At 35.9% G+C, this 72,089-nt stretch overlaps 2 protein-coding genes and 1 long non-coding RNA gene across 3 annotated transcripts in view; all 3 read left to right on the forward strand.

Moving 5' to 3' along the window:
• The first annotated feature begins 3,895 nt into the window (after positions 1-3,895).
• On the forward strand, positions 3,896-8,526 carry LOC140169790 (uncharacterized). The gene is made up of 4 exons (XR_011861403.1): positions 3,896-4,023; positions 4,597-4,715; positions 5,116-5,226; positions 5,955-8,526. It is a non-coding gene; the product is annotated as an uncharacterized lncRNA (long non-coding RNA).
• Positions 8,527-11,980: 3,454 nt separating this feature from the next.
• Positions 11,981-21,537, forward strand: LOC140169791 (uncharacterized). The gene is made up of 3 exons (XM_072193096.1): positions 11,981-12,138; positions 14,496-14,556; positions 19,205-21,537. Exons 1-3 carry the CDS (start codon positions 12,070-12,072, stop codon positions 19,435-19,437), a joined length of 363 nt encoding a protein of 120 aa, XP_072049197.1. The 5' UTR covers positions 11,981-12,069; the 3' UTR covers positions 19,438-21,537.
• A 44,548-nt stretch (positions 21,538-66,085) lies between these two features.
• LOC140169792 (uncharacterized) overlaps positions 66,086-72,089 on the forward strand; it is a 14,788-nt gene continuing 8,784 nt past the window's right edge. Inside the window, exons 1-2 of the mRNA XM_072193097.1 lie at positions 66,086-66,234; positions 70,818-70,848. Of these exons, the coding sequence (XP_072049198.1) occupies positions 66,169-66,234; positions 70,818-70,848 (97 nt within the window). The 5' untranslated portion in view covers positions 66,086-66,168. The remainder of the gene's footprint in view (positions 66,235-70,817; positions 70,849-72,089) is intronic.

Here is a 72,089-nt window from a genome sequence, read left to right on the forward strand (position 1 = left end):
TGCACAAGATTTGCAATTTAAAGAGAACTGGCCATTGCTCATTCTAATGACGCTAGTATGTGGATAATAATTATAAGTGTGCTCTTTCATTAAATGACATAAAATTTGAAAAATATTGTGAGGAAAAAACAATTGAGCTTTTGACTTTTAAAATCTACATTTTGGTCATAAAGTCTGTTTGAATCGGTCGTTTTCAACAGATTTTTCACATTCGCGTTGCTATAAAAGTGTTAGCTTTCGTTTGATATAAAAAAATTCTGATTCGATGAAGGGAACACTTGAGGTTTTGGCAAAAACAACTTCAGATGTTTGTTTTCCACTAGATCTCACACAGCTCTTAAAATACTATGCACTCAACCGTGTAGTATAACACAGACTGTATGGTGACTAGACTTGCTCATTTCCGTTGTGCTGGAAAAAATTGTGCACTCGGGTGTATCGAGGTGGAAACTGTGCGTAGGTGCATTAAGGGACCTGGAATGAGCGTTTTGAGCGTTTCGACAGTATTTTTTGTGGGATATGAGAGCACATCAGACATATCGAATTGCATTCTGAATACGAAGAATGTCTTTCTGATATCAAATAATTTTCATTTTTTGAAATTCACGATATAATACAAATTTTATGGCAAATTATTAAAATTTGATATTTTTCACATTTTTGATAACAGTCCTCGAAGTAAATTTTATAAATCTAATGATATATTCTCTAAGTGTATGTAGCTGGGAGGAAAAGTTGACGATCAATTGAAAATTTTGACCTTTTATATTGAAGATATGGATTTTTTCCCCCAAAAGACCTAATTTTTTTTGGTGTTTTGGGAAAAAAATCCATATCTTCAATACGAAAGGTCAAAATGTTCAATTGATCGTCGGCTTTTCATCCCACCTACATACACTTTAAGTATAAATCATCAGATTTATAAAGTTTACTTCGAGTACTGTTAAATATCAAAATATCAATTTTTCAATCATTTGCCATAAAATGTGTATTACATTGCGAATTTCAAAAAATCAAAATTATTTGATATCATCAGGACATTCTTCGTATTCAGAATGCAATTCGGTATGTCTGATGTGCTCTAATTAGAGGTTAATAACTGCGCATCGGTTATTTGAAGGGCATTGAAAAAATCTAAACATTTTGCCTTTGGAACCGAGGAATATCCCGAGGGCGCAGCCCCGAGGGATATTCCGAGGTCCAAAGCAAAATGTTTAGATTTTTCACAATGCCCGACATATAACCGATGCAAAGTTATTAACCTCATTCATAACCGTCACTTTGATCTTTTAACTTTACAAAATAAGACAAAATTTTCCTCAAAAGTTTGTAAAAATAAACAATTCTTACATCTTCCCTTTCCCAAAATCGATCAGGCTAAAACAAAACGACCAATAACAAAAGTGCGTATCAGAATCTGTGCAAATATGGTAGCGCGCAATCCAAATACGGCAGCCAGCGCGCGCGCAGTTCGTTGGACGCACAATACGGCGCACGCAGAAGTCAATTGTGTGCGACATTGGAACAATTACGCATTTTGCGGTCAATTGTGAGATATTAATGACCTCGATTTGCGTTCGCGTTTTCACAAATAATAAAATATGATTGGATCGCACGCATCGCGTTTATTAATGAGGTTATGAATGTTCCACAATAAACCCCTTCCCTTAAGGGATCTGGAATGAGCGTTTTGAGCGTTTCGACAATATTTTTTGTGGCACATGAGAGCACATCAGACATATCGAATTATTGCATTCTGAATACGAAGAATGTCTTTCTGATATCAAATAATTTTCATTTTTTGAAATTTACGATATAATACAAATTCTATGACAAATTATTTAAATTTGATATTTTTTACATTTTTGATATATAACCTTCCTTTTGAAGATATGTATTTTTTCCCCAAAAGACCTAATTTTTTTGGTGTTTTGGGAAAAAATCCATATCTTCAATACGAAAGGTCAAAATTTTCAATTGATCGTCGGCTTTTCATCCCACCTACATACACTTTAAGTACATATCATCAGATTTATAAAGTTTACTTCGAGTACTGTTAAATATCAAAAATATCAATTTTTAATCATTTGCCATAAAATGTGTATTTGATATCAGAAGGACATTCTTCGTTTTCAGAATGCAATTCGATATGTCTGATGTGCTCTAATGTCCCACAATAAATACTGTCCAAACGCTCATACCCCATCCCTTAATAAGAGAATAGTTTTTGTAGTCACACCTTTTCATATGAACATATTTGGGGAATGTTTGGATAGGGGAGACACATAGCTATACATTGGTACCACATATGTGATGCGATCAAGCAAAATCAGTCGGAACTCGGCAATAATAAATTTTCAGTTTCTTACAGGATAGTAAAAACATTTACAAAGCTGGATTTTGCAGAAAATCCCATTGAAATTGAACAACCAGTTCCAAAGATATGAGCAATTAAAGAAGTTTCCAAACCAAGAAGAAACAAAATGAAATATTTCCTTTATTTGGCTATATCTCAAAATCAATATTTCCGAGTTCCGACTGATTTTGCTTGATCGCATCACATATCACGGCACGGTATATAATTGAAAATTAGGAAGGAAGTGTAACAACCCTCTTCGTAGTCCGTGTTACAAATTATGGCCCAGTAGTTCTAGCGTTATACATGTAAACTCAACCCAGAAAGTATCGAAACGATTATAGATGGTCAGATATATCAGGAACTGAAATATATAGCAAAAACTTATTTAATGCACGTATATAAAGCGCAGCTTTCTCCTGCGCATTTTAATACCTCTTTTGTTGCTCTACGATATCATTTGGTCGAGTTATGGTCGCTTGAGTGGCTTCAAGTCGGATTTTGAAAGTTCCACTTAGCTCCTATTCAAGCCAAATGCATTGTACTGTGACCAATAAATGACCATTGCTTTTGTCCGCCAAATTCAAATGACCTTAATCCACTAGAACACTTGTGGGACACTCTTCAGAGGAAAGTTCACAAGGCAATCAAGCCTGACACCCCCTTAGAAGGCCTTCGGCGTATCCTGCTCAGGAAATGGCGAGACATTGACCAAGGAAAGATAAGGCATCTTGTTCAGAGCATGCGACGACGAATCCAGGCAGTGATAGACAGTGATTGTGGGCACACCCAAGTATTGAGATGTCAGCAGAAAGAGTTCATGAGATAAGTCAGAGATAAGTAAAGGGTAGCAAGTATTGAAGTTGAAAGTCGATAGAGTAAAATAAAATAAAGTTCATGGTTAAGTAAACAGAGCACATCGGTGTCCTTTGTCTTGATTTTGTGTGTGTGGGGAGGTGTGTGTGTGTGGGGGGAGGGTGTGTACACGACGAATGCATTGAACGCATGAATAGAAGCTAAGTGCAACTTTCAAAATCCGACTTGAAGCCACTCAAGCGCCCATAACTCGACCAAATGATATCGTAGAGCAACAAAAGAGGTATCAAAATGCGCAGGAGAAAGCTGCGCTTTATATACATTAAATAAGTTTTTGCTATCTATTTCAGTTCCCGATATATCTGACCATCTCTAATCGTTTCGATACTTTCTGGGTTGAGTTTACATTTTCTGGCAACCTTTTCTAACCTTGTATAAAACATTTATATATTTATTTCATTCTTATTTAACCCGGGTTGACCTTTCAATGCACTAGCATTGTTCTCCCAAGATGCCCAGGTGATTTTATGATAAATTGTTGTATTGCGCCATCCAGCCGCAAATATAAATCACAATCATTAATATTCTGATTTAGTTTTGTATCAACCTGACTAATGCTCACTGCGCAATTGTTTTATTTACCCTACCCCCTCCCCGACAAAAAAGTCCAGGCACGCCAATGATTGACTGATTGAATGGATTTATATTTGACTACAGATAACAGTGCAAATCTCTGCCTCCTTGACAAACCCTTGCATACCTGTGACGATGGAGATTGCATCTTAAAAGTTGGTATTGTGATGGCGAACCAGATTGTCCGGATGAGAGTGACGAAGGTGAAGACTGCAAAGGTAATTTGATCTATGTATGTTTGCTAATCGTGCTTAATTATAAAATGTACCTATGATGTAAATTAAATAATAGTGCATTTTTGTTAATCAAATCCAATAATTTTACTAACTTTTCTGAGCTTTCGATGACAGTTGGTGTCATCTTGATCACAGATGTACAAGCTCGTACACGTGATCCAGAGAATACATTCATATGTCCCGATTCATGGTTTTGTCCCCTCTCTTCTGACCCACATAGCTTTGATTTCACTCTGAAACTTTTAAGTATAATGACCATGATTGATATTGATGATGATGTCGACGACGTGTCGACGACGACAACAATAATGATGATGATATCAATGATAGTGACAGTGACGATGATGACAATGATTGATGATAATGATGATGATGATGATGATGGTGGTGGTTGTATTATTATATTAATGATGATGACGACGACGACGACGATGATGATGACAAGGACGACGACGGTGATTTAATATGATGATGATGATGAGATGAAGATAGTGAAGATGAAAATGTTTATAATGATGATAATGTAAATGCAAATCATACGTTTGATTATTTTAGATAACATATGCGATCCACGCCTACGATATCCATGCGGTGATGGTACGTGTAGGCCTCTCAGCTTTCGTGGTGATGGAAGTAAAGACTGTTCGAATGGTGCCGATGAAAAGGTTGTCCTGGTAGGTATTACCAGAGGATTCCTAAAGGATACGAGCGTATGTTTCTTGATGAAGTTAAACAAAGAAAAGAAAAGACAAAAACAAAACAAAAACAAAAAAACAAACAAATAAACAAACAACAAAAAAAAAAAAAAAAACCCCAAAACCCATGGTCCACATGATCTAATATTGTAAAGCAGTTACTAGTAGTTTAATTACTTGATAAGGCAAACAAACCGAATTGTCACAATTTACTTATCACCAAAAACTCGGGGAGCTTAAATTCTGGTTTGGATGATTTAGGTATTTAAAATAGCCTATGAGGGCGACAATTGGAACCACGACCCACCTAATGGTAGGAATATTGTCCTCCACTAGTCTAAATCTCACATTAAAGTCTTCCATTATATCTTATCCACAGCGAACCGTAACTTCCGGTGCAATGATGGGGAATTGATCAAGGACGGTCTAGTAGGAAGATGTGATAATTTTTACGACTGTGAGGACCAAAGCGATGAACAGAACTGTGAAAGTAAGTTAAACAAAAGTAAAAAAACCGAACAAAAATACTACTTATAATATTGAAAAATGTTTCAAGTTTTTAAGAACCCCGGAAGCTTCTAAGGGTTCAAATCATTCAGCGCTATTTTTAGCAAACACATCGCTGACATCGTATGATTGAAGCTCATGCAGCCGCAGTAATGCAAACCTACGACAAACTTAGCTGACAATTGTCGTATGATCACATCCACTTAACGACTGCATGTTGATATGAGGGTTGATTAATGAACAGAGACGAGGAAGCTTACCTTATATAAAACATTAAAGATTTTATGAAGAATTTTAGTATTGTGCACTCTAAAGTCGAGAATTGTCCAACTGCGCGTATTGTTCACACGAAATCATTTTATTGATTTTCCAGCCGGACAAGTCGGGCGAACAATAAATCCAAAGGTAACGCTAAATAGGGCGGCTCCGGCTAATGTGAATGTAAATCAAGGTATAAACCAAATATTGAGATGTATGTGCTGAAACATGGGGGACATTTTATATTGTGTCCCCTCCGAAAATGGAGGGACATGTCCCCGTCCCCCATGTATCATCAACAACTAAAGTAGAGTCAACGGATTGTTGTGTAGAAATTATCCTATTTATTCTGATATTTTATTTTGTTTCTCTCTGTCTCTCTGTCTGTCTGTCTGTCTCTCTCTCTCTCTGTCTCTCTCTCACTCTGTCTCTCTCTCCCTCCCTCTCTCTTAGATTACCAATGTAACGAGCTTCAGATGACCTGTGATAACGGAAGCTGTAGACCATTGTACTACATGTGCGATGGTGAACGTGACTGCTTCAATGGAGAAGATGAAAAAGGCTGCGACTACATGTATTATTAAGATCTATTTGGGAATTAATGCTATTCCATGTCACCCCATAAGATTGTTATTATAATAATGGGTTCCCAACCAAACAATTAGAATATTCGACAGAAATTTGATATACTTATAGTGTACGCCTATGATAAGAAACACACTAGGCTAGCTTCAGACTCCGTATTGTACGTACAATATTGTATGTACAATACTTTTCGTGACGTCAAAAAGTATTACACGTGCAATAAATATACGTGCCACGACGAGTTGAATCAGATTAAATAACGCGCTATAACCCTAAGGCTAGCTTCAGACTCCGTATTGTACGTACAATATTGTATGTACAATACTTTTCGTGACGTCAAAAAGTATTACACGTGCAATAAATATACGTGCCACGACGAGTTGAATCAGATTAAATAACGCGCTATAACCCTGACGGTTCATTGTTTGCTAAATCCAAGCGAGGTCACCAGAAAATCTATGCAAGAGAAATTTCTACTGCTGCTGATGAAAAAATCCTAGAGTGCGTTTGGAGGTTTTTTCCGTGCACTTTACCAGTAGCCCTAATAAATTCATAAAACAATAAAAATCAAATAAAGATTTAGGGCAAATGTTTTTACTCACTGCTCATCTGATCCACTTTCCCAGGAAACTAAATACCGATACTCCTTAGTTTTTCCCTGACTTTCCAGACATAATTATGAGTAAACATCAAATTTAATGTTTACAAAACAATCAAATATATATACATTCTTTTGCATTTTGTACATAAATATTGATATCAATAATGTAGGCCTACAAACATTAAAAAAGGGGCCTAAGAGTATGTCTATTTTTAATCATATACTAATTCCGCCATGCCCAAACATATCTTATTATGAAATCGTGTAATGGAACCCAAATTCCAATCAAAAATAAAAACAAATTTGTTATCAAATACACTAGGCCTATACATTGTATTATAGGAATTTAATAGATGGTTCATTTTAATAAATAAATAGATTAACACGGGTAATGGACAAGAAATATTTGCCAATACCGGATTTACCAGAGAGCCAGTGGATAAAGAAATTAATTAAAATTAAAACAAATTAAATGAGAAAATGAAAGCAAGGACATTTGGCGGAGTATTGTTTTAGAATTCGAAGGAGTCCTAAATGTTATCCTGGCCCCAGGACACTGATTAATGTAAATTCGACCCATAGTTATTTTATCTACTTTTGCCAGCATTCAACCTGTTCAATGTGATTTATGCCTATTTTTAATAAAATTCCAAAATCTGACGTATCAACGTTGTATCGTGCACAAATTATGATTCGAGACTATTTCATTTGACACGGTTGTATGGATTTCAGAAGATCGGTCCTATAATAGATATCGATTAGAGAATTACAGCAAGAGGCTTTGAGGATGCCGTAATCCTCTTGACCATCAACCAATCAGAGAGACATATTTCAGAAATATATTCGTAGGGTTGAAACTCTTTCAACACTGAAATATATATTTCAAGTAATCTCGTTTCACACTTTGGCTTGCAATAAAGCCACGAAGGGGCGGTAATGTTAATATACGATTTCAGTCAAATATTGGTGCAAATATACGATTTCGGTCAACTATTTTGCTATCCTTTGCCCAAAATTATGAAATGTTTATTAGTAACAACAACTCTCAGGAGGGTTTTGGAGTAATTTTAGCGAAATAATGAGGTTAAATAAAAGAAAACACACTTACAATTTTGGACGCTTAACTGTGGTGTTCTAGAGGAATTAAAATATCACAATTAACATGTTTAATTCAAAATCGTTGTCCTATAAGCACATGTTCAGATTGTGTGAACATTACAAATACAAACAATAAGGTTGAAAAATAAATAAAAAAATATTTAAAAATGATTTTAAAAGATCGTCTATTTTGTAGCTTTATGACACTGAATAGGCCAAATATCTGCCTCTGACGAAAAAAAATGTTTTCCATGCTGATTTGTTTTTGTAACAAGTACCGTATGTCATTTCAAAAAGAAAGAAAAAAAGACGGATATTACTTTTTAAAACTCAACGCATTACTATTAATACGCCTATAATAAATGAATGAAAAAGTATAGAAGGCGTTGCATCCGGTTCTGATGAGGGGGGAGGGGCACAAGCCGTTTTCGGCAGTTTTCCTATGGGATTTTCTAATATTTCAGATCAATGGGGGGGCTTCCGTGCCCCTAACGCTACGGTTACTGCATTAACACGTTTATGGATGTATTGTGATGATCATGGGATTTTCTAATATTGCAAATTCATAACACAGCGTGTTATAATGTAACGAATGCTATGCCAAAACTTTAAAAATTAACAAAAATATCAGTATCAATAAAATCAGAACCAGAATAAATAAAAAGGCCTACAAATAATACTTTTAAACTTTCTAAATCAATATATGACTAAATATCAGTATAAACGAATCTCTAAATCAATTAATCAATTAGTTATCAATCAATCAATAAATAAATAAATAAATCAATAAATCAATAAATAAATAAATAAATAAATAAATAAATAAATAAATAAATAAATAAATAAATAAATAAATAAATAGGCCTAAATAGATATATCTATAAATAAATAAATAAGATCTGAATGTGCCATTTATATTATTATTACAATTTTAATATTATTAATATTAGTATTAATACGACGTATTATTAACTTTAAAAAGGTGCCCATTGATTATATAATAATTCAAGTACAGTTGAATCATGGTAGGTATTATGATACCTACCATGTTGAATACAAGAAGACATTAAAAGATGTTCATCATTCCGTGCACTCACTAAATTTAGAACTCTTAGAAATTTGGCAACTCCGTATCAATTAAGCAACCTATGATTGTAGCAAAATATATATTTTCCCGGTACATACTATTTATTGCACGTGTAATACTTTTTGACGTCACGAAAAGTATTGTACATACAATATTGTACGTACAATACGGAGTCTGAAGCGCGCTTTAACAGTAGGTGCTTATTTGAGTAATATATTATTTTGTTTTCAGGTCGATAGCTGCCAAGTTAATCAAGATGCTCTTAAAAACAAATATATTCTCTTTGGTCCGAAAGCACAAAACAAGTTAGATCTGTTAGAACTTTTAACCTGGTCTGAACAATGAGGTACAACAAAGAGTACGACTTCACCATGCTTGATTGTCACATGGTGAAGTCAATACTCTTTGTTGTACCTCATCCAATTGTTTAGACAGGGCTGGATGTATTTTTTTTCTGGCCAACATGATTGCTCACTGGTTCTATAGATGGTACAATATTAATGCGCACGAACAATTTTTTGTTAAAGCTAAAATGGTCAAATATGGTTGCAAAGCGCACACAAATTGGCACTTGTTTTTTACAACTTAATGATAAAAATATCAAATTTGATCAAAATCACACACACACGGATGTCAAATTTGGCCCCTCTAGATATTGGTCCCTGAGCCCGGGAACACTTGGTCCTGTTGTAAATCCGCTCTGTGTTCAGATCAGGTGATTAAGTTCAAGTGTATTTGTATCTCAATTCACAAGACAAAATAATGATCATAATTATATTACATGCATGGAGTTACAATGAATTAAAGGAAATAAAAATAAGATTGAATGATGTACAGAATTAAAATGATAGGTATATACAATTTAATAGTACATGGTATTATGTTGTAATTTTTGATGGACAGGATTTTAAGATATGACCTTGTGATTATAAGTTTCTTTTTGAGCTCAATTTAGATTGAATGATGTACCTAATTTAAATGACAGGTATATAATAGTACATGGCATTATGTTGTTATTTTTAATTCGCATTTTCCCCTAAATACGTTAATTAAAAACAAGAGAGTGGGTGCCATGGTCTCCACCAGGTGTCAAATGACATAAGGCAAAAAAAAAATGTTGTGTTGCCCTCAAGTGAGAACAATTGGAAAGTTGGGTCGGTCGGTGGATTACATTTTTTTTATCTTCAGTTTTTAAAAATCCCCACAAATATTAAGTTTGCTCCTTCCATTGGGACATTTGTCAATTTTGACTACTGGATAGTTGATAGATAATCAATTTTAGAAATTTTAGACTAGTATTTCAATAAAATATTAATTTTAAGCAAAAAAAAAAAAAAAAAAAAATCGGTTTTTTTAACATATATTTGTAAAAATCGTCATTAAAAATAAATATACCCTGATTTGCAGGTTTTAGGGTCGGTCGCTGAAGGCAGCACAATTATTTTTGCCTAATTGGGGCTATATTCAAAAGGTTGGTATCAGTTTATCAAATTTTATAATAGGTAAAACAAATCAATTTTCACATTTCAATTTTTCCTGTGTATGCAGGAGTTATAAAGTCAAACAAGTCAAATGTCAACAATTTGTTCCACAGAGGTTATATTTTGAATTATTGCTCTGATTTTGCAATACTTTACTCCTCTTAAACAAAATGATTTGTTTTTACATAATATAAGCCCCCGATTATGGTGAATCTATGGTTCAAAGTTTAAGCGAAGGGAATTGCCACCAATAATTAATTAGTTTGATTTGTGTGTAATTATTTTGACTGGTGTCGCTTTGAAGATCTGCTTGATTATTTTACCAGACACATTCAAACACTACAGTTATCCCTGTTTTTATCCAAAGGTCTCTGCTACCAGCGGCCCATATGTTGCCCGCCCTTGGTTAGACCATTAAAGAAATGCCGAAACAAACACAGTTTATATTGGAACCCTATATACTATTGAATACTGTTAGTTCTTAACAGAATAAGCCGATGTTTAGACATATCAATAATAATAATAATAATAATTATAATAATAATAATAATAAGAATAATAATAATAATAATAAAAATTAATGTAAATATCAATAATAATCAAAATATCAACATCAATATCAATAATAATCAAAAATATTAACATCAATATCAATATGAATAATAATAAAAAATATTAATATATTTGATTATTATTGATATTTCTTTTATATGAACTTCAAAATTGCATCGTGCCGAAAAAAATGTCAAAAATTAGCACCTTGTTCTACGAACTTATCGACCGCCTCTCGTAAATCACAAAGACATTGAAGCCAATTAGAATTCATTGATCAAGCCGTCTGTGGAATATTATGACTCTCATCTAAATTAATGGCACACTAATTTAGATCCAAAAGACCGTCTCTCACCCAAAGACTCCATATTTAATGCCTCTAACTGTGAAAGTCTACGCCTTACATCTGTGATCAAACTCATGCGTGTATTTTTTTGGGACAGGGGCTTTGGGGGCGCCAGCCCCCCGGGGTAAAAGCAGGGGCGGCCAAAACGATGGGGCGGCGGAAGAAGAAGGGGCGGCAAACGAAGGGGCTGCAGAAGAAGAAGGGGCGGAAAAAAGACTTAGTAAAGAAAAAAGGGCGGACAAATTTGAAAAGTATAATAAATTTTGAAAAAATTGTACTATACATCAAAATGTGTTGCTTTTTAGGGCGCTAGCGCTTATAATCCGATTTTTTTGCTCTTCACTTTTTCAAACCACCGAAAAAAAAAATGGGTCAACCTTTTCGGGCTGTTGAGGAAGGGCGGCAAAATTGAATTTTCTTCAGCCCCCCGGGGTAAGAGCGGCCACGGTACGCCACTGAAACTTCTAGATCGAACGCCAACTTTAACACCATTTTCCTGGCATTAGTCATGTTAGTACATAAACCAAACTGGCACAATGATTTTGCCACGTGGTCTTCCTTTATGTCAATACTATATAGAATTTCAAATCCCATGCTCTTTCCGTAATTAAAATCAGTGCCTAGAATCGAATTTTTGACCTTTACCGATGATCTTAATTTTCTTAATTGCCATAATTAGAAGACAATATGCAGTCTGCGAGGAATATTTAGTATATAAGACCGTATCAAAGTTGCAACTCATTCTTCAGTAGCAGCGAACGATTCGAACAGGTCTTATATTTTTGATTGCATTGATAACGTAAACATCAGATATCATCATGAATAAGCTGTTTATTGCAGTCCTGGTTGTGGCATTTATCTGCATTGCAGAGGCCAGGTTGACCAAGGTAAGTGAATTAGGATATTTCAGAAATGATCGGTATCTCTAATTAGGGCCAGTATGCGTAATACGTTTTCGTGCATTATATGCCGTTATGACTGTTGCGATTTGGTAGTTCACAGCATCTTGCGAATTGTGGTGTGCTTTGGGAAAAATTGCATTGATCATTTCATAGCGAGTGTGTGGAAGAATTCAAATATCACCTTTGTAGGTCATGTGGTTCATGGGTTATATTGTAAAGAGGGCTGAAATAACAACACCTTTGTAAGACGTACGTAACTCATTAACAACAATAAATCAGGCATTTTTCAAAGTATATGATTTGATGAATGAACTTTTGCAAAAGTGTTATTTTTCAATAATAATATGATTTAGATAATGAAAATCGATTTTATGACTGCTTCGACCAACAATACCTCGTTTATCCTTACGGAACACTTGATAAAATGCACTTACCATGTGAATTAAAGCAAATCTGAAAGAAAATAAACTAAACATAGGAATTCTGCATACAAGTATATTTTGAGAGGTGACTCGAAACTCTCAGAAGCAGGGGCATCGATTGCGCAACTTGGGTAGGTTATGTTCCATGACCTGGGACCAGCCACCGAGATGTCTCTAACATATTAACCTGCCTTGAGAATTAACCTGCAGATTTACAAAGGCCAGGGCTAATTCGACAAATGTGTTTATAACCAAGACTAGCAAAAATTAAAACGAATATGATAAATAAAACGATAAAAGTCACCATATGGGTAACTGTTCGTCCACCTGTCCGTCTTGGCGAAAGCAAAAACATTAATCCACTGTGCAGCTTAAACGCAATAACCGATCAACGTCAAACTTGGTATGGTGATTTATGAATAGTAACGAGCAAAATTTGTTTCATTTCATATTCTTTGTATTTACAAACATTTGGTGTGGGGACACCTCAATTACGAATCGCGTAATTCTAGTTTTATCATTGTATTCTATGCATGTATGGTTTTTTAATTATTGTCTGATTCCCAGCAAACACAAAAATTTTCTTAAAGCGTTTCAATAATAATTTAAATGTCGGGTTATATAAAGATCATGAATGCGTTTTTAAAACGTTATTGTAAAATATTTTGGGCAAACGTTTTTGCAAAATATTTTGTCAATAGTTCAATTACATTGTGTTAGAATGTTTTGAATCACGTTTTCAAAAATGTTTTATGAATGCTATTCAAACGTTTTTATACCCTTTATACGGGTATAACCCGACATTTATACTATTTCTGTTGCTGATTTCCAAACGTAGACATCGGACGTACGTTGATCTATTCAAAACCACTCTCCTGTATCGAAGCGAGGTCACGTATTTAGCTATTTTTGAAGATATTCCACGTGCGAAATCGACGTAGATACATCCATTTCACAATATGTTAAAGACAGTCAAAGATAATGAACATACGAAGGAAAGTCTAATTATTATTATGATCCTTTTTGTTTGTAACAAATCATTATAATAATGGTGCAGCGATGTGTTAAAAATGGATTAAATTTAAACGCAATATTCATACGCAGAGATTGCCCATTAAAATGTGTGTGATACTTTGCGTAAAAAAATGACATTGCGATTTCCCATTTTGGATTCCAACGTAGAATAAAACGCAGATGCTACGTTGAAATATGCTGATTTTACCTCATGTCTAAGTCCATGCAACGCACCCAATTTTCAGGACGAAAAATTCTCATTTTGAAAGTAAAGTCATGATGTATGGATGTAGGGATCTTTCATCTACAAAAATATATGTTTTTGGGCAACTATAATATTTGGGGAGCACAAAAAACAGACCCAGCTTACTGCTATCGACCTAGAGTAGGTTAGATCAAATATTATAGTCTTCATTTCAGCTGACTTGTTCTCCTACGTGACGAATGAGCACAATCCAGTTTAGGAACCGAGACTAGCAATATTTAACACCGTATTAACGTACGTAAAAACGTACGTGAAAACGTACGTTCCACGTGCTGCGTTTGGAACATCGCAATGTCTCTATTGTTTGATCTGGACCTCTTGGGAGATTAGAACTATTAAAATACGTATTGAAAGAGCTTACCAGAATGGGGATAGAATGAATGAATGAACAATAGGGCACAAGCTGTAACTGCAAGCCCAAAGTTACGAGATTTCCAAAGCCTTTTGTAAGGTACATTCTTACATGCCCAGTGGTATACCATAGGCCTGTATGCACTGTGTGATTATTGAAAATACTCCTGGAAATTACCATAAAAACAATTTCTTTGAATGTAGGGAAAGTAATTCAAAAGTTTATTACATTTAATCGCCAACATCTAGTCTCTTACAAACTATTAACCTTTTTTTTTTTTTAAATTCAGAGGTCAGCACTCTTGGCCCATGCAACCTTCCAGAAGATGAAGAGAGGAGGAGCTACCATTGGTAAGTGAATGCTTGTTCCTGAATAACCTCGGTTCGAGCCGTTAGGGGGCTAGGATAGCTTTTTTTTTGCTTCTTTATTTATTTATTTTATTTTTTCTTTCATTTTTCTTTATTTGCTTCGATTTATTTTTATTCTGATCTCTGTAAGTGCTGTCCACCTACCTCTGATCTATAAAGTGGTCCTGCCTGTCATGTTTTAAGTGAAGGGATGTGACTAGACTAATTCCAATCAGCCGTCTACACTTCGTATGGACGTAAGCTATATAGATAGTCGTCAATCACAGGACGGCTATAAACTAGCGTACACGAGACTAATTTTTATAACCAAATTAGGGGCGGTATATCGACATAGAAGAAGATAGAAGAAGAAATATGATTGGTGGAATCTGACCTTGCATGAAAAATGGAAAATGGCATGCTGTTCAAATCATATGTGGTCAGTTTTCCAACAAGGATTAGCCTCCAAATAAGGCAAAAGGCAAAGTCAGATCATAAAATAAAATAATCGCAAGATTACTCGTTTCATGCAGTAACAGCAGGGTAAGTAAGAAAACGTGAATAAACAAATTGGCCCCAGAAATCGATGTTTGAACCCAATAAGTACAAGTTCGGGCTTTTCGAAATTATGATGTTATAGCTTGTACTCGTTGTTTTTATCACTTGCAAACTTCGATAACGACCAAAGTGCACTCGGATAGTGATTTAAAATGAATGCGGATGTAGTTTGCATAATGTTTTCAATAATTTCCGACGGTCAAACCAACATTTTGAGCATGCCATTGTGAAAAATGATTCTTAATTCAAGTACATGTGTAAAACCGTCAGAAAACAGTGAAATGGGAAGACAAATCAAAGTGTAACAGTAAATTGGGAAACTCACAGCTGCTAAAACCATACCGAAATTTTGTGTATATGTATGTATAACAAATGTCCAAAAGCGATGATTGTTCCTGACATTTCTCTTGTTTGAAAAATGTGCAAAAAATTTGCCCCAAAAATCTTACCAGAAAGTTAGTAAAAAAAGAGTATACATGTCGTGTACTGACCCATGGCACTTCTCACACTAAATAGTAGGTGTAGGTCATGTTAACTTTTCAACAGCGGCTACCCTAAAGAACGTTGCTACCCCAGCCCTTAAGTGATGAGAATTGGTATCAGCAATTTTCTCTATTTATTTGTAGTCACATTCCTGCCTGTTTAAATCATGACAAGCAGGACCACTGGCCATTGGATATACTTTATAGCATATACAGAGCAGAGGTAAGTAGACAACACTTACACAGATCAGAATAAAAAATAAATCGAGAAGCAAAAAAAAAAAAGAAAGGAAAATGAATGAAAAATAAAATAAATAAAATAAATAAATCAAGAAGCAAAAAACAAACAAACAAAAAAGCCAAACCAAAAAACCAAAAAAAAAACCACTATCCTAGCGCCCTAACGCCTAACGCCGAGGCTAGTTCCTGAAGGCCTAAAGGATATATTTACTCTTATTAGAAAAAATCATGACCATAATACAAGAGGTAGCTCACATGGTAATAGCTCTCAATTTTAAACCCAGAACTGAAGCTGAAAGACGTTCTTTCTTGTTTAAGGGGGGGGTGGGAGGTGCAAAGCATGTAATAATCTGCGATCTAACCTGAAATATCGTATACCAACCAGCACTTTCATTTTCAAAAACACGGTGTTAAGTGTGTAATATTAGCATAATTATATTTAACTAGATTTTGCGGTTCTCGGGTCGGGCGCTTCTCGTGATAGGCCTATTTCTAATTACCCAAACTCGTTACCCATATACCTGCCCTGACTTTTTAAACTACTAAGAAATGCGTCTCTCAATGATCAAGACCCAAGACACAACTTAATCAACTGTGATAGGCCTATTTCTAATTACCCAAACTCGTTACCCATATACCTGCCCTGACTTTTTAAACTACTAAGAAATGCGTCTCTCAATGATCAAGACCCAAAACACAACTTAATCAACTCTGTTTGTTTTAAAGGTGTGATGCTTACTTCGGTAGGCATGGTAGGCCTAACCATAATCTGGAAACCAATCATTCGCCTCTTCCAAGCCCTGCCCTGTTACCACATTTAGAGAAACCGAAATTAGTATCTGGACGTGGATATAGGCCGTTACTAAAGTAATGAAATCAATCGCGAGAAACGTGAACGCAAAAACGGTTCATAGGCCTTCCGGAAATAGTCATGTTCTCATAAAAATAGGCCTACATGCACGTGTTTGGTGTGTGCACGTGTTCGGTATCTTAATATTGAAATATGTGTTGAAAATAAGGCATTGGTCCGATGAGATGCACCTGTTAGTCACACTGTAATGCTTTTCCGATGCGCGGACTGTACTCCGCGCACACTCCCGTTGATACTCCGCGATAGCGCACCGCGAGCACGCGATAGTGCACCGCGTGAACGCGAAACTCGCGGGACGCGAACGCGATAGCGCGCGGACAGAGGACGGACGGACGGACGGACACGCCGTAATTAGTAACGCGAAACTCGCGGGACGCGAACGCGATAGCGCGCGGACAGAGGACGGACGGACGGACGGACGGACGGACACGCCGTAATTAGTATTAAGATAGTGTAAAATGACCACTTGTGTAAAAAGTAGCAAACCTTTAAAAAAACTGTTTTCATTCACTGCAAAAATTGTGTGAACATGACCTTGTATTTGGCCAAATTTTGAAATCAACATTTTAGTTTTCAAATGAGTATATTTAATAATTGAAATGCTGGTTAAATTTCTTACTGTATGCATTTGTAGTATCTTTAATTGCTTTATAATTTGAAAAATGTGTTTACTTAATTCAAATCCTAAATGATGAATTTTCTTGATATATAAATATTCTATTGTGTCTTAAATCTTTTAGCTGTTTAATTATTTTGTTTCAAAAAACATGTTGGATTTTGGCTAGTATAATGGAAATCTAAAAACTTTTCTTTTTTTGACAAATTTCTTTTTGAAAAAAGTTTTGTTGGGTTTTGCTTTCAAATGCTGAATTCTATATTTTATATTTCATAAAAGTACTTTGTACTTTGCTTTCAAATTCTGAATTCTATATTTTATATTTCATAAAAGTACTTTGTATTTAAATTTGATACGCTGTGTTGGTTATTTATTTTATAGTTGTAAATATGGGTTAGTTTCCCCATTTTAAGTTCCTGATTGTGTATGCTTATATATTTATGTATCCTATGTATTTAAATATTTTGTAAAATTATTTTGATATATTTTGATGTATATTTTAATGCGACCCCTGTGCCTCATGGAAGAACAGAGGATACCTTGAAACATCCACTGAATAAGTAACCCAGAAATAAAAGAAAGAAACAAACAAATATTTGTCTGGTGTGCTCTCAGCTCCCACAAAAAATACTGTGCAAACGTTAATATCCGATTTCCTTAAGGCTTTCAAATAATTATTGTGAAAAAAAATGTTTTATGTGCAAATTGCATTTGGAAGTCTCTGTCACAAAACTGCATTTCCAAGCATCTGTCTCATTTAATCGCGTTGTTTAAAAGGGCACACGACATATTGTTGGTCGAAGCAGCCAAAAAAACAAACAAACAAAAAAACCAATCGATTTTCATTATTTAAATCAATATATTATTGACAAATAACACATTGAAGTTTTGCAAAAGTTCATTCTACAAATCACTTTGAAAATATGCTTGATTTATTGTTGTTAATGACCTAGCAAACACAAAAACGTTTTTAAAACATTTTAAATAAGTTATATTTTGGGTTTTGGTTAAGGTAAAAACGTTTTAATAACATTAAAATGTCGGGTTATGTAAAGGTCATGCAATCGTTTTAAAACGTTTTGTATGAAAACACACTACAACAATATTTTTAAAATGTTTTCGAAATGTCATTATAAACTATTTTTGCAAACATTTTTTGGCCAAATATTTTGTCAACACTTAAATAACATTAAGTTAAAATATTTGCACCCAGCAAACACAGAAATGTTCTTAAAATGTTTTTTACAAAACGTTTTAATAACATTTAAACGGGTTATATAAAGGTCTTGAAAACATTTTAAAAACGTTATTGTAAATATTTTGGGCAAACATTTTTTGCAAAATGTTTTTTCAACCCCAAAATAGCATTCTGTTTAGAATGATTTGTACCAAGTTTTCAAAAATGTTTTTGGAATGTTATTAAAACGTTTTTATACCCTTTATATAACCCGACATTTAAATTTTTCTATAAAACATTTGTGTTTGATGTGCAGTAAATTACCAACAAATGTTATTTAATGTTATGCAAACGTTTTATACAATTAATGTACCCTTTATATAACCCGACATTTAAACGTTTTCTGACAACCTTTTATAACCTTTTGCGAATGATGTCGAAAACGTTTTGTGTTTGCTGGGTGAGTTATGTACGTTTCACAAAAGTGTTGTTGTTTCAGTCTTCTTTACAACATAACTCAAGAACCACAGGACCTACAAAAGTATATCTGCGATGTTTGAATTCTTCTACACGCTCGCTATGAAATGATTAATGTAATATTTGCCAAAGCTCACTACCGTTCGCAAGATGCTGTGAACTACCAAATCACAAAAGTTTAAAATAGTTGCTAACCTTAATACTTGAATCCACACTTTCTTTCTTGATAGGTCCTCAACCAGGAGACATGGATCTGTGCCCATTCAGTGATATGTTTGAGCAGATGGGTAATGCGCTAGCGGTTTGCGATGAAACTGAGTCATACGGTCCATATTGTATCTTGAGTGACTGGGTCTGCGATGATAGTCAAGATTGTGCAGATAACACTGATGAGAATGGTAAACTGAATGGTAATAAAAATGGTAAGTATATACACAAGTATAAATTGTTATACAAATATTGAATGTTTATGAGTTCAATGGTAAGAATATTTTCACGAGGTGAAATATGGACTGTTCCATTCAACGGAACAGTCCATAATTCAGAAGCAACACTCGCACCTATAATTGGTGAGTCGAGGTGGAAACTTCGCTCGCGCTATACGCTTTCGCGTCTGTCAGCGTTGCTATGGTAGCTCCGCGTCAGCGCTATGGAAAAATGACCATTGGTCATATTACTAGGGAGGTCCACTGTCAATACATTTGATGCTAGAACGGTTTCCCATTTACTGTTGTGTGCACTTACCCATGTATTGTCAATGTAAACACAAATCAATGCAGGAAGTTGCATGGTATGCAGTACTTGCATTGGCCCGAATTTAGACCTAAAACAGGTTGTTTCAAGAAATTGCTGATTCTACCAGAAAACATTAACCAAACTATTTTCTGATTGGTCAGTGAATAGAGAAGACCGTCCTTTATCAAGAGATCGACTTTTTTTTACAGAACAATTTAATGAGATGAGAACTTCAACAGGTTGAAGTGACACCATTCTGTGCATCAGGTCTTGAAACGCAATTATCTCCGAATTTGGATTGATTTTAGACAAGCAAACTTACATACTCATAAAATTTAACTATTTTTGTTCAGGATGTTAAGAAATTAAAGAATGTTTAAGCCTTCCAAAACCAATGTCAAATTATGCACTTCTGGCCACCATGTGCATTTTATATGCTACCCAGCATGGCTTCCACGCACACACAGTATATTGCTCAATGTTGGAGCAAATTTCTCAAAATTGGTAGTGATTAATGTTACCAATGTCCATGTTACCATGACTTATGTCATGATGAAATATAATCATAATTTGAAGATAAAATGTGCTGACCTCAAAAGATTGAACAATGTTTAAGACTACCGCTATTCATTTGAAATAATGCACTTATTGTTGAGCTCCTCTATGGAGATATTTTCCATGGCAGCCATCTATGGTCATACTTGAGATTCCACCAAACAAACAAACGCCAAAATGTTTCTTTCATCAATTCCAAGCCAATAAGTTCTGAATCAATTTAAAAGTACTTTGCGATGCACTGATAATAGGGCTTTAAGGGTAGACGAGGTATTGTTGGTCGAAGCAATTAACAACCTTAAGGTTATTAATTATTTTAAACTGTTGTGATTTGGTAGTTCACAGCATCTTATGAATGGTAGTGAGCTTTGGCAAAAACCGCATTGCTGCTGATCTTGAGTTACGTTGTAAAGAGGGCTGAAACAACAACACTTTTGTAAAACGTACATAACTCATTAACAACAATAAATTAAGCAAGTTTGCAAAGTATACGATTTGTAGAATGAACTTTTGCAAAACATCAACGTGTTATTTTTCAATAATATATTGATCTAGGTAAGGAAAATCGATTTTTAGCTTGCTTCGACAAACAATACCTCGTCTGCCCTTAATACAACCTTTTATTTGGAATGTATTTCAATATTTTGTATGTTTGTATTTTTTTTTTTTTTGTCTAAAGAAGGGTAAGGGCCGCAAGATCAAGAACTAAGGAGGAGGTCATAAGTCAAAGGTCGCCATCCCCAACGAGAGAGTTACAACATTTGGAATTTGAAAACGGATCAGTAATACTATTTTCAACGCAACATTTATTCTGTTTCACTAACATGGGTATAAGACTATAGCCAGCGTATTAAATATGTGAACAGTAAAAAAGTATATCCATGATAAAAAACGACCCTTAAAACGGACAATAATCATAAGAATTTACTACGAGAATGATCAGGGAAATACAGCTTAGTCCGTGCTTTGTATACGTTAATTTCCAATCCTAATATAAGTGATTTAAAAGAAGGTGTGGTTAAAATGAGCCTAAACAAAAGTCTCCCCGAAATGGATTTCCAAGCTGTATTTGTTATACACGTGTGATGATAAGGCATCGTCAAATATCATAAATATCAAATAATAGTACTCATTTGGATGTCACAGTTTCAAAATGGAAAATAAATCACTTTACGAATAGCAATAACACACCGTCGAGTCAAACATGCAATAATGTAGTCTTGTATATAACGGCAGAAAAACTTGTGCAAAATAAATTTGTGAGAGCTATGAATGGAAGTGTATTGTTTAATTCATTTGTATATTTGACATGGATGCATGTGGGTCAGATCAGATCCGCTGAACAATTCAATCCCAGTGGAGCACGTAGCATTTCATGGGGGGGGACGTGTTATATTCATCCGACTGAACAGTGTGGACGTGGGTAAGATCAGGCCCGCTGAACAATTCAACCCCAGTGTAGTGCGTACGACTTCATGAGGGTGGGGGTGCACATGCTACCTTCATCCGACAGTGATGGACGTGGGTAAGATCAGGCCCGCTGAACAATTCAACCCCAGTGTAGTGCGTACGACTTCATGAGGGTGGGGGTGCACATGCCACCTTCATCCGACAGTGATGGACGTGGGTAAGATCAGGCCCGCTGAACAATTCAACCTCAGTGTAGCACGTAGGACTTCATTAGGGTAGGGGGTGCACATGCTACCTTCATCCGACAGTGATGGACGTGGGTAAAATCAGGCCCGCTGAACAATTGGGTAAATTAAGCTTATTTTTTACATTATTAACCAACTTCAAACGAAAAACCAGTTTAATATAATTTGCTCAAATTATCATTTTCCCCAATTTTCTTCTCAACTGACCAATTTTTCAATTCCCCGACTGAAAATTTTCCCCCCAACACCACTGCTCAATCCGGCCTGTCAATCGATATTGTAATTGAGTAAAATGAATACTAAATTTTCAAATACATGCATTATTAACGAGGGTTGAGAGCCAGAAAGCCACAACTAGCAATCATCTGCTCCCACAAAATGAGCATAAAGTCGCCAGGATACTATAGAAGACACAATCCATTAATCATGACAAATTTCAATAGAAAACAAACGACTTTGTGGAGGAAATATTAATGTTTGAAGGCCAATGCAAGGAGCCAACTGTTCATTTTGTGAGAGCTGGTCATATTGAATTACGGCTTTCTGGTTCTGAACCCTCTAGCTTTGAAGTTATTCGCCTTCAACCTCTTTTTCTCGTTGAATGCGTAATTCCCAGAAAAAGAGGAAAGAAACGACTATGTGCATGTGATTTTGACGAAATTAATCTCATATTTGACCATTTCAGCTTTTAAAAAAGGAACTTTAGGTTGTTCCAATTTCACCACACATTGACAATTTAAGCCTTAATGTTATATATTTACCTTTCAGGATCCTTTCTTAGCTCGCAAAGAAATTAGCGCCCCCGGTTGCTGAATTTCGGTATACGCGCCTGGGTATTGTGTGTAAAATTCGGTCAACTATAAGTATTTATACTCAAGAAACAAACAAAAAACATGTATATTTTATAAATAGTTAAAAAATAATATTTGGATTCCGCACCCCAGGAGTTGGTAATAGAATATGAATATTGACAACATTTCGTACACAGACCGAATGACGTCAATTTTGATGGCGAGAAAAAATGCAGGGATGCAAAGAATCGTAACTTTAACTAAACCTAAAACTTTCCAGTCAATATGGACAAGACTACTGCACCAAAATGCAACGTAATATTACGTTGCATTTTGGTGTGTGTTCAATGGGGATATGTGCAATGATTCACCTTTACCATAGGCTTTAATAATTATACCCATTGAAGAGGCAACGCAAATCATGTTGTGAACCTAAATGTGAAGTAGCAAACACTGATTTTGGAATTCCTCAGACAATCTTAGAAATAATTGTTCGAACACTTTTAAGGCCTTATTGCAAATGGTCGTTCTTCTACCCCCGTATAATGTTGGCATGCCCAATATGCTGATCTTCACCATATCTTCTCCTAACATTGTTTGGTGGGGAAAGGGGAGGGGGCATGCTTAAGATGAACATTGAGACAACACTAGTATAATTCTTAGTTTCCAGTGACTCATATAGCGCGCGCACTATACTAAGAAGAACATGGGAATTTTAGTGGGTGTTCGAACACATTTTTTCCGGAATTGTCTACAAAATTGTTTGGCAAAATCATCTGATTTTAGTTTTTGGACAATAACTCCGCAGTTGCGCCATCGATCATAATGCAATTTGGCACAAAACATGATTTGCAATCATCTCACAAAATATGGAGGAAATCAATGAATATTTTGATAGCGGTCAGTTACCATAGATTTAATTTAGCGTTTTGTACACACAAATAGAGACATTGCGATTTCCAAACGTAGACATCGGACGTACGAGGGGGTATCTAAAAGTTTTTGACATCACCAAGAAGCGAAGGAGCTATATCGATGAAAGTTTACTTTTTTACAGGCGGCGCTAGATGGGCAGTAGGCGCATAACCTGTAAAATGGTGAAAATTGAGGCACGCAGCGTGATTAAGTTCCTGCATTTGAAGGGTTAGGCCTACAATGCTCAGAAAATCTATGATGAAATGAAAGCTATCCGCTACGGTGATGATTGCTCATCATATGGCACTGTTGCTTTTTGTAAAAGGAATTTCCAAACTGGCCACATGACCCTCACAGATGAGCCAAGAAGTGGACATCCATCACTTTCGGATGATGCGGCCACAGTGAAGACATTCAAGAAAGTGGAGGATCTTATCATGAAAAGGTTATGCGCCTACTGCCCATAGCGCCACCTGTAAAGAAAGTAAACTTACTTATGAGACTATTTTTGTCAGTGTAATTACTAGTCCTTATGTACATTATAGTCCAAAAATGGTCTCATAAGTATGTTTACTTTTTTTACAGGTGGCGCTAGATGTAGGCGCATTGGTTAGTGACCCGTGACGGGGTCATAGAAATGATTTACCACGAATAGGCTTTCACACTTTCAGTGTACATAATTCTACCCACTGAAGAGAAAACGCAAATCATGTTTAATGAAGTTTGCCCATGTGAGATTGCATATAGGCCTAATAATAAAGGTCATCATCTATAATGCTCATAATGATCGGAATTGGAAAACAGCATTTTTGAAGCGTTTATATTTTCTTTTATTCTAACATAATGACAATCATTGACCATGTCAGTTAAAATTGATTTATGTGTCATTGCGCATGTGTGTCTTGTAATGAGCAGTTGGACTTGAACTTGAAACATATTGACCAGGAAGTGACATGTGCACTTTTTATTACTTTTTATTCTCCCTTCTTTTGTTAAATCATGATTTTCTTTTTAGTTTGAATTTTCATTTTATCTTCTTTATTTTATTTTTGTTTTGGGATTCCTTTCTTTGTTTTTATTTTAATCCTTTTTTTTTGGAGGGGCGGGGGTCTTTAATGATTTCTATTTCTCTTTCTTTGTCTTTGCTTGCTTGAATTCTTTGAGGTTTACTTTTGTGGGGTCGGGAATTACTGGTTTGGATAGAGAATAGGGTGGTAGCTGTCGTTGTAATATTTTGCTACCTATTGCAGGTAACATTGATAAATTTGCATCCCACATCCCTGTGATGTTTGATTGACCGTGCCCTTAGTGTCATAGCAAATATAAAAGATGGTGAATGATTTCCAAATAGATTGTCAACTTTTTAACTATCCAAATTGCTATGTTTTAAAATGTTTGGGGCTATGTACAAGGTATTCTACGTCTTATTCGACTAAACTTAGTCAAAATTTGAATATTTGAAATGTTTAAAGTGACTGATCCCTGAAATATTTGTTAATGTAATGTATTATTATTTATTGCATGTTTTCCTTTATGAACTAACATGTTTGAAGTTGTGAACCTAAATGTGAAGTAGCAAACACTGATTTTGGAATTCCTCAGACAATCTTAGAAATAATTGTTTGAACACTTTTAAGGCCTTATTGCAAATTGTCCCCCTTCTATCCCCGTGCAATGTTGGCATGCCCTATATGCCCATCTTCACCATCTTCTCCCAACATGGTGGGGAAAGGGGGAGGAGCATGCTTAAGATGAACATTGAGACACCACTGCTATAATTCTTAGTTTCCAGTGACTCACAGAGCGCGCACTATTATACTAAGAAGAACATGGGAATTGCAGTGGCTGTTCGAACACATTTTTCCGGAATTGTAGGTACTGCGGAGTTTAAACACTCTGTGTGCAGGGAAATTCTCACTTGATATGCTGGCCAACAGGTCGGTTCTCTGACAGGAAGTATCGTGGATTTATATTGCACCCATGAAATAGAATATCGATACCCTCTTAAAAATATTGCAACCTAGCGACGTTTTAAGTTGAATTTATACTTCATCATTGAGCCCATCACTGGTTTCTAGCCAGTTAGAGCCAGCAGTGAGTAGCTCGCTTTTTGTTGTGTTGGGAAAAGCGTGTTACTAGTCTAAGAGCAAGGGGTTTTGAAAAAAAAAAAATGGTTGAGTTCAACACCCATGTCAACCAATCTGTGATACCATTGGGTGTTAATATGTGACCCGTTACAGCAAAAGGTACCTTAAGTCGGGTGTTACATATGCCTCATTTTCTATTGTCAAACAACCAATCACTAATCCTATTGTTGAGGATAATAAGCTTGTACCTGTTAATAGAAATGTTTGTCATACAGCTCCAGTCTTTGTTTACTATGGCTAATCCCTGTTTGAAGTGGTAAAAACATTGTTTGTGTAGGTATGCATTAGCCACCCACTAACAATGAGAAGACATTCTTTGACCTCGTTGACTTGGGGATAATTTGAAATGACCGCCACTTCAGATAGTCATGATTGTTTGAAATTTTATTCCAATAATGGGGAAAAGAGACACATGTACCACCCGAACTAAGGTACCTTTCGTTGTAACATATAGACCCTCTAGATAACTGCTAGGGGGTAGTGGACTCAAATTGTAGAGGTCACGAAAGATCACCACACAGGGTTAAAAAACTCAAAATGCTCGATCTTGTTGAAAGGTATATCAAATTACTTGTCTGATGACAAGGATTAAATATGTATAGTTTGTACTATCTACGACCTATCGTTATTGAGTTATTCTACAAAAATCTTAATTTTCTTATCCATGCAAAGCATGATTTAAATGGACTTGGAATACTATTAGAGAGTGGATTTTGGGCTTTTCTTTCACACACACAAGGAAGAACAGTCTACTGGCAATAAAATGCTGGGTGTATCTCATTTTTGTAAAATGTTGGAGTTGGGCCCTTCTTCCACTCAGGTATTCAATTGTATGCCTTTTATGTGTATTTTTAAATACATGTTTGTTGTTTATTTGTATTGTATCATGGGCAGCAAGGGAAAAGAGTGCTGGGCACTTATTGGATCTGTGAACTGACAGTTACTAAAGAAAAAAAATCAAAACAAAAAAAATCAGCCATTATCTTCGCACTGAATTCAAGTAAAATAATGATCTCCGGTCTCGCGCACTAGATACCGCACCCAATGTACCATCCTTCTGGGCCCGTTACGTCGATGATACTTTCTTTGTTATTCGCGAGGAATATATCGACGAATTTAACCCTCGCATCAAATGTATTTTGCCAACCATCTAGTTTGCCATGAACGGGAGGAAAACCATCAGCTTCCTATGCTTGACACTTTTATTCACAGAAAGAAGACGGGCTCTACCAAAATCACCATCTACCGCAAGCCCACACACACCGATCAGCACCTGCTGTCATCAGAACACTGGTACATTAGAGCAGAGTCATTAGTCACAGAAGAAGAGGACAAAGTTATAGAGTTGGAAAAGATCCTGAAGGCACTCGACGTGTGTGGTTACAAACGGTCACATTTCTCGCAATCCTCCTAGCCGTCAACCCCAAATACTGCTGTTTCCAAGGGATCCATCACCCTTCATAATGTTAGGAGAGCTTCGGAAGGACTTCCGAATTCTGGTCAAACATGGTATTCATATACATTTTAAACCAAGAAAATACTCTTCGGCAATTCCTGTTGTCACTAAAGGACAAAATGCCATACCGTATATAACATGCAATCCTAGAAAGAACTGCAATGCCGCTTATATTGGCAAAACCAAACGCCCCCTAGGAATTGCAGCCCCAGAACATTGGATGGAGCCCTCCCCGGAAGCGGAACACGCTAAGAACACTGAACACTCTATCCCTACTGCAGATGATGCCAAAATCCTAGATACGGATTATTCATGGTTTGGCAGAGACGTCTAGGAAGCGACACACATCAGGACGGCGGCCGGTAACACCTACGAGCAGTCTACACCTCACTATTAAGACGTCTTGCACCGTCTGACGGTACTCAGTCTCAATAGCACATCAAACAGTACACCCGTGTGTTTATTAGGGGCTGAAGAACATCCAGCGAATTGCAGACAGAGAGCTACCCAAAGGTGGGCTATTTTAGCTGTTTCGAGAAACACGATCCGTTCAATATCAAGTAAATGCAATTAACTGCAACTTTTATGTTCGTTTTTTCGGTTTTTCTTCCATGTGTGATTGCGTGCTAGCTGCGGCCAATTGTAATGAATATTCCGTGGACGCCGATGTTAAATTATGGATACGATTATTATTTCTGAAGCTATAGACATATTTACTTTCTGTGAAGACATACTTTTTATATAGTGTGAATAATTATAATAGAGAGATTGTGATTTCCAAACGCCGTGATCGCACGCCCGTCGATCTATTCAAAACCACGCTCCTGTTTCGAAGCGAGGTCACGTATTTAGCCAGTTTTTAAGATATTGCACGTTAGAAATGAAGGTGGAGACATCGTTGAAAATGAACAAAATTTGTTTATTTCACAATATTTTTAATCCTTTTTGTTTGTAAGAACAATAAAGCAACAGGGAGGTGAAAAATTTGACTTTATTCCTTCATTAACACGCGCAGTACATTCGTACAGATTGTGATGTGCCTTTATGATACGGTCCGGTCCGCGTTGAAATTGGCGTTACGACGACGGTTCATGATATGATCGCGACTAATTTTTACCACGAAAAAGTATCATTTTGAAAATAGCATCATGATATATGCATATAGTGGTCGTTAATCTACAGAAATATTAGGTTTTTCGTAATAATAATATTCGGGTAGCACTGAAATCTAATCAATTTTAAGGGACATGTTAAGGGATCTGGAATGAGCGTTTTGAGCGTTTCGACAGTATTTTTTGTGGAACATGAGAGCACATCAGACATATCGAATTGCATTCTGAATACGAAGAATGTCTTTCTGATATCAAATAATTTTTTGACATTTACGATATAATACAAATTTTATGACAAATGATTAAAATTTGATATTTGTCACATTTTTGATATATAACAGTTCTCGAAGTAAATTTGATAAATCTAATGATATATTCTTAAAGTGTATGTAGCTGGAAGGAAAAAGCCGACGATCAATTGAAAATTTTGACCTTTCATATTGAAGATATGGATTTTTTCCCACAAAAGACCTAATTTTTTTTTTTTTTTTTTTGAAAAAAAATCCATATCTTCAATACGAAAGGTAAAAATTTTCAATTGATCGCCGGCTTTTCATCCCACCTACATACACTTTAAGTATAAATCATCAGATTTATAAAGTTTACTTCGAGTACTGTTAAATAACAAAAATATCAATTTTTAATCATTTGCCATAAAATGTGTATTACATTGCAAATTCAAAAATCAAAATTATTTGATATCAGAAGGACATTCTTCGTATTCAGAATGCAATGTCTGATGTGCTCTAATGTCCCATAATAAATACTGTCCAAACGTTCATACCCCACCCCTTAAGCTTTTTCGAAAATCAAATAAGCTAACTTTTCGTTATTACATATGTCGCCGTTAAAAAACGCCCTCCAGAGTATACCAGATTTCGATTTCAAACATTTGGCCGCAAGAGGGCCGAATGCTGTATCCAAAACCGTTGGTTGACAATATACAGCCAATATATGTTTAAATGTGCGTATAAACGCACGGCCCACGTGCCGCCTATGGACCATCGTAATCTCTCCAATGAGGATAGCAAGGGACTATACATTTTGGTTTTCACGTAATATTTGCTAAATAAGTTTTGTTGGATAAAATGTAGCTAGAATAATATCATTCGGCGATATACATTTGAATATATGAATACAAAACCCACCCAAGTCCATACTGTGGCCAAATTGAGTTAAGCATGGGAATTTGTTGCTATGCATAGGCCTGTCATATGTATGAAAAAACAACTCAAATTCATCCACTGTGTCTATTGAACACGTGAAAAATAGCATGTATGAAATAACCACCCAAGTCCATGATTTAAGTTTTGTAACACATTGATTGAAATCCAGTATGTATAAAAGCCCGCTTGTAACACATTCATTGCTTCAGAGTGACTTTTGGAAAAAAATGGGTTTAATAAAGGAAAGTGTGTGGTTTATATTACATGGCAGAATGCTTATCAACATTATACATACCTGTGTGCTTAATTTTGTATTATCTTACTAGTGGTAATCTCATTCAAACATTGTTGTCTTTGTATATGATTAAAAAAACACCCAAGTCCAAAATTTAAAATGAACCCCACGGAGTCCCTGAAATGCTAATCGTCATACTTAATACAGTTTAACCCACTCATTTGCACGTAAAACTTACCATATTGACCAGGTAAATATAACTGAAGGAATTAAAATGATACACATGTTTTTCTCTCAAAATCACTTCCCATGGACTTGGGTGGGTTTTGTATTCATGTATTCATTTGTTTCGAGGTTTAAATACGTTTTGCCTGTGCATTTGCTTGCTGCTATACGATCTTCGAGTCATAGTTCACTCAGAACGCTAGTGAACCGATGGCTATTGTTATACAAGACTCACTCATTCATTTAATGAGGCAATACGAACGATCGAATTTAGTGTTGAAATGAGCAAAAGTTTGAGTTACACCTTTTCACTGTAAAATTTATTTTCTCGGCCAAATGAAAAGCAATAATTTTCAGTTTTTCAGTAAATGTCAGGAAAAACTATAATGTTTGGTACTGTATATTTGTTCAAACCCTGGTGTTAAACTTAGGTGTGAAATTTAGGCTTCTAGTGTAAGATTTTCGGTTTCATAGGCTTCAACTTGCCCCATGTGTTTTTTTGGGGTCAACATTTTTACTTTTCAAAGTAACATAATTCGATAATGAAAGATATTTTCCAATTTTCTAAAGCACATCATATAGGGCTATATATCATAGTTTTGTCAGAATTTTGGTTTTGATTGCACCATTTTTCAATTTCGACTTCCAATTTGGTTAAAATCTACTTGCGAATGTACCCATGGATGGATGACTTTGCAAGTCACAATAGAAATATCGATTATTTCTGCTGGTTATATTAGAAACGAAGTACTGAGTTGGACATTTTGACAGTCTCAAATAAAAAAAGGTGAAATCAAAAGGGATATTCTGATAAAACTGTAATAATATAGACCCACACAATGTGCTTCATAGAGGTTGGAAAAATCTTTCTTTAGCGAACTAAACTCCTCAAAAAAGTTTGGAAACTTTCAAAAACTGTATATCAGAACTTTTTGAAATCTATCTCCATATTGTTCCATATCAGTGAAAACATTGTTCTTTCTTGTCAACAATGACACCTCATTTGTGACGAAACCTATTCCACGGCTGAGTAACTTTCTTTGAAAGACAGACAGGTCTCAAAGAAAATGTGCCAAACTGACCATTGTCTGCGCTCATCTCATTGCTTTGAATAAATGAGTGGGTTAATGCATGAATAAAAGAATGAATTAAAAGTTGTTTGCAGTGTATCATTTTGAATGAAAAGTGCTACGATGGGATTTACATTTCTACATTTCTTCAAATGGATCAACGCAAGTCAATCTCTCTTGCCGGTCACTTCTTATAAGTGGTCATTTGCAAGGAATTTCAAATCAACCAAGGTTCGATTATCAGATCTGGATAAGGCACAGCGACGACGCCTTGGAAATGATTATTTGTACAGGCAAGGAAATTAAATCAATACCCGGGATCAATACACGTGTAACTGCTATACACGATTTGGTATTTATACGAAAAATCTTCGGATACCGGGGTAGAAAATGATGAATATCTCCCATAATGTTTTGTTTCTAAAGAAGCCGATTTTAAGGCTTTCACTTGAATATATGTTTTGAAAGAATATGATAGTAGTTAGCTTGCGTATTGACAAAGAACCGTGCGTTTTGAACTCAAAAACTCACAAAAATTCTGATTTTATATGTGCAGAACAAAAAAAAAGGCAGCTGCCCTCATTCGTAAACACTCGGGTCACGGAATATACACGGTACTATTGCGCAGCGTAGGCCACTGGTGGAGGCAGTCTAAAAGCAGATGACGTACCATGCTCACTGACATCTACAGAGGTCAGTATCCAGGCTATTGTCAATAGCCTTAATCGGATGTTCCTCGGCCTATTATGCGTCTCAAAACTATTAAACAGGTCGGAACAAAATGGTCATGCGTGGCTGTAGATTCAGCCTACCATCATGGCGATTTCTATCATGATGATATCAGGTCGACGACACTATGTAAGGCAAGAGCTATTGGTCAGATTGAGGCTGGCATACCATAGAATAAAGTTGCGGCAACTTTTGGAGTTACCCGCAGTATGATCTCCAAGCTAAAAGCCAAGTTTCGTCAGACCGGAGATGTCAAAGACAGACCCAGACGTGGCCGCCCAAGAAAAAAAAAAGACTGGTACATCAGGCTGACAGCACTTCAAAACCGTGTTTAATGAATAGCGTGATATTCTTTACTCATGTTTACTGATGCAAATGGCGCATACAATGGCAGATTTGACACATTTTGTTTGAGACCTCCTTGTCTTTCAAAGACAGTTACTGAACCATGGAATAAGTTATGGTCACAAATTTGGGGTAATTTTTGAGAACAAGGAAAGAACATATGAAACAATATGGAAATAGATTTCAAATATTTCTAATATATAGTTGTTTTGGATAGTTTTCAACCTTTTTTTCCAAAAAAGCTCACGGGCGAAGTTGAGGCCTATAAAAATCAAAAATCTTACACTAAAAGACACAATTTCATGCCTAATTTTAACACCAGGAATTACTTTTTTTATTTGACCGAGAAAATTAATTTCAAAGCAAAAAGCTGTATTTCTGAATATTCAACATGTATCGATCGACTTTTAGCAGGACTATGCATAACAATAGAGGATGGTCACTGGCGTACTGAGTGTTCATATTCTTGGAGGAAGAGAAAGTCCCTTTAATTAGTGAAAAAAGCCGTTCACCCACTGGTTGCTCTACGAAAAAGGAATTACTATCAAAACCACTAATCTATCCAATTATCCTCTGCTGATGCCCTATTATAAGCTATTAATGGTGTGAAAAGTGTGCCAACAGATTCCATAATACCATTATTACCTAAAATTTGTCTATATTTTGGCTTGTCTACTGTGGTTTATCATTGGGGTGGGCTTGTCCAGCTGGGATTGAATTTGGCTAAAGGGGGTAATTACTAGTAATTGGTCATGGATAAACATCACTTTTTCATAGAGCAAGAGGACTATAGGATCCTGATGGACAAATGGGAAGTGTAGATTCTTATCATGTTTACAGTGATTAAATTATGAGCTTTCTCATTTCCCCCCAAACAATTTTTCACTACATTTGCAGATCAGACTGCAGCACGTGATCGGTTCGGAGGCCACAATTATTGCTGTAGTACAAAATCCAAAACAACACGTTGGCCAAAGGAAGCGATCTGGATTAGTTTCAGGGCAAAACACAATGAATAAGGACGAGGGGCCTTACAAGCTGGATATAATCAGTGAACAACTCATTATTAAGGCAAGAATGTAGGAGTTAGATTTTTAATAAAATATTCCATTTTCTAATGAAAGGAAAAACAAAAATCTAAAATAAAGAAAAACATGGATATTTTGCACTCAATAACGCCCTCTATAATTTGATTTTATCTTTTCCTGAGAAAATGAAATGTTTAAAAAAATCGAACTCCTATATTTTTTAGGTTTGTTCATTATCTTTCATTTAAAGAAAGAATTAGGTTTATAACATATTTCGTTGTGCACCTGGACTCTTTTGAAATCAGACATCCAAAAATCCAAGATGGCCGCCAATAAAATATGCAAATTAGGTATTTTTTCATTTTCGCTTTATTCAACCCAGTGTCCATGACACCATAAAATGGTGTCTAGCACGTTTAATAAGCAAAAAGTGTTTTTGGTGCACCCCTTCCTTTAAGGCACAAAAGTAATTTGTTGACGTCATCAAAAGCAGATTAAATTGTTGTCTGACGTAAAATTAGAAACACCAGATAAAAACAGATTTGCTGACTGAAAAAACGTTAATAACTACATTCATTTATTGACCTATAAAATTACTATATCTTGGTGTTTAACAATCCGAAGATTATAGTACAAACTTCTAAAATACATAATTTATATGTGATGCGATCAAGCAAAATCAGTCGGAACTCGCAAATATTGATATTTGGAAACTCTTTAATTGCTCATATCTTTGGAACTGGTTGTTGAAAATCAATGGGATTTTCTGCAAAATCCAACTTTGTAATTGTACTATCCTATAAGAAACTGCAAATTTAATATTTCCGAGTTCCGACTGCTTTTGTTGACATATGTTGAGTATAAAGTATGTAAAAAAATCTCACAACAGGTAGATTTTAGATATTAAAGGGGCATTTTCAGATCCACAGTGTCATCCCCACTTTTTATTAAAAAAGGTTGCAACTTTCATATCATCTTAAACCTCTGATTACATATTATTTGGGTTTTGTGCAAAATGTTTCTTGCAGATTCATTTGCTTGGCAAAAATATCGTCACATTTATATCTTTATTATATTAAGGGCTCGGATAGCGACGTTTTTACGTACGTTTTGTGGGACCTGAGAGCACATCAGGCGTATCGAAATGCATTTTGAATACGAGGAATGTCCTTCTGATATCAAATAATTTTGATTTTGTGAGACTCGCGATTAATACACATTTTAATTTTTTTTTATCTAATGATAATTATGTACTTACGTGTTTGTAGCTGGGATGAAAAGCCGTCCATCATAATTATGGAAATTTTGACCTTTCGCATGTATTAAAGATATGGATTTTATTTCCCCAAAACACCAAAAAAATAATATATATCTTCAATTTGAAAGGTCACAATTTTCAATTGATGGTCGGCATTTCATCTCAGCTACATACACTTTAAGTTCACATAAATAGATTTTTACTTCGGGACTGATAAAATCATTAATCTAAAAAATATCAAATTTTAATAGTTTGCTAAATGAAACTCAAAATTATTGGATATCAGAAGGACATTACTCGAACAATGCTGCTAAGCTCTCAGGTCCCACAAAAATACCGTGCAAACATTGCTATCCGATTTGTTAACAGAACGAAATTACGACACAATGGCCTATGGAACATGAAAAGACTACATATGGACAAAATCATGCATAACTGCAAACACAAAATAGGAATCAACTGAAATTGTTTGGAAAAAGCTTTTTTCGTTGATATCTAGAAAGAGGATATTAGAATCACGAAATACTCCTTTATCATTATCTAGACATATGTATGGTTAGCTATTTGGATTCATATTTTTATTTAAATTTACACCGCCGCCGCCGCCGTAATTGGTATTATTTTATTTATCTGGTATGGAGTGATAAACATATCGGTTACAGTTTGGTTGTCCAAAGGGGCATTAGTCCGAAACCCAATAATAGTAGTGATAAACCCTAATCATTACCCCAACTCTATCCCTAACACTTACAAAACTTACATTAACCATGCTAACACGAACCTACATTAAGCTCTAACTGAACGCTAAATCTAACCCAAAGTCTAATCCTAACACTTGTTTTCCTAACACAAACTCTAACAATAGTATTAACCCAAAACCCTAACCATAACCTAAAATGCTTCAAACTCTAAATTGAATTCTTTTCGGACTAATGAACCTTCGGGCAAACGGGTTATTCCTAATAACGTCACTGGGCGGGAAAAAACCTCATGTGTACTTTTTGCCCTTAAACATGGATGAAGCAAACCATTCAATATAAAGTCTACACTTACAAGTCTTTATCCATGTTTAAGGGCTAAAAGTAAATATGAGGTGTTTCCTGCATGTACTTTTGGCCCTTGAACATGGATGAAGCAACCTCTTCAATATAAAGTGTACACCTACAAGGCTTTATCCATGTTCAAGGGCCAAAAGTACATATGCGGGTTTTCCAGCCTAGTGACGATATAGTGTTTGAAATGGATCAATTTACAAACCATAATCTACTCGGCTCTTTTGTATAAAGAAGACCATTACTGACTTTGAAATATTTTCACAACATTTTGATATCTTTCAGTAATATAAAGTTTTTGTCCATCTTCAGAGATCGCGATACCGGTTGGATTGTGAAGATCTTTGATCGCACAGCCGAGATAAACATCTCCGTCAATCAGATATTTGTATACAGCGAAGGTTTCACCGTAGGTGATAACATATATCTCACCATGCTTACTACAGCATACTGGTCCGGGTATCCAAGTAGCGACCCCCGGAGGTGGCTGGATGACTCTAAAGTTATTATCGGTGTAGTTGGTAACTTGAAGTGTATTATTCCAGAAGGAAACGACGATTTCATCATTCATGGTGGTTGTGAGACTGCGGGGCTCTGCCGGAGCCGATTTATCAGACCGTACACGCCCATCAGAATGAAACATGAATAATCTATTTTCACGTTCATCATCAAAAGGCGATGCTGATTCATTTGATGCTGATTCTTTTGATGAGAATCGCCGTATTCTTTCTACACGATTTGATCTGACGGACATATCGCGTTTAAACTTCGTAGAGCCTACAATGATGACACCTCTTGTATCTACTGCTAGAGTCTTCGGGTCAGACGCCAGTATTGGTTGTGTCGCCCGATTCGTAGAACCTAAAGCAGCACCGTTGCTGCTATAAAACACAATATTTTTTCTGGAGGGGAACACGAACCTCTTATCCGGTGTTATGGCGACGTCTGGCAATGACGTCTCAAAAGCGGGGTTTACTTTCTCGTTGTATCCTAATTGCAAATCTAAGCCTAAGCAGTACTTTGCATTACCATTCGCATCAAATATTGCTGCTTGTTTGCGGCCACCATTCGCCACCACGATATCACCGTCGCTGTGAACAGCGATTGCCGATGGATTTAACAAATGATGTTCAGTTTTAAACTGACTTGTTTGTTTCCATTCCGGGCAAAGATCTGTTAGGACGAGTAGTTTATGTCCCTTGGTCCAGGAGTTATGCAAGGTGTGGCAAGAATCGCAGAAAAAGTCCTTGCAGTCTAGGCAACGGACCGTAGCCTTCTTGTCTGGTAGATTACATTTGGTACATGGCGTGCCTTCCATGGTGTAGTTGATCTTTAAAAGAAGCAAGTAAAATTATAAAGATGATAATAAAAGGATTATGATGGTGGCAATGATGATGATGATGATGATGATGAGTATTATGAAGGTGGTCTTTGTGTGGGCGTGTGTATGTGTGTGTGTGTGTGGGGGGGGGGTGCAGGGAGGTGGTAAGGGTATGGGTTAAACACCTAAATGATTTATTTGCTAACTTAATCCCAAAAGATAATATATTTGCAGCTTCAAGAGCGCACACCCTAGACATTCCACAATTGAACTTCGCAACCAGGATAACCTCTCCGAGTTTCGAACGGGTTACAACGAGACAATTAGCAGTAAGTTCATTGTCAATGGTAATTTAAAGGTAACTCAATTTGTCCAGGAGAACATACTAAACCACCGCTAGGTTTCGAACCCGCAACCGCTCGCACCATAGCCGAATGCCTTATTGATTGAGCTGGCTTGACTGCTAAGTCTACCACAGATGTGATATCATAAACGTTCGCCTAATTGCGCTATGGGCTCACTTGAAATAACTGGAAATTTAGACACAAACTAAAATTGCCCTCCCATAAAAATCACACTAGCAAATAAGGGCATCCTTAGTTCTTGTTGTGATATTTAGAGGAGGGAGGTCTCTATTTGTTCATGAAATTTACCCCCAAGGCAATGTAGCACATTTGCGCCATTAGGCGAACGTTTACGGTATATCAAGGAATTTTTAATGATTTTAGCACCTGTTTTCTTCTGTGCTCTGTCCATATGAAACTTTAGCCATTTTATTCCAAAGAAGGTGGTAATTACATATTTTTGTGACGCGATTATAATTTCACTTACCTTTATTTTTACCTTTTCTCTGCTCTATTCTCTATTCTATCCTGGGTAGCGGTTCGAATCTGAAATGGCTTTCTGCAAACACCTTATCAACTATGTTGGGATATTAGATTGATATGTACATTTAAGCCTGTCGTTATGTTATAATATAAACGATAAAAGAGAGATAGATAATAATAATGGACTATGTACCGGACTAACGACGCCGTGGCGGTTAAGTACAGGGTACACCACTATATTAACATGTATAAAGGCAAACCACCAAATGGCGGTATATCAGTGCGACAACTAGGGTACCTTAATTCTTACGATTCTTCTGCTGAAAATTGATATTTTGGTAGCAATGAAAAATCATATATTTTAATGATATTTAATATAGCACAATGTAAACTGAACTGAACACAAAAGAGCTGAGGGGATTGTAATTTCCTTTTGAAGGGAGGCTGATCCTTTTTTTTAGCATACTTAACTTGGGGTCACCAAATTGTTAGCACCAAATTATGTGGGTCATGGGCCTTCCTTCTTCAACTATAAAAATAGGCAATAAAATTAAATTAAGTTCAAATAGAGCTCTCCTCATGCGTTAAAATATAATTGCCCGTACCACTTTCCGTATTTCGTCATTGGTTTGTGCGCTAAAGAGGGTGGTTGTACAATTATCTACTTCAAATGAAGAGCTTAGTTGCAAAAGTCCTTACATCCACTCTTTGACTTTTTGAGAAAAATAGCTTTCTTTAATTGTGTAATTGTTACTTTTTTAATTTGATTCATTTTGGTTTGGGATAAAGTGTTGATGAATAGCAACTAAAATAATAGGTTTGGTACAATTTTCAAGCCTTCCTATTTATTTTATTATTTCTTTTATATCGCGCCTTTTGTGGCCTTCTGCAACTAAATAAATTATCCCTTTTCTAGAATTTTTGAGTATTTCCGAAGCTACCACTTTGTTAATTAAAATGATTTTTTTTTCAAACATAGTGACCCCAAAACAGTTCCTTTTGGTTTTAATAGTTAAAGAACATTTAAGGCTACCATTACACATCAAAGAATTAAAACAAAAATATTTTATATTCATTTTAAGCTCAGATTCCCGGAAATTCCCTAAGATTTCCCAAACGGGAAATATACAGTATCTCCAGAAGGGAAGGTGGTATGAAGGTCAAACAACCACCAAAAAGGTGTATTTTTACCCGTACTGTGATGTCATGCAATATTTAAATTTCAGCTACAGGTGGATGTAAGGGGTTTCGCGACTAAGCTCTTCAAATATAGGTCAGCCAAAATAAAAAGGGGTTAAGTCACCAATAATTGCAAGAGAATTCACGTAATCACCATTCATTTCAAAAAAGCTTATTAAATAACACATAACACACAAAAGTTTCCGAAATTCCCAATATTGGAACAGTACCTAATTTGCCTAAATCCAAAATGGCCGCTTAAGCAAGAGATGGAATTTCAAAGTTGGTCAAATCCTGTTAAAATTTCCATATCCATATCATTGTGTTGCTCTCATCAGAAGTATTCAGAAAAATTATAGTTTAACCTGTCTCCGATACTGCTTTTGAGTTATAGGCAAAAAGGTTAAAGATCAAATTCTGGGGTTCACAACTGAAAAATGTTCAAACTTTCTTCCAATCGGTCTCAAATTGTTCCTTTGGCAAAGATAAAAGATACTGTTGCATAGTTGTGGATGTTTTATTACATAGGTAACATCACAAAATAGGCCAAAAAGCTCAATGGATTTTGATCTTTTTGGCCATGTTACTAAGGTAACAAGCCACCTGAGACCATTTTATCAAAATTTTTGTCCCCTTTGGATTTTCAATTTTTGACATTTGACCTTTCCCATATAAGTCAAGAACTGTACATTGGTCAAAATATATTTTTCTGATCCCTTATGACGAGAGGAATATATTGGTATGTTGTTAACAAGATTTGACCAACCCTGAAATTTCATCCATGATTAAGCGGCCATTTTGGATTTATGCAAATTAGGCACTGATCTACTACTTTGATTTTCGGGGACTTTTGATATGTTTTTGTCTGAGAGATGAGGGCATGAAAAATAGATTCTGTTGCAATTAGTGGTGGGTGATTTCATAATTTGGCTGGCCTAATAGGCAGTTTGCAACTCTTCTAAAGAAAATTACAATCCCTTATTCTGCACCACTCTGCACAACTCTGTAATGTGTTACTTAAAATTGTGCATAGCGAATTTCTTTAAAATAATAATGTGTGATATGCATAAAGAATATATTCCTATTCAATGCTAGTTTTCACTGACCACATTGTCCCCTTTTAATTTCGAGCCAACCAAATTAGGTAAAACGAAGAAAAATACAATGCGCGTATTAGCTCGCTGATCGTATTATTATAATGATTATTGACATAGCTTCATGTAGATGGGACGTTCAAAAATGGCGTAAGACGAATAGCGATATGCATACTGTTTATACATCAAGACGTAAGACGGATATCGATATGTACACAGTTTATACGTCACTGATTCAATGGTTCAATGATATACACACGCACGCGATGTGTTTAGCCGGAGATCTCCGGATTTAATACAAAAACTTAAATTTTACTGTAATTAGAGCACTTCAGACTTGGTCTTTCACAAACGTTTAATTTTGTAAACCATGTATTCAATACGTATTCAATGTTGTTGGTTTAAAAAGTCATGAAAGCACGGTTACAAAATAGTGTCAGTGTCTGCAACTTTTTACCTATCCAACATGGTTCTGAAGAATTTGGACTTTATACACCAACTTGCCTCAAAATGTACCTATACTACAAATCTAGTTTGTCAAAATATGTCAAAAGATTTTTTGGAATATGTTGGAAAATTATTGGTTTCATATTTTAATTAGACATTAGGTAATGATAAATGACTAAGTGTTGGCTAAATATGTTGACACATAATTATGATGGTGAATTTCACCCAAAGATTACGCTGCAAGTCCTTTTATTTATTACACAAAGCCAAAACGTTCACAGGCACCACTAATGACGAAGCATTCCCCATTAAAATGTTGGTATTTATACAGCGCCTTTCACATGTGAATATGTACCAAAGCGCTTTACATTTATTCCGCTGTCATTAGAATATGTCAGCTGCCATACAATGCCCAAGGCATGCTCATACCTTTGGGCGGCGCTCAATGGACAGTATTCAGAACAGCTCCCCATTTCACACCTGGGTGGAGAGGAGTAATCGAGATAAAGTGCCTTACTCAAGGGCACAACACGATGGCGTCGCCGAGGCTCGAACCCGCAACCTTCTGATTATGAGTCCTAGCCCGTTACGCTCGGCCATCGTGCTCCCATTACGACTGATATACACTCATCTATCGTAAAAAAATGATAATAAGCATATGTGCCTATTAACGAATTGCTCGGACTAACACGAATAACTTTGGGGGAGTTTGTTTCTGTTAATTTACTAATATGTATAACACATATATTTATAAATTAAAAGAAAACAAATGAAAAAGTTTACCTCAACACCCTTAAAATGCTTTCTTATTACAGAAACTCGTTAATAGGCACATATGCCTATCATCTTCAATACGTAGGTAAAACGTCCCCTACACTATACCAACACTTAATCTGACATCAACAAAATATTAAAAAAAGTCTCCATGCCATCAGTGATCATTTTAACAGCAATGATCACCGTATCGATGACATCTCCGTTATGGGATTTGAATCTATCCACACTCACTAACTTCATCATCAAAAAACGCGAGTCATTTTGGATATCTAAATTACGCACACTAAAATCACACGGCATCAACTCCGACCCGTAAATTTTGGTCCGGCATCCTTCTAGTTCCTCTTCCACATTGTGAACACGCAGAGCTGGAGTACATGTACCGTATCATGTTGAAATTTGAAACACAATATTTTATTTATTGTTAGTTTTTGATTTCGTTTACTTTAAACGGTTCCAAAGTCTTGGTGTATTCTTTTCTCTCATATCATATTTGGCAGTCATTTTGCAAGCCACACAAACTGACAATATATATTCTTTTGTTTTAAATAAAACCATTCATTGACTTCCAAATATTTTGACTACATTTTGATATCCTTCCGTTACATAAAGCATTTGTCCATCTTCAGGGATCGCGATACCGGTTGGATTGTGAAGACATTTGATCGCGCAGCCGAGATAAACATCTCCGTCAATCAGATACTTGTATACCGCAAAGGTTTCCCCGTAGTTGACAACGTAAATCTCACCTTGCTTACTACAGCAGACTGGTCCGGGTATCCAACTAGCAACTCCGGGTGGTGGCTGGATGACTCTGAAGTTACTGCCGGTGTAGTTGGTAACTTGAAGTGTATTATTCCAGAAGGAAACGACGATTTCTTCATTCATGGTGGTTGTGATACTGCGCGGCTCTGCTGGAGCGGATATTTCAGATCTTGCGCGCCCATTCGAATGGCAAATTGTTATTATATCTTCTTTTACGTTTTTAAATGCTGATCGTTGAACCTTTTTAAACCCCTTAGACCCTACAATGATGACGCCATTTGCATCTACTGTAATAGGTTTTGGATCCGACACCAATGCAAGTTGTTTAGAATCCATGGGAATACAGTCGCTGCCATAAAAAACGATACCTTCAGTTGCTGGAAAGACGAATCTCTTATCTGGTGTTATGGCAACATCTAGCAAAGATGCAGCAAAAGCTGGGTAGTTCCGCATACAGTCCTCTTTTGGTTTGAAATCCTGCTTCATCTGCCCATTATAATAAAAAAATGGCTGCTTGTTTGTGACCGCCGTTTGTTACCACGATATCGCCGTCTTTGTGAACCGCGATCGCCGATGGGTTTATCAAGTAAGGATCAGTTTTAAATTGACTTGTTTGTTTCCATTCGGGGCAAAGATCTCGCAGGACTAGTAGTTTATGTCCTTTAGTCCAGGAGTCATGCAAACTCTGGCAAGATTCGCAGAAGAATTCCTTGCAGTCCAGGCAACCCCGGGGGGTCACTCCCATTGTAGCCTGTACACCATCCGCGATAATAACAACGCGTAAAAAGGGTCGTTTTTCGTGGATAGGCACGATACGCGCGTGTCAAAAACATCAAAAAGTGGAAAAAAGGGTAGCAAAATTGCAATTTCTAAATACGCGGAAATGAAATTTAGGGTATGAAATTTGATGTTAGGAATGAAATCCCTGTTTAGGGTGTCGTTTTAGCCAAGGGTTAAATCCTTGTTTAGGGTGCTTTTCAAAAGTTGATTATCGCGGATGGTGTACAGGCCACAATGGGAGTGACCCCCCCCCGGGCAGGCAACGGACCGTAGCCTTCTTGTCTGGTAGATTACATTTGGTACATGGCGTGCCTTTCATGGTGTAAAATCTTCAAAAAATGTGAATAAAATATTACAAATTAGGATTTTGATGATGACGATGATGAGTATCAGTGTGGGCATTGTGGGCGAAGGGGGGGGGGGGGCGGTGGATATTTTCTAACTCAACCCTTTAAAACCTACCCGGAAAGAAAATTTCACCCTCAAATAGCGTAAAACTATTTAATTGTCCAGGGAACACAAAATGTCACATTTAATTTGGATTAATAAAGAGTAAAATTAGAAAATGTTGCGCATTTCGTGCGCTATTGTGGTGGTAACACAGGGTCAAAATGATGTCCAACGGGATTTTGTTTAACTTTTACCCTCAGACTACTGATACTGACCCTCATACGCCCCTGTTCATGTATACACCCTAGATGGGTTCTTACAAAGACCACACTGATGGGTATAATCATGGAGCTATTAACGATGGCGATACAAAAGATTACGTAACGCATTGTTCCTTTGTGCCGATTTGATTTGACGAAAAGATGTTCATCACATCTGCCAAACACAAGTCACCCAATTTTGAAAACTGGACGTTGAATGTACACTCTCATGAATATTCATTGGCAACATTTTACAATATGTCAGCGCTCAAATCGAGTAAAATTCGCCAGCGAAGTGGTTACATAACTCCTTGGTAACTGGATCACGCACCTTTTGGAATTGGTAATACATGGCATAGACTTTTTTTTCACTTTTGAAACTTTATTTCTTGAGATCAAATTTGATTAAATATGCAAATTTAGGACGTGTTCAGACACTTCTTTGACGCAGCATATTTTATTTGAAAGAAAGAGGTAGTTACATATTGAGACGTGTTTATAATAATTTAACTTACCTTTATATCAAGAGAACAAGAGAACTGTTTAAAGAAAAGGAAGAAAGACACAAGTCATTAACATAGACAAGAAACAACACCTCTATCTCTATTCTATCCTAGGTAATGGGTCGAACTATGTGGCGGTATTAGTTTTATGTCAGTCCTTATAATCATTAAAAGAGAGCGATACAATAATGGACTATGTACCGGACTAACGGTGCCGTGACGATTAAGTACAGTGGTACACCACTAGTACGCCTGTTGTGATATAGTGTGAATAGGAAGAGGATAGTATGAGACCATTGGTGTTAGCGTAATATTTGCAAACAAATAAATAATTTATTGATAACTCCATGCCACAAACTTAATAATTTGTATTAATAACATTTGCCTTTCGAATAAAGCTGTTTGATAGAAAGTAACAAAAACTTGATGTTAATTTAGAAAGACGTATACTATTTTAGGTGGTGCCCCGATATAGACAATATTGTTTGTGTAAGTCTACTATTTTGCACCACATGCAAAGTTCACGACAATCTTTTAAAACTTTAAAATATTGTGTTCACACGGACATTTTTATCTTTAAGCTTGAGGCAATGATACGCAACAGAAATTTAAATTGCCAAGTAATGACTGTTTGGAAGGGGGTACTCAAACACGTTTATAACATGCTGTAATTTAACTAAAATTAATTTTTATGATTCGCTACACGTTATGGAGGAACATAAAAAGGAATGGAATTTAATTCATCTTTAGTAAATACTTCAGAAAGTAGACCGGTGTGAACAGACAAATCTTGATCAGGAAATAGAATGACATGATTGCATGATTTTTGCCATTTAATTTACACGCAATATCGTTACATACATGTATTTACATTAGGAATAAGTTTCCAGGGGCGCGCCGGCAAGTGGGAATTAAATTATAAGATTTATTGAAATTGACTAATTTGTGATGACCAATCGTTTTTTGATTTGCAAATTAATACGGCAAGATGGTTTAATCACACCTCCATTGTGTTTGTTATGTTTTGAAAGTAATTTTAAAATGCTCTAGTGCGTGGTTCATTCCTCTCTTCCTTCTTGTATCAGTGACGTAGCAATCACTCGACATCACATAATGGGGACTCGAGTCTCAAACCAATCTCGGACAAGAGCTTGATGACTTGCATCAAACAACTCGGATGAAAATTTGGGTTCATTTTAATTATTTTTGTTGCATGTATAGTATATAATTTGTAATGGATGATTCTGACGTTTACTTTTCAAAGTGCTGAGACGGAGAGCTGTGAATAGGGATATTATAAAAGTACATAATAATAAACTAGAATTTTAACAAACTCAAGTCTCGAGTCGAGAAAAGAAAAGTATCGAGTTTAGTCGAGTTGAGCCAATTGCGAATTCAGACTCCAGTCGAGTCACGAGTCTTAAAATCGAGATAAATGTACATTATGGTCAATAGGTCTCCAGCAGCAAAGAAACATTATACCTTATACGTAAAAAAATAATCACCAAGCACGAATAACGAAAAACAAACTCATATTGACCTTAAAAAAACAAATAAAAACAGCCGACTCTCACCACGCGATATTCAAATTTCACGGGCACCGAAATTTCCCGTGACGTCCCAGTAACACAATGAAGGCTGAGTACAAATAACCATGACGTCATTATCCTAGATCATTTTGAATATCGCGTGTTGAGAGCCGGTTGATTTTATTCCTTTTATGGTCAATATGAGTTTGTTTTGAATAAAACCATGTGATTCGTGCTAGCTCAGATTCTGCGCCTTGATATTAGTCCTCAATAAAGGTGTCATGTTAAATACAAATGTGAACACCATGACCTACCTTGTGTCAGACCCTACGATACCTAAGTTAACTCTGAAGTTGTAAACAGGAACTTAGCACGACAAATGGCAATGAATTTAGCATGACGATTGCAGACATTTCCCCAAGATGATTTTTGATCTCTTTGTTTCCATAGTATGAAGAAATTTCCCTGTGACATTCTCCCTGCCAGTGGCCACTGACTATGGACAAGACTGCCAAGAGTCAGTCACAGAACAAAGCAAGTCAGCCATAGCAGATCATGCTATTCAACAGAATCATTTAATAAACTGGGACGATACAAAAGTGTTACAGAAGGAGTGTGATGCGAGTACTCGCTTCATCAGAGAATCAATATGGATTCGTAAGAGAGGTCCTGCCGTCATGAACAGAGACGAGGGGGCCTATCATCTCAGTCACGTGTATGACCCTCTCCTCAAGACCACGCCCCCTGGGGATGGAGCTGTGTTATCAGCAGCTAAGAGGATGATGGGATACCAATCACTCTGAGGAAGTATGTCGTCCAAGACATACGAAACTGTCAAAAGTTTGGTTCTGTAATATGAAAACTCCAAATTTGAATTCCATCTTATTTTAATTTCAATGTACATGAATATGACTATGAAATTATTATAATCTGATCCACTGGACTTACGTTTTTGTGAGTGGCAATATTTCACACCCTATCTCGGATGCATCATCAGGCCAACTGATGTTAAAGCGGCAAAAGATCAGATTATAATAATTTCATAGTTATATTATACCTGGATGAATGATAATCTTCATAATCGTACATTAATATGATTCAAACCCCCTGAGCACTACCTGCCGATCTAGCATTGCCTCTGATTGGTCAATTATTACATAATATTTTCATTTTAATCACCAATCAGAATGGAGTTTTGCAAATAATTCACTTCCATTTTTTTCGTGGTGAAATTATTCAAACAATGTTGCTGATTGGTCCAATTAATAATGAAAACTCCTTTTTGATCAATAGGCAGGTAGTTCTTATGGGGTTAAGGTCACGAGGACTCAATATTGCATTAAATAAACAACCACGAGCTTTTTAAAAACGGATGGGTAGACTGTCATCATTTTGACTACTAAAAGTATTTAAAAGTTTCGCCCTATCCCGACTTTATTTTGCAAAATAATTAATAACGCCTGATTTACAGATCATTTGGTATGAGAACTCGAATCTCGAAATAATAATTATTGGATAGAAGCAAACAACACCAGTATGCCACTATAACTTGTTCTATATACAATATCTTTGACAGCAAAACACCAGATGGCGGTATATCAGTACGGAAAATGATGTGACGAGTGTAGCGTCATTCTTACTTTATTAAGTTTCTGCTCCTGAAAATAAAGATTTTGGTAGCACTGGAAATTTGTATATTTTTAGATAATATTTGAAAAATGACGTGACTTATGTAGCTTCATTCTTACTATATTCAGTTTCTTGTCCTAAAATGGGTATTGTAATTTCCGTTTGAAAGAGGGCGACATACTAAAATTGAAGGTTATCAAATTGTTTTATGTTTGTCGTGGTTCTTCCTTTTTCAAACATAAAAATTGATAATTAAATAAAGGTAATTAAATAAGTACCAGGAGTGCTTTCCTCATGCGTTAAAAACATGGGGGGTTCATTCAATTATCTACTTCAGAGAGGGAGTTTCAAACACGAATTGACTCTGGTCACTGGCATATTTGGGACTTACCTTTCCAAAAAATTTCAACCCCTTACTTTGCACCACTCTTTAATATTTTATAATGTGTTAATTAACATTTATCTTAGCGAAATTCTTTACATGCTAAAGTACAATCTATACCAACGTACACCCTATAGACACCAACGTTTAATTGATAAACAGTTTGAGTGCATTTTATATTTATTTCGTTGTTTAGATTGTACAAAAATTATATATTCTAGACAAAATGTTCAATATGTATTCAATGTTGTTGGTTTAAAAAGTGATGAAAGTGTTCAAATCAGTGTTACAAAATAAACACTTTTTGCTTATCTACAATAGGGTTCTCAAGTATTTGGAATTTATACGCCAACCTACCCTAAAAAATAAACCTATACAGCAAATCTAGTATGTCAAAGTATGCCAAACATTCGCGCTCGTAGGACAATTATCAACGATAGACGTATCCAATTTCACGCATTCCTTCACCTCAATGGCAGCCATATAGTGTAGAAAATGCCTTTTATTCTTCTTTTCTCCCTTCAGAGTAAAGTTGCGTATGACTAACATTTGTGACGTGTCGTGTCAAAAACAGACACTTTTGGGCAGGTTATCAATTTTGGGTTTTTACATATGTTAAATATAGAGATATTTCGCTCCACAAAAATGAGGTCAAAGGTTCTACACGGGTCAAAACTCACAAAATTGCCCCGAGTGGGTTAAAAGCTTTACCAAAATGTTCCTCAGGTCACACGAATTCAGAAAATATATGGTTTGCCTTACATTTGTGACGTGTCGTGTCAAAAACAGACACTTTTGGGCAGGTTATCAATTTTGGGTTTTTTACATATGTTAAATATAGAGATATTTCGCTCCACAAAAATGAGGTCAAAGGTTCTACACGGGTCAAAACTCACAAAATTGCCCCGAGTGGGTTAAAAGCTTTACCAAAATGTTCCTCAGGTCACACGAATTCAGAAAATATATGGTTTGCCTGCATACAACCAATCAATTTGGTTACCTAGGTAACGCTGGGAAAATACGTCACCATCAATTGGACAAAATCGGCAGTAACTTCCTTTGTCGTGTTACCATGGTAGCGAAAAATCTTTTGCAAACCTTTTCTTTTATGAATTATTATATTACAAGAAAAACATTTTGAGACAATTTTGATCAAGATTGGAAAACGTTACTGTGTCTGACCCATATGGAGCCCAAATTCCGACCTTTGACCTATTTGCTAATAACTTCAGACGGATTAGTCGTAGGTAGGTCAAACTATATACTTTCTGAATCCTTGTCACTATTTTGAAATAGGTTTAAAACAAATCAAAACCAATTTGAGTTTTGACCCCTGTGTAAACTTTGACCCTGGATATCTCGGAATGCCCAAAGGGTTCCCACTGGGCCCCTGTTAGATTCTTATTATATACACCTCTGACATTAACATAAAAACAAAAAAAGTTAATTACACCTAAATTTACACTCACAATCAAGTTTTACCCGACTAAAAAGCTGGGGTCCCCGTCTGGTCCATCCCACCTGAAATGTGAAATGATGTGGCATTGGAGGGAATTTTAAAATGCATTCCATCACTCGTTTTACACGTAGACAAAAGAATGATGAAAGTTTACAACACAATACAATATAAACATCGATTTTTAAGCCACCTTAATCCACACAATTGGACAGTCACAACACCAATTTGGTCCGGAGACAACCCAGTACTGGCCGAATGAATACTGACCATAACTTGTCACGTTGGATTCGCATGTATGTAAAATGTGTTGGCCAAGTATGTTGACAAATAATTATGATGGCTACATTGTACCCAATGATGATTACACCGCAGGTTATTTTATTTACTTACGAAGCCAAAAAATGTTCAGACACCACAACAGGTGAAAAAATACTCATTACGACTCATATCAGCTGCAAATCTAATTGACTCATCCATTTTGATCACGTGTCGCAAATGTCATTTTCACTCGCTCTAGAAAAACTAAATCTGACATTAAGAAAAATAAAAAAGTATCCATGTCATCAACGATCATTTTAACAACAAAGGTTTCTGTATCGACGACATCTCCGTTATGGGAGTTGAATCTATCCACACTCACTCTGACTTCATCTTCAGAAAACGCGACTCCTTTTGGAGCTTAATTATTACGCACGCTAAAACCACACGGCATCAACTCCGACTTGTAATTTCTGGTCCGGCATCCTTCTAGTTTCGCTTATATTACACATTGTGTACACGCAGAGCTGGTGTACATGTACAATATTTAACTTTGAGATAACATTCATATATTTTATTGTTTGTTATTTGATTTAGTTTACTTTACACCGTTCCTAAGTCTTGGTATTCTTTTTAGTGGAGTCTGAATATGGATTCCCGTGCGCGAATTGAGACGAAGAAGCCTTAAGAATGTTTTTTTTGTGTGTGTATTTGAACAAGAATTGTTGGGTCCAACCTCGGTGAAATATTTAACGGCCGCCTTCAAATGGATAAACTCCTTTACCTCGGAAGTTTATGGACATCTTCAACGATCAGATGTCGCATTTCCCCATTTGGCCCATCTTTTATCTTCTCTAGTAAATGTTTTGAGTCACTAGCCGCACCAAACATAAACAAGTTTATGAATTACGTAAAGTTCTCTTGAACTGTTTTCTTGAAACAATTGGTGTCTCCGTAGCCTTTTGATTACCAAGAATAAAGAAAACTGTAATATTTTCGTCAATTCAACATATTTAGAGCATTAGAACGTTATACAATAGTATTTTGGCGGCCATTTTGAAAACGCCATCTACTGAGAATTCCCCACATTTCCCCGAAATTCTTCTTTAGCACCCTCGAATATACAAAACAACATTCTCAAAACTTCTTCGTCTCAATTTGCGCACGGGAATCCATATTAGACTCCACTATTTCTCTCGGGTGTCAAATCTGGAACGGAGTGGATAAACACATTATGTTTGCTAGTCATTTTCCAAGCCACGAAAATACATTCTTTGGTTTTTCATCAACCCATTTATTGACTTTCAAATATTTTGACTACATTTTGATATCCTTCAGTTATAAAGAGCTTTTGTCCATCATCAGAGATCGTGATACCGGTTGGATTGTGAAGACCTTTGGTCGCGCACTTGAGATACAGGTCTCCGTGGATCAGGTACTTGTATACGGCGAAGGTTTCCCCATAATTGACAACGTATATCTCGCCTTGCTTACTGCAGCAGACTGGTCCGGGTATCCAACTGTCAACCCCAGGAGGCGGCTGGATGACTCTGTAGTTATTACCAGCGTAGTCGGTAACTTGAAGTGTATTATTTGAGAAGGAAACAATGATTTCTTCGTTCATGGTAGCTGTTAGACTGCGGGACTCTGCCGGAGCGGATATATCAGACCTTACACGTCCATCCGAATGAAACATGAATAATCTATCTTCACGTTTTTCATCAACAGTCGATGCTGATTCAGCACCTTCTTTTGATAACGCACGTCGCGGCGGTGGTTTTACTGTCATCTCGCGTTTAAATTTCGTAGAGCCTACAATGATGACGCCCTTTGCATCTACTGTTACAGTCTTCGGGTCAGACGCAAGTTGATTCTTCCGATCCCCAGAATTCATGGGAACGCCGTCGCTGCTATAAAAAACAATATTTTTTATTGCAGGAAAGACGAGTCGCTTATCCGGTGTTATGGCAACATCTAGCAATGATGCGTTGAAGGCTGGGTATTTGTTTGCACTTAATAGGCGGCCTGTGTGAGGCAAATCTAAGCCTAGACGGTGCTTTTCATTTCCATTCGCATCAAATATTGCTGCTTTTTTGTGGCCACCGTTCGTGACCACGATATCACCGTCGCTGTGAACCGCGATTGCCGATGGATTTAACAAATAAGGTTCAGTTTTGAATTGACTTGTTTGTTTCCATTCGGTGCAAAGATCCAATAGGATGAGTAGCCTATGTCCTTTAGTCCACGTATCATGCAAAGTGCGACAGGATTCGCAGAAGAATTCTTTGCACTCTAGACAACGCACGATGGCTTTCTTTTCACATTTGGTACAAGCTGCGCCGCCGCCTTCCATGGTGTTGGTCCTAAGTAAGGTTAAACAAAAAAATGTTATAAATATTATGATGATAATGATGATGTTCGTGATGATGATACCACTACTATTACTACTAGGCTTACTACTACTACTACAGTGTTCGCTTTTGTAACGCAAGTGTGTAATTAATAGATACATTTGTTTTTCAGGATGCAATTGCAACAACTAGGAGAAAAACGAACACATGAACATTGATGGATCTTTTCTGTTATCTAACTTGCAAGTTCGGTGAGAAAAACTAAAGATATTACGACTATCTATGTTTCATATTTTCTTTGTTTGCTTTTCATACTTGTGTCAGAAAAAGAAAAGCACTAACATTGTTGATTTGTCTTTTATTTTATTTTTCTTGGCAACAGATGGAGCGAGAAAAACAAATGTTTAAATCAATCGCTTTTTCCGTTTATCTCTGTGTTTGTTTTGTATGTCGTGTTATAAAAATAAAGAACCGATCAAAGTGAGTTTTTTTTGTTTTTCTTGGTTGGAAATGAAAACGAAAAACGATTGGCACGGACCCTTAACCCCATTCAATTTCAATACAATAAAATACTTTCGATTTACATCACAAAAGTAACTATTCTCGCTTTCCCTCTCTCTCTTCTCATTTTCCCCAGTAAAAGTCACTAGCTTATATTGGAAGTCATATAATGGCCTTCCATCGATTCTCCTACATGCGATAAGGATATGAATCGATTTTGTTTATATCACTTGAGTCGCCCCTTTTGTAATGTCGAATGCAGATACTTCGATATATTCGATGGTCTATATGTTTTCACAGCTAAAATAGCCATATTGCATTTTCTAAAGCACGTTTTTCAATATAGATTGACATGCTCGATTTCTCTGCTCGTGAATATTTCACTGCGAAATTTAAACATTTCTTTTGTATATCTACATTCTCTTCACACTATTATATAAGAAACCGAAATGAAGGGTAGAAACAAAGATATCGATATTCATAAGGTCAAGAGCTTAGGCATAATATGAAACCACGTGACCAAAATCAGAATCAAAACTAAAACTCAATTACAAGACAAAGACAACAATTTCAAGTACAGTTATCACGACAAATATATTGAGACTATTGGCACAAATGAGACATTTAAGGTAATACACTATTTTAAAGTGTTGCGATTTGGTAGTTCACAACATCTTGCGAATGGTAATGAGCTTTGGCAAAAATTGCATTGCTCATTTCCTTGCGAGCGTGTAGAAGAATTCAAATATCACAGAAATAATTTTGTAGGTCCTGTGGTTCTTGAGTTATGTTGTAAAGAGGGCTGAAACAACAACACTTTTGTAAAATGTACATAGCTCATTAACAACAATACATTAAGCAAGTTTACAAATTATATAATTTGTAGAATGAACTTTTGCAAAACATCAAGGTGTTATTTGTCAATAATTTATTGATCTAGAGAATGAAAATCGATTTTTTTTGGTTGCTTCGACCAACAACACCTCGTCTACCCTTAAATGTGCAGAATATACATGCGCTATATATTTCCTCTTTCAGTAAGAATGAGCCTATTTTGAGCTTTTGTTATTCAGGAAGTGTACTTACTTCGTGATGTGTAGAAAATGAATTAATATTTACCTTTTGTGGTTTGTTTTTGTAAACAGTAGTTTGATGTTCTCTAACTTCTGTAAAAACTTCAATCTGGACAGGCTTTCTTCCAACGTGCAATCATAAAATGATGAGACCGGGTATAATTTGTGTGCGGGTTGCCTTCACGGCGGTAATGATATTTATATATATGAACGCTACAAAAGAGATTGCGATGGACTCTGAGCCGGTCGGTGGCGGACTTGGCAACAGGCCCGGGGGACGGCTCTCACAATTAAGATGACTTACTTATGCATCATGTAAACCTACTTCGAGTTTTTCACCCCCATACACCACACTTACCTACATACACACTCCCAACACACCCCATACACACCCACCACACCCTGCGCAAAACCCAACGCATGATCTACGCAATCTGTGATCTTCACATGAATCCGCCTTTTATACGCGTGAATATCGTAGGCGCTTGCTGGTGGAATATAAAACACTTGATTGGAAAAGGATGATATGTTACTTGCCCAATATGTTTATTGAAGTATATTAACTGTTGGATTATGCAGAAAGAATAATGACATACATCAAGTCGTTAATAAACTAATTAGGGTGGGTTCATAAGAATGTTCAAATTGAAGAGGTTGTGCACCAGCAGGTCGCCTCCTCAACCTCTGTAATTTTGTGCTGTTTTATATGGTTTTTGTGGAGTATTGTTGGTATTCTGCTATGTACAAGTGTTTATTATAGACTGCTCCATCTGCTGAGGATATTTATTTGAACTGGATCTACTTTTGAAGTTAGAAATTGTCTTTTAAAGTTTCTAAAATTGGATGGACTTCAGAACTACCTAGACTACAGTATAGCATACAGTTACTGTTAACCCTTTCTGCACTGTACTAGAGCCACTTCAAACTCTACTCATGCTTGGTAAGCCAACTTTAATGGGAACATCAATTATTTAAAGTGACTGTTTACAAGAACTACAATAGTCATGCTGACCTGCTGGTTTCAAGTACTTGTAATTCTATTGACAGTTTCTCATGGTGGTCAATATGTACAAACAACAACATATGATGAACTATGGTGTCCTTTGACTCCTATACAATATACTGTGCAATATGATCTGTGTTATGTTCATCCCAGATTTCCAACCCTTATACATCAGAGCATAACAACTTCTGGTTTTTAAAAGCACGTATTCCATACCACCATAACTCTGATGCTACTTTTCATCTCCGCCTCCTTGTTGCTGGTGATGTAAACCCTAACCCCGGACCTGACCAATGTCCATCACCATCCCAAACGTCGAACTTTGGCCATCGCATTACTTATGATCGTGACAAACTACTTGAATTCAAAGACTATGGAAAATCCACTCATATCAACCCTGATGTTTGGAAATGTCTTAGATCTTTAAAGATCAATTCCATGCCTGTAACTCATAGAGGAAAAGGTCCCAGGATAAGATTCCGCACAGATTCACCAAAGGAAGTTGAGCCTGAAAATAACAACGTTAGCCAGGACACCGGGATCTCCACAAGGAAAGATGATAGAAACTGTAAAATAAACAATATTAAAATAAACAATATTGACTCTGACGATGTTTTAAAAACCTTTGCTAAGAAGGGTATTCACATTATCAATCTCAATGCCCGTTCTGTTTGTCCCAAAATGAGTGAATTAAAATTGATTGCATCCAATACTAGAGCCAAAATAATTACTGTCTGTGAAACGTGGCTAGATGATTCAGTCACCGATAATGAAATCAACATTCCCAATTTCTCTGTTATCCGTAAGGACCGTAACAAAAATGGCGGCGGTACCTGCATCTACATTCATTCTGATTTGGCATTTAATCCCAGGCCTGATTTAGACATTCCCAAAATGGAAGCTATTTGGACTGAGATTTTGCTACCAAGATGCAAACCTTTTATTGTTGGTTCCTGTTACAGGCCTGAAAAGCATTCACAATTTATCAACAATCTTGAGAATGTCCTTTCAAAATTGCCTGCTGATTCTGAAGTGATTATTTTGGGTGATATGAACATGTGTGCTTTACGTAAAGACCGAGTATACACCAAATATGCTAACATGTTGCACTTGTTTGGACATAAACAACTTATTCATACCCCAACTAGAATCACCCCTACCACAAAGTCTGCTCTTGATCACATTATATGTAATTATGACAATGTAATCAGTCAATATGGTGTGGTAACAACTGGGTTAAGTGATCACTTTTTCACGTACTGTACAAGGAAGTCACCCAAAGCAACATTCAACGAGCATAAAAGAGTTAAAGTAAGATCTTTAAAGAATTACAGCAAGGAATCTTTTATTGATAAGTTGTCTGAAACTGACTGGTCTGAAATATTGTTATGTAACGATGTTGATAGAGCTTGGTCCATGTTTTGTAACATATTCTTGAACACTCTTGACTCTGTTGCTCCTCTAAGGGAAGTTCGGATTAAACAACGCTCTGAACCATGGATGACAAGTGAGATTATTGATAACATCAGAGAAAGAGACTGTTTGCTTGCAAAATTTAATAAAAACAAGCATATGTCTGAGTATTATAAAGAGTACTGTAAGTTACGTAATAAAGTCCAAAGAGAGATAAGATCTGCTAAACAACAGTACATGTTGCATAAGATTGAGGCAAATAAAATGATTCTAAAAAGCTCTGGAAAAATCTCAAAGAGCTTGGGTACCAAAACAAAACAAAAGACTCTACCAATATGGTTTTAGATATTGATGGTAAAAAGTGTTTTGAGAACAAAGAAGTTGCTAATCATTTCAACAAATTCTTTACTGGAGTTGCTGCCAAACTTGTTGGTGAGCTACCTGAGCCAAGTGGTCTTTATGATGTTAACTCCAACAGGTTCCAAAGCTATTACAGTCATATCAGGAATGGATCCTTTGATCTCCATGAGGTCAGTGAGACCTTTGTCTATGATGAGCTAACCAATCTTAACATCGATAAAAGCACTGGCTTAGATGGCTTGCCGGCTCGTTTTCTGAAAGATGCTGCAGAAGTCATTAAAACTCCAATCACATCTATTATTAATCTCTCTATCAGGACTGAAGTGTTTCCAAGTGAAATGAAAATTGCCAAGGTCAAACCATTATATAAAAAGAAGAGCAGGTTGGAAGTAGGCAACTACAGACCTGTTAGTATTTTGTCTGTGGCCTCCAAAATTTTGGAGAAGGCAGTGTTTGTACAATTTAACAGGTATCTCATGGAAAATAACATCTTGTTTAAATTTCAGTCAGGTTTTAGAGGTAAATATTCCACAGACACATGTCTTATCTATCTTCAAGATCATATCAGAAACCAAATCAGTGCTGGTCTGTTTACTGGAATGGTGCTTCTTGACATCCAGAAAGCATTCGACAGTGTTAATCACTCTATTTTATGTCAAAAGCTTACTGCTCTTGGAATGAACTCCACTAAATGGTTTGAGTCATATCTGAATTGCAGATCTCAGATTGTTAATGTTAATGACTCAGACTCCAACTCTATGGCTTTAACATGTGGAGTTCCACAGGGGAGTATCTTGGGTCCCATTTTGTTCCTTTGTTATGTGAACGACATGCCCAACTGTGTTGATTGTATGCTCCTTCAGTATGCAGACGATAGCGCTCTTTTGATTTCTGATAAAGATCCGTTGAAAATTGGGCAGCAGCTTAGCAAAAATCTCGAAAGCTGTAACAAATGGCTCATAGATAATAAACTTTCTCTCCACATGGGTAAAACAGAACTCATTCTTTTTGGAACAAAACGTAAATTGAAGAATTGGCAAAATTATACCATTGAGTGTGAAGGGCAAACAATTCATGCTACTCCCTCAGTCAAATACTTAGGCCTTACTATTGACCAGTGCTTGAATGGTGACGAAATGGGCCTTGGTGTCATAAAAAAAGTAAATTCTAGACTCAAATTTCTTTACAGACAGGCAAAGTTTCTTGATCAAAATATCAAGAAAATTTTATGCTCTGCTCTTGTACTTTGTTTGTTTGATTACTCTATTTCTTCTTGGTATGCTGGCACACATAAGCAGATGAGTAAAAGCCTACAAATTGCTCAAAACAAAGTTATCAGATTTATTTTAAATAAGAATTGCATGTATCATATTACAGAAGATGATTTTAAAGATCTTAATTTCCTTAACATACAAAACAGGGCTAAACAACTCAGGTTGAACCATGTTTTTGATATTTTTAATGAAGTTGGCCCAGACTATCTTAGTTCAAATTTTACCAGAGTTTCAAACGTGCACCAATACAGTACTAGAAACAGTGCTCAAAATTTTCGAGTTCCAAAATCCACTACCATCACTTCTGGCTCTTTTTATTATAATGCCATTCAGGATTGGGCTAACTTACCAAGTGCAATCAAATCAATTTCTAATAAACCAAGTTTCAAAAAGTCTGTAAAAACTCATCTTTTTAACCAAATTTAGTTTCTAATGATTTTAATCATGTTTAAAGATTTTATTTTACTTTTAATATTCACTTGTATATATATATTTCTTTGTATGTTTTTATATGTATGTATGCCTTTTGCCCTTCTATGTATAAAGGACCCCTTCGGAAATAAGCCTTTGGGCTTAAAGGGCTATCCTGTGATATCTCCTTGCTTTGCTTTTTGTGTATTATATGTTTATTATTCTTAATGCATTTTATATCTATTACCTTGTATTGTTGTATGTGCAATATGGAGATACCGAATAAAATCAAATCAAATCAAATCATGCTCATCAATATGGAGTAATTCAATTAATATTGTGTTCTAAACTTTAACAAATGTGTGTAGAAAAAATAGCTGTATTGTTGTATTGGCATCATTAATTCATTATGCTTGTTTTTCAAATAAAAATGTTTTCGTTTTTTTTCAATTAAATATTTTATACTTTTAATAACATTAATTTAGGCTTTGAATTCTGTCCATTGAAATATTGGAGACTTTAGGTCACAGAAACAGCTCATATTATGTCAGCCATTTACTAAAGTGTGTGCCCCCGGCTATGATATGTAATTGCCAATAACTTTGAGTTTACCATTTAGCGCCAAAATGCAAAGTTCATGATAATAACCTGATTTTTTTTAAATGTTGCGTTCACATGGCCATTATCAACTTAACTGGTAGCTGATGGCTAATATAATTAAGAAATATATGATAATACTCTATCCTTTACACAAATAATGAATCCGAGGCAGTAAAAAAGATCCATTACTTGGGTATATGAAACAAGGCAGTATTTCTATTCCTTTACCGCAAAATAGTGTGATTTAAAGAGAATAAAAAATTAAAGGTATTAACAGACCAAATTACATGTTATCATGTCATCTTATTCAATCTTCAACTCGAGACATGAGCAAAAGTGGAATGTCCAAGCAGTCATTTATCTGTTTTCTTCCCGCCATGATGTATTTCCTCATTGTTTATGTGTATTGCTGTTTGCTTTCACGTGACTCGTCTAATGTCAAATCACAGTGCGCGATTTTCAATAATGGGCCGTGCGGGTATTATATATAATTAAATTTATTCTAACCTTGTTAATTAGTCACTATTTGAAGGGGATGGGTACACTTCAGTAAGTATGTTTCACCCCTAAACCATTGGAACATTGGTATTAAATTCAACTTATTCTCACTTCTCTATGTTGACCAACTTGGCAATTACCTCGGTAAGGTTATTAATTATTTTAAACTGTTGTGATTTGATAGTTCACATCTTACGAATCGTAGTGAGGTTTGGCAAAAACTGCATTTTCAATAATATATTGATATAGATAATGAAAATCGATTTTTAGGTTGCTTCGACCAACAATACCTCGTCTACCCTTAAGTAGGACGATATGAACATGCTTGCCTATTATCATGTAGTACAAAAGTCAATATCTTGATCAGCAAATACTGCAATAACACGATTACATGATTTCGTTAATTAATTTACACGCAATCTCCGTACTTGTTGACACTAGTGCTTCGATGATGCTCAAATGGACCCCAACGGATATAAACTTCAATAATGTACTTCTTGGTTAATACAGAGCTATCAAACAGAACAAATAAATCTAAAAATACATGTATGATTGTCAATGGAAAGCTCTCTAAGTGGTTATAAATCTTTAATGAAAAGTACAGGATGATATATGAAGACCTGAGCGCAAGAAGACCGTAAGTCCACTTGGCCCCTCAATATGTATACGCTAAAGTTACGTATAGTTTCTTAGGGTTTTATAATGTTTAATACATGTTCCAGGGTGAAAACATCATGAAAGGTTGTGAAAGATTTGTTTTGGCCCCTGAACATGTATTAAACGCTACCAAATTATACGAAACTATACGGAAATTTGTTTTTTAAATATCCGAATTTGCAGCTATTTGTATTGATTTGAAGTCAGCGGGAAGATAGATAAATAGAGGATTTTACGTGCTACAATGCTTGCGTAATAACCCAGTTCTAGAAACTCATCAAAGATGTGTGAGAGTTGATACTGTCCGTCGTCTCTGTTCATGGTGGTGCCACTCCTCTTTCTAATTTCTGTGTTCGTCAAGTCGTGTACCAAATTTTCTTCCAGTTTCCCCTATGTAGGAAAGGTCACAGTTCAAACAGGGGATCTTGTAGACTGCTTGGGTCAAGTCTCACACATCTTTGATGAGTTTCTAGAACTGGGTTCAAGAAAATCCCCAGATGGAAAATCAATTGGCAATACCAAGACCTACGCTGGAGATACATCTAGCGTCGGTTGCCAGTAGGAATCACTCATCATCAAGTGTTGGTAAAGGCAACAGTGTTGCTGAAACGTAGGCCTACACAAAGTAAGTGCAATTTCTGGATCAGATATCAAGAACTTTGGTTACTGAGTTTACTCTACTGATCCTGATGAATTTATTCAACCAAGCTATTACTACCTTCCCACTATTCTGTAGTCTTAATTATAACATTAACCTTTCTTATTTCATCACTTCCTGAGGGGAATCCCCTGACATCACTTCCTGAGGGGAATCCCATGACATCATCTTCATTTACAATCTCTAGGGGTATTCCCATATGATCCAAAATTAGAAATGATTCAATTTGTGTTTGATCAAGTTGATGCAAGAAAGGGGAATCCCTAAAATGTCTCATGACATAGGTTTTAATTGTAAACAAAGATGAATAATCAAATCAAATTACTCAGGGCACATCACACTGGTAAATATAGATCTGGAAATTTTTCCAGTACAAGAATAAACTTGTCATATGCAATTTTCAAATAATTAAGGGAGTTTCTCTCTCACATGATCGGTTAGGGATTTCCCAAAGTGTTCATTACAATCATGAAAAGGATACAACAATTATAAGCTTGAGTACGATAAAGCAACATCCTTATCAAAAAAATGAGGATTCCTTGCTTTTGGTTTGTTCTCATTGATGCGCACCACATGATAACAACATCAATCAAATTTACAACAAAATGTACAACAAGATTGATGACTTCAATTATGGTAAAAGGGGCGCAACCCAGTTTTTAGATCTTGTTAGGGCCCCAGGCTGGACAGGAAACCGGAGACAACAACAGTAATTGATCCTCTCTCAGCCCCTAACTAGTCACAGTCCCCAACAGCACCCCATCCAAGGGGAAAGGTCCAGTGATCCACATGCGCCCAAGACGCAATTACCATGTCAGGCGTTCCCCCCGGACCGACAATGCTAGCTACGCGCCTGTATTGGCTGGCCAGCTTTCGCATGATGACGCAGTCGCATCACGTTGGATACTTCAGGCGGTGACGTCGCCATTGGATTAACACACAATCATGAAATCTTCACAAACAATTCTAAATTTGTTATGAGGTGTCAAAGCAAAATTATCTTACTCTAAAACCGTTGGGGTTCGACAAAGTACCCCACTGTAAGTGCGTTGTTGTTCAATTTATAACTGCTAACCGTCTATTTTGAATGGGTCTGTCAGCCTTGTATTTTCGTCAGCCTCGAACGTCACGTGACGCGTGTCCTATGCCGCCTGGGATACTTGCTCTTGCAGTTGCTTGGTGCTGTAGATTTTTGTGGCTTTCAGTCCTGCTAGTCTTAACCATGTTAACAATGATCACACAATAAATACGTACATTTAGCAGGGAGGTAAATAATATGTTAACTGGATGGATATTTGCCCACCCAGTAAATTATTTTGCCCACCCAGTAAATTCAACTTGCCCATTGCCCAAAAGTGTCCACCCAGTAGATTATTTTGCCCACAAAAAATTGGGCACCAAATAACCCGGGCCAAATAATAATTATCATAAAACTAGTACCATGGTGCATTTGAAATCAACTTGCGTTTTGAAAGTGATGAATAATGAAAGTGATATATCATTCCTAACATCTGCCAATTTATTCATTTACCATGTTTACAACTTTGGAGTAAGAATAAAAATCACACAGTACAGAATGGTATAAGCTAAATATTAATATTATTTTGAGCAATTTCCACACAAAACCTGAAAGAATTCATTAAGCCAATTTCATTTTGGGGTTTGGGTGTTTGGAGGCGCATATCTTGGTCAATTCTTGCTTAATGTTCACGAACAGGGTATCAAATGAGAAAGTAAAGTCCAATTAACAAAATGTATATTTCAGAATAATCAAAAATTATCAAGTTATTGACAGCAAGGATGAATATAACTGACGAGTTTCTTTTTGTGCCTGGTGTAGGTCAATATAATCATTGCCGAATTCCAATAAATTCATTAATACCGGCGCGGAAAATTTCGGGGAATACCAACATATTACGCAAATATGCCACTTTGGGCCACTCAAAAACCTTGAAACCTTGTAAAAATACCTGAAATAATGTGTAAATTTGGTTAAAACTCTCAAAATGGGCTGAAGATAATTAAAAGTGCAGAAATGTTGACTTTAAAAAAGAAGTAAGTCATATATACTGCGAAATGCTTATAAACATTGAAATTACACTGGTTTGGCTATACTTTATATTTTAGAAATATAGTTTTGTTCGAGATTTTCATAATTTCTTATCAAATAATTTCAACACATTTAAAAAAATACCACTCATCCAAAAAGGTATAATTAAATTTATATTTCTTTAATCAGTAATTGATGTTTGTCTGAGACAAGAAGTTACACAGTAAAATTCAAAACATAATTTCACTATAATACCAAATAAAAATATTACCCTTCCCATCTAATTGTACTACTTTTTTTCTACCTAGGAGTAATGGTGAGTGATAATTAGTATAATATTTTTAAATGTCCAAAGTGAAATATAATACGGTATACAATTTATCTTGAAAGTTGCTACATGAGCCATTTAGTGGGAGGGTAAAGTACGGGCACTTTTTACATCAAATCCAAACGCCTCGATGCCATTAATTACCGCTGCCCACCCAGTAAATAATTTAAGACAAAAAATGAAGAAGTACAAATTTAGAGGGAAATAATTTAAGTGAATGAACTTCTCACCTTTCTAGGCATTGTAGACTTTTTTTGATTTACAATTTTAATTACATGTTTTTTTGTTTCGAATTCATCATTACAACGTTATAGTAGTCAACTTTTGTCATATTACGGCTCCTATTTCTTGATAATGAAAATCAATCTCTTTATGTCTATATTATGAGCCTTTTGTTTCATCTCATCCAGCTTAAATAACCAGCCTATCATGCTCATAGTGTACGTGTTCATTAGTTAATCAAGATATTAGAGCTCCCAAATGACAAAAAACATGTATTTTTATGATTAATGGGCAGTAATAATGCCTGTTAAAACCGACCTGTTCACAGTTAAAATGAACAAATTATTAGGGTGACAATAATTATTTGGGTGACATGCTCACTAGAACAGTGCAATTTTCTGAAATGTGTATCGTGTCAAGTTCAGACTTTTTTTATTTTAAGGACTTGATGGGTCAAAAATATAGTTAATTATAAGCGGCACTTTAACTGTTTATGAGCTTTTTGAGTTATTTTGTAATGTTTGACTTGATGCATCTTCTTCTTTTTGCCCAGTCGGTTTTTTAAACTGGCAAAACTGTCAACAAATTGCCAGTTTCATCCGAACCCTGTTACCTCTAAACTGTTAAATTTCATGAGAAAAAGGTCAAAATTTGGGGAAAACCACAAAGGTCTTGAAAAGATATGATAAAAGAACCATCAAAGGTCCATTTAGGGGTAAAAGTGCTATTGATTTCTTCAAAAAACATGTCTCATTTCCGAAACTCCAGAAGCCTGGATGCCATTAATAAAAGCTGCCCACCCAGTAAATTATTTTCCCTGATTTGAGGGCAAAAATAAATTAAATTGCCCACCCAGTAAATTATCCTTATTTACCTCCCTGACATTTAGTAGACGAACAGCATGGCTATAATTATATTAAATGACTTGCAACACCAGCTAATACATTTTGGTGATGGAGGGAGAGGCACATGAAGCTTTGTTTTGATACATTTAAAACTTATTCGTTCGGGACAGTGCAAGTTATATTTCACCAAGATTAGTGTATTTTTCTTCAATTTACTAAACCAGCATCTATTTTCTAGAGAATACCGTATACCAACATATGGCTTTGAAATGTTTATAGACTCTGAATTGAAATCAGTTGTATATAATATTACGGCCTCGATGAAATCAAAACCAATAACACCGGCCGACTTCAATAGTGTTTCTGGGAAGATTTTGCAGTGCCAATAGTGTGAAAAGACTGGTTCTTCTAAATGCAAAATTGGATACTCTTGAAACAGTTGATGACTATGACTTATTGTATAAATAATGTACAAATTATTTGGATCGTATGTTGAAATGTTAAGTAGGTTCCAAGTAGAGTTTCTTCCACTGATTCGGAGACATGCCGCAAAATAAGGCCATAGGCCTAAATATAATGCTGTGTCGGACATAATCCTTGAACACGGCAACAGTTCCAAGTCAACAAAAACATCTGCATCCAGCGATGCTGAGGTCTTCATCAGTGCTCGGGCCCCAGTTCTATAAAGTAGAAATACTCGGAGACTCCTTTCTGACTAGAAAACATTTGCACGAACGTGTTTTCTAACCCGAGCAGACGAGTCACTTCTGCGTTGTGATGTTTACTGCAGAGCTGCCAGATGAAAGAGGCATTCCAAGTATCAGCGTGTAGGCGCTGAAACTGCGCGATAACTAATGCACAGTCAGCGCGGATGTTAGACGCTACTGGTGACGCGAATGTGATATATCAGACTCATCCATTAGCAATGACAACTGATGGACACCAATAGTTTTGATACAGCGTGTATATAAACAGACATTAATTCATGACTTAGTGCATTTTTGTTTACTCTGGATTGTCTCTACTAGTTTAGCTGACGCGAGTAGATTTTCTCAACATAAATTATTGTTAGGGGAAGTTATCATTATTGCGTAATATTATTGAAATTAATATTAATACAGAATGTTGTTTCGAGAAGCATGAGGTCTATGTACTTTAGTCCTAAGTTATTCACACTTGTATTTTTTTTTTTCTATAATATATATCTCTGCCATTTAAGGGTATACGGTGTATTGTTGTTCGAAGCAGCAGAAAAAATGTAGTTCACAGCATCTTGCGAATGGAAGTGAGCTTCAAAAATTGCATTGCTCAATTCATAGCGAGCGTGTAGAAGAATTCAAATATCACAGATATACTTTTGTAGGTCCTGTGGTTCTTGAGTTATGTTGTAAAGAGGGCTGAAACAACAACACTTTTGTAAAACGTACATAACTCATTAACAACAATAAATTAAGCAAGTTTTCAAAGTATATGATTTGTAGAATGAACTTTGCAAAACACCAAAGTGTTATTTTTCAATAATATATTGATTCATATAATGAAAATAATACCTCGTATACCCTTAAATGTAGCATAAAGCATTAACAGCTGTTATTAAATTTACCTGTTAAAATTTAAAGTTCTGGTGACTATTACAAAAGGAAGTAGCGTTTCCAAACAGATAGTTCTTGAAGGTGGGTGGTTATGTGTGTTCATGTCGAAAGCTGAGAACCAGAAAGCCTTAACTCACAATGAAAACCATTGTGAGTTCAGACTATCTGGTTCTCAACCCTCGATGTGGTTTTGTACCTCACATTGAAGTTTGTACCATAAGAAGTTTTGAGCTGCACGCGGTTTTGCTATTAGAAGCAACGGCCAATTAAATAGTAAACAGTATAGACCCAATCGAATATGGGGCAATCGCAAGATAATACAATAAAACAGGTGTGTAGTATGAACGGTTATGCACTCGAACTACAGACCTGTCTTTCTGATACTTAGAACCGGTTGAGTTTATTCGATAGGGTCTATAGGTGCTAACCAACTTTCTCGTTCATAAAATAAAACGGAATCCATTCAGGCCTAAAATTTCAATGAGAATTCTTCTGATATTTTGATAGAATAAAATGGGTGGTTGAGACTATGGATCTGGCCATTTAAACGAGCTGTAAACAAAGACGGTTGTCGCAAAAACTATAAACCCGGGTAAGCAATAGATACTTCTCTTTATCTTAAAAAAGGGTTTTCGAAGCAAATCTGACATGTGTTTTTTACGTCACGCTCAAAAGTAATCAAGCATTATTCATAGAAGGCATTTGTAACGCGGTAAACAAACACGTTGTGGTAATCCACAATCATTAGAGCAGATGTTCAACCAAGCCTGAAGTTGGCCTAAATGAGGTCCTTAATTAAAAACAAAGTCGAGATAAGACAATCTGCAATCAAAATTGATGTTCGGAACATATTTTGTGGCGATTGTCTTACACCATCCTTTCAGCATGTTGTTGTGCATATTGATTAATTATCTATAACCATTAACTGCTGCTACGAATTTCAGTGCTCATAAAACATCAAAATTTTATTTAAAAAATAAAGAAAAAGACAGAGAAAAAAAAAGATGTATGTGTTCTTGAAGAACCACATGGCCAATTTAAGCATAAATGTACTCATTTGAATATATTTTCACTTGAAAGTGAAATAATTTGGAAACGTAACCAATAACAATATTTGTTTTAAATTATTGCAACTTTAAAACCAATTTGCCTTTTTTAGTCATCAAAGTGTTAATGTTGTTGCATATAAAAATGAGTGGTTCCGATGCGACTCGGCCATTTCATCGGGAAGATACACCTTGACATCTATTTATTTTGAATACATCGCAACAACCTTCAAGCAGTATGCGTATTATTGTGGTACTTCTCGTTTTGGGTGTGACTCTATGTGCAGCCTCACAGAGGAAGAAGGTACGTTACTCTAACGAATTTTTTTCAATATTCATTTCAACGAATTTTAGGCAGCATTTGACGATAAAAGTACAAGATTATGTTTTCCAAATAAATGTTGCTTGGACTTTTTTGTATATTCTTTGTACATTATAACAACATAAATAAACAACATAAATAATTGCGGAATAAATCAATCATAAAGTTTGAAAAAGCAACATTATTCATGATTTTTATTATAGCAATTTTCTTGTGAATTATTCTCTACTAGGTTATGAGATAAAATAAAGGTGCTAACTGGATTTTTGAATAAATCCTCAAGAACTAGTGGTATTAGCTTTAGTCACATTAATACTGTGCATATTAATCGGAAGTAGATTCAGGAATGTATACCGTGCATTATTATACCGTGCGTATTCGGGAGTATATTCAGTTGTATACCGTGCATAATCACAGGCCGTATAATCAGGAATAGATTCAGTTATATACCGTGCATATTTCGAAGTGGACTCAGGTTACTCTACCTACATAATCAAAAAGAGATTCAGTTATATACCGTGCATATTTCGAAGTAGACTCAGGTTACTCTACCTACATAATCAAGAAGAGATTCAGTTATATACCGTGCGTAATAAGGAGTAGATTCAGTTACCTCTACCTCGCACAATCAAGAGCAATTTAGTTGCTAACCTTAAGAGTATGAAATGTCTACGATATAATGGAAATTGGTGCGTTATGTAATTCATTCATATTGCGCGCGCGGTGTGATATTGTAGTTCTGAAATAAGCTAGAGCAGAGTAAGGCATAAATCAGTAAAAATCGCAATTAAGCTTGTTCCGGTCTTTGAAATTCGATAAGCAATACATTAGGTGTATATTTATTGAATTAAAGTGTATTGTTTACACAGTATATTGAGGATTCTCAAAATGTGGGTGTTTTCAAGCTCACAAAATTTTAAGTAATCTTTAACTCTTGAACATTCTGATATTAAGCAAGGTCAAATAACTGACTTTCCCGCCAAAATGCTGACTATATTTTGTGCGATGTTTATTTACACCATAACCTTATTGCATTCATTACTAAACGTGTACGCTATTAATTTCCCTCAAAGTACAAAAATTTTAACCTATGGAAAAATAATTGATCATTAAGGGATCGGGAAGTAACCTTTGCACAGTATTTTCGGTGAGACTGCACATCAGGCATATCGAATTGTATTCTGAATACCATGTATATCAAGTAATTAAAATTTTTTGAAATTGGCGATATAAAACACATTTTATGGCAAATTATTAAAAATTGTTTTATTTTTCATACATTAAGGCGTTTCCTTAGTTTTGATGCGTGTACCAATGCGGTTAGGACTCTTGTCCTGTCCAAGATTGATTACTGCTCCTCCTTGCTTAAGGGGGTACTACACCCCTCGATAAATGTGTGTCTATTTTTGCATTTTTCTCAAAAACTAATAACACAGTGGTAACAAAAGTTATGTATATTATAGGGGCAAGGAATGCAGTTATTACACTGGAATTTCAGTGACCCAAGACAAGCAGTTCGTTATTTATGATAAGAAAAGAGGTACCGCTAGAATGTACCTCATTTTCTATCATATGTACTGAACCGCTTGTCTTGAGTCACTGAAATTTCAGTGTAGTATTTGGATTCCTTGCCCCAATAATATACATAACTTTTGTTACCAGTGTGTTATTATTTTTGAGAAAATGCAAAAATAGTCACAATTTACCACAGGGGTGTAGTACCCCTAATGGCATCTCCCAGAAAAACCTCACCCGCCTACAGCTTCTCCAGAACAAGTGCGCCAGACTCATTTTCAGAGAACCAAAATATACGCATACTTCTCCTTTGCTTCATAGTCTGCACTGGCTTCCAGTTGCTAAACGTGTCCAGTTCCGCACTCTCGTCCATGTTTATAAGGTTCTTGCTTCATCTACACCTGAATACCTGTCCTCCATCCTTCACACCCGTCATTCTGGGTACTCTTTGCGTTCTACTGCTGCCACTTGTCTTGCCATTCCAAGATCCCACAAGTTGGCTGGTGACAGAGTATTTTCCACCATTGCCCCTGTTCTATGGAATGGTTTGCCTTCCCACATTCGTGACTCTCCCAATGTCCAAACTTTCAAAAAGAACCTAAAACTCACCTTTTCACCTAATGTTTCCTCCCTCTTGCATTTTTCCTTTTCCATAGCGCTTTGTTTCTTCATTTAAAAAGCGCTCTCTAAATCTGTGTATTATTATTATTATTATTATTATCAGTCTCGAGTAAAATTTATAAATCTACTGACATGAACTTATAATGTATGTAGCTGGGAGGAAAGCCGACGATCATTTGAAAATTCTGACTTGTTGCATTTATTTTTGGGAAAAAATATTTAATACGAAAAGTCAAAATATTTAAATGTTCATCAGCTCTTCCTCCTAGCTATATACACTTTAAGTAAATATCATTGAGTATTAAATATCAAAAATATCAATCTTTAACAATTTGCCATAAAATTAGTATTATATCGCGAATTTCAAAAAAATCAAATTTCTTTGATATCAGAAAGACATTCTTCGTATTCAAAATGCAATTCGATATGTCTGATGTACTCTCAGGTCCTATAAAAATACTGTGCAAAGGTGGATGACCCACCCTTTAAAGCCTTAATGTACGATCTCTTTAAATATTTGTATCATTCGAAAATGATAATATGCAATCATTATGAAAGTTCCCAATACATTTGGACGCGACAATCATTGGACATTTGCGAAGAAACAACATCATAAACTTCACCTCTATCACTCGAAATATCTCGCACTATTTGGATTAGGACGGCGAGTGCGGCCTCAGAGTTAGTCTCCTACGCAGCCAGTTTGGTTACGCTCCCTCCACATGTGGAGGGAGCGCAACCGAACTGAGTGGGTACGCGGCTATGATTTACGCCCGTTCTGACATCTTATCATAATCTAAAATTATGATAATATGTCGGACCGACAGAAAATCATCCGTTTTACTACAAATATGGTGAATTTGACAGTTTGCTCATATATTTAAGTTTTGCTCAAAATTCTCGATTCGTCACTCTGCCGAATTCATAACGAAATATGCCGAAAAAGGTTTGAAAAAATAAAGGTATATACTGAAAAAAGATCGTACATTAAGGCTTTCAAGTGAACAGTACATGAATGTTACAGATTTATCATTAATACAAAATACATAAAAGTCATGAACAATGTCATGACTGTGTTACACGATATCTTTATTATATAAATTCTGACATCGTAAAAAGTACTTGATGGCAGTGAAAATGTTCAGTGTCACAGTGAAAATGTTCTCTGTCATCTAAAACCTTTGCACGAACTTCAGGAATTTACATAATAATGACACATTCTGATCGACGTTCGTATAAAAGTACTAGATGACCTTTGTACCAACGTCATTTTATGACAATAAAGACACACACCATCCTGACGTTTGTACAACAGTATTTGAATGTCATTGAAAATTGTCACTGTGAAAATGTTCACTGTCATCACGTATTTTTATACGAACAAATATCATAATTTTACACAGTAAAGGCATGGGTGAACACATGAAGACATGAGCGCAAGAGGACCGTAAGTCCACTTGGCCCCTCAACATGTATACACTGAAGTTGCGTATAGTATCGTATAGTTTGGTAATGTTTTATACATGTTCAGGGGCCAAAACGAATCTTTCACAACCTTTCATGATGTTTTCACCTTGGAACAGGGTTTTATAATGTTTAAAAAAGGGGCCAAGTGGACTTACGGTCTTCTTGCGCTCAGGTCTTCACATAGTGTTCATGACTTTTATTTTGATTAACGTTTTAACATTTTGGTGGCAGTGGATTTTATGGTAATTTTTCAAAAAATATTTTCAATAACTTGCATAGAATTTAGAATCATGTAAACTCATCAAAAAAGTTTGGAAACTTTCAAAATCGGCTGTATATCAAACATTTTAGAAATATATCTCCACATTATTCCATATCAGTGAAACCATTGTTCTTTCCTGTAAACAATGACACCTCATTTGTGACGATAACTTATTCCAGGACTGAGTATCTTTCTTTGAAAGACAGAGAGATCTCAAAGAAAATGTGCCAAACTGACCATTGTCTGCGCTCATCTTTTATTCGCTTATTGCTTTGAATGAATGAACGAGTGAATAAAAGAACGAATGAAAAGTTGTTACATCATGTTGAACAAAAAGTGCTAGGATGGTTCTACATGTGGATTAAAATGGATGAACGCAAGTCAATCTCTCATGCTGGTCACTTCTTCATAGTGGTCATTTGCAAGAAAATTTTAATCAACCATGGTGCGATTATCAGATCTTGATAAGGCAACTTCTTGCGTAGATAAGTGCGGCAATTTTTGGAGTGCAGCAAGTTATGGTCAAGTATTTGGTGTAATTTTTGACAGGAAAGAATAATGTTTGTATTGATATGAAACAATATGAATATAGATTTAAAATATTTCTGATATAAAGCCGTTTTGGAAAAAAGTTTCAAAGTTTTTTGAAGACTTTATTATATTAAAACCCGTTTCATATCCGTTTTTGGTTGTGTTGCAGAGGGAGGCACTCCGGCAGTTGGCAAAACGAGGTAAGTCTGATTTGGAAGTGTCATCAACTCTTTGATTAGACAATAGAGAAAAAAGTAGCTGTGATGTACAGTAAGCCAAATAATTAAGGTACCAGTTACGTTCAGCCCCTGTATATCCTAAATAAAAGCAGATATGTCATAATTGGAACCAACAGCCAATAGCTGCATCTTAGCTCGAATTTAAGACCTCAGTTGTTGAAATGTTCAAGAAATAAAGACACGACTATTCAAAAACCCAAGGAAGATGCAAATTTTAAAGTTGCAGTTTTGCCACATGTCCTATTGATTTGTACACAAAGCGTTCGCAAACAAGAGAACCAGCGCAGTGCTTTCATTGATTGGCACGAAAAAGTAGCACCGTGCTTTCATTGATTATAACACAAAAGGGCAACTTTTATTTCGTATCTTCATTAGGTTTTAAATCACCGTTTCTTTAATTCTCAACCAATTTCAACAAATAAGGTCTTAAATCAGAAGTCTTAAAGAGTACTGACATTGGCTGCTTGTTGGTCGATCAGCGCGCAATCTGTCAATCACTTTACGAAACTCGAGCTGGGGTGTGTAGTATGGAGTGCAATGATAGGGGAGGGGGCAAGATTGACTGAATTTTGACGTCATCATTGGTTTAACACGTAAACACGCAAATCTCTTAAATAATTCCAAAAGTGTATGTATGTTATCAAGCACTATTTTATCAGTCTAAATCGGTTGAGGTTCGACAGTGAACCTCATTGTAAATTTTTCAAATGTAAAACGTACGTATATATTGTGATATATACTGAAAATTTCCACCAAGTGAACCGATATATACGTGGTGTAACGGTTGGTATCTTAGCCTGCCAGGCAAGTGGTCTGAGTTCAATTCCCACTACCGGCTATAATGATTTTTTTCTTCACATTCATTTTGAATCCAAAATTATTTATTTTCATGTGAAAATGTATACATTGCACTGGGAAATACATTTTGTGCATTTTTTCTGTAACGGGGCTAATAGAGCTAAAACGCACATCGGCTTGGGGCGTCCAACGTCCAGGCAGTGTTCCCGTCATATTGTCTGTTTTGTTTACCCTATTGGCTGTTGCCGCATTAAATGGATGTCGGCCACCATCGTATGTGCAATGAGATACATCAGTGCACTTTTTAACGTCTTTTCTGATTGGCTATTCATTTCTGGATGTGTACTAATCACTTGATAGGTTAGTCAAATTGTCTAGCACTAATTGCAACAGAATCCATTTCA

This window comes from Amphiura filiformis, chromosome 14 (genome assembly GCF_039555335.1).
Source record: "Amphiura filiformis chromosome 14, Afil_fr2py, whole genome shotgun sequence".
Lineage (NCBI taxonomy): Eukaryota > Metazoa > Echinodermata > Ophiuroidea > Amphilepidida > Amphiuridae > Amphiura > Amphiura filiformis.

Bases quoted from the DNA above. Each gene is read 5' to 3' on its own strand.
- LOC140169791 (XM_072193096.1), top strand. From the start codon at position 12,070: ATGAATAAGCTGTTTATTGCAGTCCTGGTTGTGGCATTTATCTGCATT. The intron at 12,139-14,495 runs GTAAGTGAATTA...TTTTAAATTCAG, and splicing joins CAGAGGCCAGGTTGACCAAG to AGGTCAGCACTCTTGGCCCA. The intron at 14,557-19,204 runs GTAAGTGAATGC...CTTTCTTGATAG, and splicing joins GAGAGGAGGAGCTACCATTG to GTCCTCAACCAGGAGACATG.